Source organism: Mesoplodon mirus (assembly GCF_964341445.2).
Source record: "Mesoplodon mirus genome assembly, chromosome: 5".
NCBI classification, from domain to species: Eukaryota; Metazoa; Chordata; class Mammalia; order Artiodactyla; family Ziphiidae; genus Mesoplodon; species Mesoplodon mirus.
In genome coordinates, this window is record NC_138980.1 from 89,963,824 (window position 1) to 90,035,912 (window position 72,089).

Sequence of the window (72,089 nt, forward strand, 5' to 3'; positions counted from 1 at the left end):
ATAGATTTTAGAAAATTGTGTTTCCATTTTCATTTGTCTTGGAGCATTTTCGGATTTCCTCTTTGATTTCTTCATTGTTCCATTGTTTTTTTTAGTAGCATGTTGTTTGGTCTCCAGGTGTTTGTGCTTTCCCCGTTTTTCTCCCTGTAATTGATTTCTAGTTTAAGACTGTTGTGGTCTGAAAAAATGCTTGATATAATTTCTCTCACCTTAAATTTGTTGAGACTTGTTTTGTGACCTAGCATGTGATCCATCCTGGAGAATGTTCCATATGCACTTTGAAAGAATGTGTATTCTGCTGTTTGGGGATGGAATGTCCGATAGATATCTCTTAAGCCCAACTGTTCTATTGTATCATTTAAGACCACTGTTTCCTTATGGATTTTCTGTCTGGATGATCTGACCATTGATATAAGTGGGGTGTTAATAGTCCACTGTTATTGGATTATTGTCACTTTCTCCCTTTATGTCTGTTAATATTTGCTTTACATATTTAGATGCTCCTGTACTAGGTGCATATATGTTAACAAGTGTAATATCCTCTTTTTGTATTGATCCCTAATGCCCTTCCTTTTCTTTTGTTATAAACTTTGTTTTAAAGTCTGATATGAGTATTGCTACCCCTGCTTTCTTGTCATTTCCATTTGCATGAAATATCTTTTTCCATCCCCTCACTTTCAGTCTGTGTATGTATTTAGCTCTGAAGTGAGTCTCTTGCAAGCAGCATATAAATGGGTCTTGTTTTTTATCCAATCAGCCACCTAATATCTTTTGATTAGAGCATTTAGTCCATTGATATTTAAAGTAATTATTGATAGCTACGTACTTATTGCTGTTTTGTTACTTGTTTTCTGGTTGTTTCTGTATTTCTTCTCTTTTTCTTCTTTTGTGTTTTGATGATTTTCTTTAGTGGTATGCTGGTGTTCCTTTCTCTCTGTTTTTGTGTATCTGTTGTAGGTTTTTGATTTGTGGTTACCATGAGGTTCATATATGTTGACCTATAACTATGTCTACTTGTTTCAAACAAGTAGTTCTTCAGGTTCAAACACATTCTAAAAGATCTACATTTTTTTACTCCCCTCCCCAACATTTTGTGTTTTTGATGTCATATTTAACAATTTCATGTTTATCTTTTTAATAATTATTATAGTTATAGTTGATTTTATAATTTTTTGTCTTTTAATTTTCATACTAGCTTATTTAAGTGGTTGATCTTCAGCCTTTACTATGTATTTGCCTTTCCTATAGAAGACCCTTTAAGACTTCTTTTAGAGTGGGTTTAGCATTGATGAACTCTTAGTTTTTGCTTGTCTGAGAAGTTCTTTTTCTCTCCTTCAATTCTAAATAATAATCTTGCTGGGTAAAGTATCCTAGGTTGCAGATTTTTCCCTTTCAGTTCTTTGAATACATCATGCCACTCCCTTCTAGTCTGCAACATTTCTGCCGAAAAATCAGCTGATAGCCTTTTGGAGTTTCCCTTGTATGTGATTCTTTGTTTTTCTTTTGCTGCCTTTAGAATTCTCTCTTTTCGTTTACTTTTGCCATTTTAATTATGATATGTCTTGGTGTGGGTCTGTTGAGTTCATCTGGTTTGGGACACTATGTTTCCTATACCTGGATATTTTTTTCCTTCTTCAGGTTTGGGAAGTTTTCAGCCATAGTTTCGTCAAATACATTTTCAATTCCCTTCTCTTTCTCTTCTCCTCCTGGGACCCCTATAATGCAATTGTTGGTACACTTGACGTTGTCCCAGGGACCTCTTAAACTGTTCTCATTTTTTAAATTTGTTTTTCCTTTTGGTGGTTGATTGGGTGATTTCCATTATTCTATCTTCCAGATCACTTATGAGTTCTTCTGTGTCACCTAGTCTGCTGTTAATTCCTTTTAGTGTGTTTTTCATTTCAGTTATTGTATTCTTCAGCTCTGACTGATACTTCTTTATGTTTTCTAGTTCCTAGTTAAAATTCTCATTGTGTTCATCTATCCTTTTCCATACTTCAGTTAGCATTTTTATTACTAATTCTTTGAATTCTTTGTCTGGTAAATTGTTTATTTCTGTTTCATTGTTTGTTTTTTCCCAGGGGTTTTGTCTTGCTCTTTCAATTGGGACAAACTCCTTTGTCTTCTCATTTTGTTTGACTTTCTTTGTCACTCTGAAATTGGGTGAAACAGTTACCTACTGTGGTCTTGAAGGAGTGTCCTTATGTGGGAGCATCCTCACTCAGTCTGTGTGTGCCCAGTGGCTTTGGTGGGGGGAGCTGAATCTCATGTGATCACGAGTCACATCTTTCCCCAGGGTGTGCTGGTAGTTATCACCATGGTAGGAGGTGGGGCTTGAGATGGAGTGGCTAGGGCTGGAGCCAGGTGTGAGCTAGGTCTTCCCGTCTTTTCTGTGACCATCATCACCCTATCAGAGGTGGGGTTGGTCCCAAGTTACTGGAGCAGAAGTCTTGAGGGTTGGGTCTGAGCCAGTTCTGTTCCCTTTAAGTGTGTGCTCTCGCCCCTCCCAGCACCAGTACCCTCACCCCAGAGGGAAGCAGCTCTGGAGCAAGAGGGGCTAGTGTGGGCACTTGGCATGAGTCAGGGTGTGGCCTGTGGCAGTCCAGCTGGGGTCAGAGACCCAGACTGCTTCTGATGTGCTGCCTATGTAAGCACCAGTAATGGCTGCCCCCGCCCTGCTCAGACGTCACATGAGCCACATTTTTATCTCACTGCTGAGCTCTCTCCTTGGGCCTTGGCAGACCTTGCCCTAGTGTAGAGCTGTGTCATGATGCAAGTGGCTGGAGCTATCACTCATCTCAGGCTGGGGTACATGCAGGGACAGTGGTATGCCGTCTCAATCCACTGTCTCTGCCCTGCTTCAAGAGCAAGCAAGTGTTTGCGCACTCTTCACAAGTGGAGTCCAGGCTTCCCACAGCCCTCCTGTTAGTGCCACCAGCCCTCCAACCAGGCAAGGGGGCTTGTCTTCCCTGTGTTGGACCCCAGGGCCAAGGTGCCCAATATGTGGCTTGAACCACTCACTCCCAGGGCAAGTCTCCACCTGTGTAATCTCCTTTTTCCTCTGAGACCTCTCCCAGGAGTGCAGGTCCCAACCTGACTCTTTCACTTCCCTTTCTACCTGATTCTGTGTGTAGCTTTCTTACAGGCTTGGTTGTACAGCAGTCCTTCTGCCAGTCTCCAATTAGTTTTCAGTGAGAATTTTTCCACATGTAGTTGTATTTTTGATGTGTTTGTGGGGGAAGGTGAGTTCCACATCCTCCTACTCTGCCATCTTCATCTCCCCCCTTTCATCACTGATTTAAAATATCACCTTTATTACTTAGTAAATAAACAGAAATCATGTAAAATCAAATCATAAGTTTTAATCTAGATTTTCTATTCTGTGTTATTGATCTACTTATCTATTCTTATACCAGTTGTTCTAATTATTATGGCTTCATTTTTGTATTTGCTACAGCATTGTACTTTTATAAATTGTCTTGGCCAATCTTGTGCATTTCTCTCTTTTAAAAAAGTATTTATTTATTTTTATTTATTGGCTGCACCGGGTCTTAGTTGTGGCATACGGGATCTTTGTCATGGCATGTTTAGTTGTGGCATGTGGACTTCTTTGTTGAGGCATGCAGACTCTTAGTTGCAGCATGCATGTGGGATCTAGTTCCCTGACCACAGATCAAACCTGGGCCCCCTGCATTGGGAGTACAGAGTCTTACCCACTGGTCTTTTGAATTAATTTTAGAATTAACTTGACATGTTCCTAGAAAATCCTGAAAGTAATTTTACTGTGATTATTTTGGATTTACAGATTAATTAAAAGACTGAAGAAACATTGCTAACACATTGTTTTACAAATATACTAAAGGGGGTCTTCAGAATGAAAGGAAATAACTACAGATAGCAGAAATGATAAACTGTGAATAAATAAATTGTGTACATATATTTTTTCCTCCTCTCTTAATTTCTTTAAAAACACAGCAAATCTTGTGTTAGATTGTGTAAAGCAGTAATTATAAGAATGTATTCTTTGGTTTATAACATACGTAGGTGTTATGCATACATAATGTGTATGGCAGTGGAGGGAGGAGGATTGGAACTATATTGTTAAGTTGCTGTATTTTACTGGTATTAAGTCAGTATTAACCCAAAGTAGATTGTGCTCAGTTAATATTTATAACATAATTCCTGGAGTAACTATTAAGAAGTAGTGATTTTGTTAAAATCAACAGAAGAATGAAATAGGTTCACTAAAAAAAGTTTAACACAAAAGACTACAGTAGAGGAGGAACAGAGGAAGAACAAAGACCTAAGACATGGAAAACCAGCTTTACCTAGCTGATTCGTGGAATGCTCCACCCAACAGAAGAATACACATGCCTTTTTTTTTTTTTTTTTTTTTTTTGTGGTACACGGGCCTCTCACTGTTGTGGCCTCTCCCGTTGCGGAGCACAGGCTCCGGACGCGCAGGCTCAGCGGCCATGGCTCACGGGCCCAGATGCTCCGCGGCATGTGGGATCTTCCCAGACCGGGGCACGAACCCGTGTCTCCTGCATTGGCAGGCGGACTCTCAACCACTGCGCCACCAGGGAAGCCCCACATGCCTTTTAAGCATACATGGAATATTACCCAAAACAGATAATATTTTAGGAAACAATCAGTAAACTACAACTCAAGAGCCAGACACTTAAGTTTTTAAAACCATTTTTAAGTGTGCAGTTCAGTGGCATTATTTACATTCGTAATGTTGTGCAACCATCACCATTAACTATACCCCAAATTTTTCATCATCCACAACATAATCTCTGTACCCATTAAACAGTAATTCCCCATTCCCCTCTCCCTCTGGTCTGTCTAATCTACTTTCTGTCCCTATGAATTGGGTTGTTTATATCTTTTGTTTATTGTGAAAAATGCAGCAGTGAACACTTGCGTACAAACAAGTATCTCTTTGAGTCCCTGCTTCCAGTTCTTTTGAGTATCTACCTAGAAGTGGAATTGCTGGTAGTTTTATGTTTAACTTCTTGAGGTACCACTAAACTGTTTCCCACTGCATCATTTTATATTCCCATCAGCTATGTACAAGGCTTCCAATTTCTCCACATCATCACGAACACTTATTTTCCATTTCTTTTAAATTATAAGCATCCCAGTAGGTATGAAGTGGTATTGGGTTTCATTTCCCTAATGACTAGTGATGGTTGAGCACCTTTTCATGTGCTTATTTAGTTGCCTATTTTTGTAAACAAATGTTTATTGGAACATAGCCTCACTCGCTTGTTTATCTATTGTTGACTGTGCTTTCATCAAAAAGACTGTATTGCTGCAAGTGTTAAATGTTTAACTAATATCTCACCCAGTAAGAGAAGGTTTGCTAACTCCCATGTTAACCCATAAAAAAGCCTCAATATATTTTAAAAACACTGAAATAATATTTAAAAATGGTCTTTGTTTAAAACCGAATTAGATTAGAAATCAACAGGAAGAAATATGGGAAATCTAAATTATTTAGAAATTTGGAATAATTTGGAAACTAAACAACATATTTCTAGATAGCCTGTCACAAGGAAAAATTAGAAAATATTTCTAAATGAATAAAAACAAACCCACAGTGTGTCAAAATTTATGGAATGTAGCTAAACCAATATTTAATGGTTAAAGATGGACTGTTTCTCTGCTACTATTGGGAATGAGACAAGGATGTCAACTCCTGTCATTTTTATTCAGTATTATAATGGAGTTATAACTAGAGTTATAAGGCAAGAAAAATAAAGGCATACAGACTGGAAAGGAAAAAGTAAAACTTTCTTTAATTATGGATTAATGAATTTTACAACATTGCAAGTTACAGTTTATTATGCAATTATTAGTTGCATTTCTGTGTACAAGCAATAAACAACCCAAAAATGAAATTAAGAAATCAAGTTCATTCACAATAATAAGATACTTAGCAATGCATTTAACAAAAGCAGTGCAATATATCTGAACACTATAGAGCACAGCTAAGAGAAATTAGAGAAAATCTCAGTAAATGGAGAGATATTCCAATGTTTTAGAACTGGATTATGAGATGATTGCATAACTCCCTAATTTAATAAAAATTACTAAACTGTACACTTACAATTGGTGAATTTTATGGTATGTAACTCATACCTCAATAAAGCTGTTAAAAAATTTGGTTTTTTAAATGACCTTTCTAGGTATAGGTGCTAGGATGCATTTGTGTCAGAAAGCTACATTTTATGTTTCTACTTTTGAAATTAAGACTGTTGAAGTGAATATGAGGGTTTATTAAAACCAGGATATTTTTATATTACTAATTCCAGTCTCTAACTCTTAAACTGCTAAACATTCATCATCATAGATTTCAACTTCTAAATTTGTACAATTATTGTGTCCACAGCTAAGAAAAACTTGGAATGGAATATTTTTTGTGTTATTTGTTAAAACTATTGTGTTATGTTGTTTACTATAAGGAGGAGAATATAGGGTGTCATGGATGAAAATGAAGCCAAAAGCTGTGGCTCTCTATAGGTTAGAGTTATTTCAGAAATCCGCATGGCAATTAAGCAGTTATATTGAAAAGTTTTCTCCATTAGATGGAAACTGACAACTAGATTTCCCACAGCGAGAGACTCTTTAATATTGCTAGACTTCTCAGTGTGAAAAATTCACACATCACGTAATCCCTCTATTAAATATCTTTCTTTTAGGTGGGGAAGTTCCCTGTGAAGCAGCATCTGTCATGCTACTTTTATTATTTTTGAGAAATGTGAATTAACTTTTTTCTTAATTTTGGTTCCTATGGGGAATGAAGTTAGATATTAATCTGTATGATATTAATCTTATTTTGTTCTTAGAAGTAAGAGAAATAATAAAGCAAATTTTGTTTGGCACCTACTGACTGATCCTGTGTCTTTGAAGTCTGTACAGAGAATTTCAAGGGAAATGTTAATGCAGTCTTCATTTTGTATGCCTGTCATCTTTGAAAGGTTCTTAATGCTCCATAGTGCTATTCACTCAGTGACTGAATAAAGAGTGGTAAATACCACCAGGCATCTGAGTAAATGCTCAGTGTCCAACTTGTGGGCACCAATCTGGACTCTCATGGGCAGTTCCACTTCTTGCCACTACAGCAGCTGATTCTAAGACCCTTGCCCCCAGCCCCATCTTGGCCTTGGGTGGGAATCCAGGCAACTGTTAAGCATATTTTGCCTGGAGTATTTCCTAATAGCAAGTGATCAGGTGGACAGATCTTTTATAATAGCAAGTTATTCAGGGAAAAGAGGAGCAGCTAGTGCTGCCAGATGGTAAAGGGATCCTTAGATTGGAGACATTAGCATTAAGAGCAGGAAGAGGTTAGAGACCATTTAGTTCAAAACCAGTCATTTTACAGAAGAGAAAATTGAAACTCAGCAAACTGGGACTTCCCTGGCGGGTTCAATCCCTGGTCGGGGAACTAAGATCCCACATGCCGCGTGGTGCAGCCAAAAAAGGGAAAATAAAAGAAGAAAGAAACTCAGGAAACTGAATGGACTTACCCCAGGGGTAGCAGTTTCCTACTCAATATCTCTTTCTTCTTCTTCCTCACTAATAAATCCTTGATTTTGTTTAGAGTGGCAATGTTCCCAGAGTAAAATAATCACCTTCCCAGCCTTCCTTGTAACTATGGGTGGACATATGTCCTTGTTCTCACACGGGAGATGTAAGTGGAAGTCATTGGATGGGGTTTTGGGGGAAAGCTTTTTAAGGGGAAACATTTGGCTTTTTTTTTGTTCCTTTGTCTCTCCCTTCCTCCTTCCTGCTTGTCATGCCTGACATAAGACTAGTTTGGCTCTAACATCGTGATTTTTATTATGTGCCCAAATTCTTTCTGGGTGTGAAAAACTTTCTCTTTTAAAGCAATACCTCTTTCTGGCAATCTGTCAAGTATTGCTAATATTGGGGAGGAATGCATTCATGGATGCTACAGACCTTACTTGAATTCTGTTTAGTTTTCCTTATGGAAGCAAAGGGCATACACAAGGTTCTGCAGAACTTGAGAAGGACAAGAAGCTTCTAAACAAGAAGCATTATGACTCTGTCTTATCTCCTACTGAGCCCAGCTGTGAACACCCAACACATTAAGTTTTGCTGCTTGCTCTAAGAGGTGATCGGCACCAACTCAGAGAGAAAAGTAACACACTGAAGAAGGAGCAAAGTTCTAGTGGAAGAAGAGTCAAGGAGCAACATTAGTGGAGCTTTATGTGCAGGAAAAAGAAGAAAGAAATCATTATATACTTTTGTATTTCTGGACCAGAGAAGAGAAATCAGAAAATGACCAAAAGAAAAGGCAAACAAGAAAAACCCCTAAGGGAAATGGTTTCATTCTTGCAGTAAATCTTATAGTTGTGTCTAATCTAATCATAGCTGGCATTTCTTTTCTTTTCTTCTTTCTCTCTCTCTCTCTCTCTCTTTTTTTTTTTTTTAAAGAAAAGCTGATGCCCTTTTCACTTTCCTCCTTTTCAAGAAAGATAAGAGACTGCCTATAGTGGAGGAATAGAGTAGTCCTGACTTTGTTCCGCCAAGTTTTCTTCTCAAGAGAAGCAAACATAGTCAGGTATGAGCGAAGCAGGGAGAAGACTAAGAGGCCGTTTCAGCTGCAGCCTCCTAGGGGAGCTGCTATTTTAAAAAGAAGTATAAAATGTGAGAAACATGCACTGAATGTTTAACTCAATCAATGAAATAAATAATTGGAAAGTGAGTTAGTCGTAACTAGGGGTGAGAATGTTTGTCCAGGAATCTTGCTGGTAGGAATCCTTTTTTTTTTTTTAATTAAAGGAAAGTTGAGTATCAAGAGGATATAGAGATACAATCGACCTTATACACTTAGAGTGTTTAAAATACAATCCTGGTATTTGTTCTCATCTCAGAAGCGCTGGCTTGGTCTTTGTTACCTATTGGATTTCAGGAAGGCTGACTTGAGATGCGGCGTTGCCGTTTCCTGGGCCCTCACTTATTTTTTTTTCCGGCGCTGTCAGCCAGATCCTTTGTTGTGCCTGCTCTGCATTCATTCTCTCTGCCCTCGCACCTCCAGACAGTGGGATGAGGATTTTTCCTGGTCCTTGCGTTGAGAGCTCCAGACAGCTACCGTCTCAGCCATCGCATAAAGGACGGCTTTAACTATCCAGTGGGTGTCCGGGCTGGGGCGGCGCCACGCCGGCAGCAGACAAGCTTTTGTGTAGGTGTTTGTCTCCGCAGCCATCCGACCCCTGGCAGGAGGCGCGGGCCGCGACCCCCGAGGAGGCGGGGCCTCCGCGCCCTGCTCCGCCCGGTGAGGATTTCACGGTCGCCACAGCTGCCGCCGCCCTCGTTTGTTCCGTTACGTCGCCCTGCCCGGAGCTAAGAACGCCAGACGTGGCTGCCCAGGAGCCCTCTATGGCCTTCATCCCACCCAACCCCGCTTTTTGCTTTTCCCCCCCGCTTTCTTATTTTTCCTCGTTAACAGCATACAGGCGGGGCGCTCGGCAAAACTCAGACTAAAAACAGAGCAAGAGAGAGAAAAAACATATTCGATGCACCTGCCTGGTTCCTCCCGAGTTTGCGAAGGGTCGTAACCATGTCTGAGTCGGGGGAGATAAGTGAATTTGGCTACATCATGGAATTGCTAGCCAGAGGCAAGGTAAGTGCCGGGGCGCGCGGAGCCGCGGCCTGGGCCCCCACTCCAGGCACTACTCGGCCTGTGGCTGTAGGCGTCCCGGGCCCTTGAAGCCGCCGGGGAGGGCGGGGCTGGAGTCCCAGGTCAGCGCTCTCAGCCAGGGCGCCCCAGTAGCTGCAGAATGCAAAGTAGACGCTTTTTTTTTTTTTTTTAATTGCGCGGCATTTCTGAAATGAGCCAAAAGGCACTTGGCCAGCTGGGCGACCGCGGGGGCTCTCGGGACGGCGAGGGTCAAGATCTCAGCCTGCGAAGATAGGGAGGAGGGCCGGGCATTGGCCAGGGGGCTCTCCTTGACGCACCCAGGGCTCCTAAGCGTGGTGACATCGAGTGGTTGACTTCGCCCGTCCAGGCGCGGAGCGCAGAGGGAGGGGCGGACCAGACGGTGAATAGGCGAGGAGGGTGGGATCGCGTTCAGCAAGCAGTCCGACCGTGTGGCGGATAAATGGGAGCAGAACCCCCGTTCGCCAAGCCTTGGCGTTATCAGCACTCCTTCCAGGTCCTTGGCCGTTGTCCCAGGTCGGGAACATTTCAAACATCCTTCCTTTGGTGGGGAGGAGGAGATGCTAAGGTACCGGATTTCAGCCAGGCACCTGTCCCGGAGCCCTTTAGAAACCCAGGCTGGCGCTGTCGGTGACGCATGGTGACCGCGCCCTCGGCCGGGCCGGGTGGCTCCGCGCCTAAGCTGAAAGCCTTGCGGGTAGGCGGGCCTCCGCGCTGCCTCAGAGAAAGTGCCTGGAGAGGCACCTAATTGGTTTACAGGCGGGAAGTGTCGGGAAATGCGAAGGCTGCGCGGTGCGCGGCCTGCCGGGATTCGCCTGTGGCTAGAAGGCGAGAAACGGCGCCTGCGTTTGTCTTCTGCACCTGGAGTTTCGAGAAAAGGCTGTGGCACAGACGAGAAAAGGAGGCCCTGCGCAAGGTCATCAGAAAGAAGGATGATCTGCAGCTCTGGTGCGAGCACCTGAAACATCAGTCTCATACCTCACTAACCCCAACTCCGTGGGTGCTTCAGGCCAGACAGTCCCGCGGCTCCCGGGGCTGGGAGCCGGTTAACGCCCTCCCAGACGAAAGCGTCCCGGGCGAACTGTGAGCCTCCCTGAATTCTCTCTCCTGTTCTGCAAACACGGAACACACTCATCCGAAACAGAATACTTATTAACATTTCGAGGTAGAGGCTGTGCTTCGGGCCATCCCTATCATTTACACCCCGGACCAGAAGTACAAATGGAGGACCCTGGTTCTACTTTTCTTCGAATCCTGGGGCTCCATCCTACAATTCGAGGGGCCTCCTGCACATGCATAGGGACATCCTGACCAGCATCTCCAAGCTCCTTGTCGCCCCAAACAGCTTCCCCTTGGCCACCAGCACCCTGCCCCTCCCCGCCCCATCTGGGATGCGTACTACAGCCCTCTCTACCCTCTGGAGGACCGACCCTTGGGAAAGAAGTCCAGAAGGAAGTGCTGGCCCTGAGCGAGAAGGCTTGCTGCCAGAGGGCCAGAAACTGGCCCTCTAAAGCACACAGCAGGACCCTGGTTGCCTAGGAACTCGGGCGGGGTGGGGGGGCGGCGGGGAGAAGGAAAGAAGATGCCTTTTGTTGATTGCAAAATAAATGTACCACTCTTGATGGGATCGGGAATAGGATGATGGAGAGGTGAGTTTAGGCTCGTGGTGCTCAGACATTCTTCAGAGTAAGCCAGAATTGTATTAGTTAGTTAATACTTTCCTTCAATAGCAGGCAACACTTGATATACGGAGAGAATAGTTTTGAGCTGGGACCAGGGATCTGCAAGTTGACATCCCAGGTGATTATGAAGCAGGCAGGTGAACTTCTCATGAATACTAAATGGGCGAGTAGGGCAGAACCATTAGTGAACCCTTAAAACTTCTTATAATAAAGTCAGGTGAACAAAAACAAACCTCTCAGAATTAGCATTGTGTTTCACAATATGCTCGCTGTAATGAAAAAACAAAACCCAAATAATCTTCTGGCTTCATCCACTGAATTTCTCTGCCTTGCTCTTCAGTAGGCGGACCCTCTTCATTAGGTTTCAGTAATGGACCTGAAACAAAAGCAGGAGCAGGAGGTCAGCTGACTTCCAAAGTTAGAGAGGCAGGTACCCCTGTGAAATCTCTTGAGCTGGGAAGTAGGTTCTCACAGTGAGATCTTAGGACAGTTCTTCCCTCTGCCTTTTATTTGGCGGGGTGGTTAGGAGTAGCCTCCTAACCATTACAACTCAAGCTTATTCTCTGCCCACTTTCCTCACAGCTCCGCCCCCTAACTCTATTTAAAACCCTGCTTATATATGTGATTATACAGGCTTTGAACACCGAATACCTCGCTGAGTATTAGCCATGGACTAGCAGACCTCTGACTTGCTTTATTTTCCTTTGAGAAGTTAGGTTCCACTTTGTAGCTCAAGTTGGTAAGGTAAAAAATAATATGAAACTGATCTAATTACGCCAAGTTCATGGAGTTAAAAAAAAAAAAAAAAGAGCAGAGACTCTTGCCTTCCTAACCCCCTGCCCTTTCCTTCCCTTCCTTCAAAGTTGAGACCAGTGGGTTGACCATCATCATAATTTCTTTCACTTGTCTCTGATGGCTTTAAAATTTTACAATGTTTAATACATGCTCATTGCAAAATATTCAAACTTTACAGAAAATTTTACAGAGTAAAAGGTGGAACTTCACTCCCACCTCCAATCCACTGCATCTCCCAGTGGCAGCAGTTTGCTGTGTGTCTATTTCAAATTAAATTAGCTTACTGTTGTGTTCTTGAATGTGGGAGGTGAGCCTTTCATCTTAGAGTAACATAAAACCCACATGACAAAGTTGATCATCTAGTTTTACTCTATTGTGATGATTACTTTAATATTTAAAGTACACAGTGATCTCTACCATTGTAGTCTTTCTGTTCATCAAACAATACCCTATGAGTATGGTTAATACCTATGATAATTCTCAAGAGGTTTAAAAATTAATGTAAATGGACTTGCTTATATTTCACTATCACAGAAATACAGAAATTTGTACCATTTCTGGCAGCTGCTTTCTGAGGTTTTGTTTTTTTTGTTTTGGTTTGGTTTTTCTTTTGTAACTCATCTCTTTGGGCTAAAAGAGAGCTTTCCAACTCTGTGGTCAATATCTAGGATTACACAAAGCAGTATTTTCAAACTGTTTTGGTCTCTAGAAAGATTTACCTTATTAATTTTTTATCATCTTCATACACTTCTTTTCTTCACACTATCACACACTTTTCTAGAATCATATAATGAAGATTTGATGACAAGGAACATAGAAGAATTTAAATTCAGTATGCTTCTTTATTTAGCATTTAAACATACTTATATTTATGTATTCACAGCCAGAAAGCACTTCTTGTTTCCCACAGTTCAATAGTTACTGTTCAGGCACATCCAAGGAGTACAATAGTTTGAGCAAAATAAAGAGGCTTTGGAAAGCTTACATTTAATTTTAATAGAGAAACAGGCAATGATTCCATTACTTGGTGAATTATTACTTTTAACTTTGAATATCTTTGAGGCACAAAAGATTCAAGAACTTTTATAAACACAAAATTTGCTTTCAAGAAGATGCTTATACTCTGAAAGAATTACGTTTAGAAAATCCTCACATCTGGACTAATGTAAAGCCTTAAACATCTCCTGGGACCAAAACAAACATACCACCAAATGATCTGTTTCAGAAGGCTCAACAGGTAGTTGCCCACACAACTGAATCTAAACTGGGTGATAATACTAAGGTTGTGCCCACTGCAAAGTATCCTTTAAAATATTTTTTTTATATCTTGGGATTGGGTAAAGTGTGTGTGTTGTGGGGAGGAGGAAAGGTGAAGAGAAGATTTAGACGATAGCAGGATCACTTGAACATAGCTAATTTTATAAATATCAGAATTTTCCTCTGATGTTTTTACTACATTACTCGAAAGATAATTTGGGGGGAAAAAACTGTCTCTGAAACTGCTTTGTCAAAGAATGTTTAAATCATATTTTCTATTAAATTGAAATTGCATGTTAGACACTCCTGTGGGCCTGAGTAGGGATGCTAGAGTGAAACCCACGTTTGAATCTTGGCTCTTGGTATCTAGCCATGTGACCTTGAGGGTATCACTTAATCTCCGGATAGAGGTGGAGAGGACTTGTGACTGTTACATGTCCCCTCTGAAGGGAATTATACCTATTTCACAGGGTTATTGCAAGGATTAAATGAATATTCTGTGCAAAGTTCCTAATACTGTTTTTGGCACATAGTAGGCCTTCAGTAAGTAAAGCTATTACATCTAGCTACTTTGACAACAGGGTTGGGTCTTGAGACACCTTATATGAAAACTATGATCATTAACAATGGGAGGTAGAGATGCCAGATAAAATACAGGAAGTAGAGTTAAATTTGAATTTCAGTTAAACAACAGATTTTTTAATGTAAGTATATCCCATTCAATATTGGGGACATATACTAAAAAAGTTCATTATGTATCTGAAATTCAAATATAACATGGTGTCCTGTGTTTTTATTTGCTAAACCTAGCAACCCTAAGTGTAGGAATAATAAGATGCGGTCAAAGGGGACCTGCTAACAACCTCTGAATATTATCGATACTGTTCACACCCCAAGTTGGATAAGGGACCCCTTTGCCCACCAGTTATGCAGCCAATACACTCCTGCCTTTAATGGGGAAGTGTCTGCCAGAGCAGCACTGTACCTCTCATCAACTCTCAAATTGTTGGTCTGGTGCTACCAGTTAGCAGATAAATGCCTCCTGGATTTTCTCTTAAACAAACAAAAGCTTGAAATGGATGGGAAGATAAGGCTTACAAAACATCAAACATGAGTGTACGAAATGAGAGCATGTAATCGTGTTAAACTGAGCAGTAAGACTCTAAGTGCTAGAGGAACTCAGAGTAAAGGGAGCTGATCAATGAGAACTAGACTAATGAGGATGGAGGCTCTAGATTTGCGCCTTGAAAGATGAGCTGGAGTTGGCTCGGCAAGGGAAATCTGAACTTCCTGGCTTGCTGGACTCCTCTCCCCTGAGGTTGTTCCCACAGAAACACTTTATGACAGGTAAGCTTGGCTTGTCAGATGCTTGGGTCAATAACTGGTAAACGTCATTTGTTGTGCCTTCACCTGTAACCTCCTGATACCCAGCAGCTTAGACAGTGCATGTGCCAGTCTACTGTGAAACCCTGTGATTGACTTCATTGACTTCATTGCCACCTTCTTTACTTCCCCTAAGTCCAGGGGCTCTCTTAATTGAAAACCCATGTTGTTTCCACCAGGGGGCAAGGTTTAGAAGTATGCTGGTCATGGGACCTTGTTGCTTGTTCTTGTTCAGGATATACTAACAGAACGGTACCCTGGCTGTTTGACCTCTGACCAAACAGATTAAGAGCCAGTGGTGCCTCACGGCACTGACTCAAGTATGCACCAGGGTCATTAGGACCTGACTTGGCCAGGAATTTAAGCTCTGGTTGGGTATTAGGAGTCAGTGTGGAAAGAGAGCAAGTCAGTTTAGTGAATAGTGTAGAAACTAAAAGGTATCAGGTTTATATTTTAAGTGTGAGGTAATGAACATTTATTGAACGTCTGGTCTGTTTTACCAGACCTGAATAGTGTATGTGTGTGTGTGTTTCGGGAGTGGTGGCTGATGGCAGGTGAAGGAGGAGAAATTGACCTTTTGGACTTCATGAAGCAGATAGATTTGAGACAGCTCACACCCCTGAGATAGAAGAGCAATTACACAACGCCACCAAGCACAAGATATCATAATATAGGCAGGCGTATTGAAGGTCTGTGGACTGGAGGGGGTGATAGATGCGGAATAGGCTTCCTTGTGTTGAATTTTGACCCATGTTTTAAAAGAAACTACTGGAAAAGAAGGTGCTAGGATACTCCAAACTGGGGAGGGGCAGGCACCAAGGGATGGTATATGCAATACAAACTGGGAGAATAATGATTTAAAACACAAAACAAAACACATCTTTCATGTCATTCCTACATAAATGCCTTCAAATGTCTACAGAGAAGAAGCATGGTAATTCTAGGCCCTCCATACTATACTAGATTCATTTTGAGTTGTTGTAAGAGGATTTGAAGGCCGTCAGAGAGAGGTACGGGGAAAGGAAAGAGAAGAATTAAGAAAACAAAAACCCAAACCACCCAGGATTTTAAGTTGAGGAACTGGGAAGGCTCTTGGTATCTTTGAAAACTGGGAGGCTGAGATGGATGGATGTTGAGAGAAAGTGATGAGATGCCCCAAAGCATGGCAGCCAAGGGGGGAGAAATGACTAGGCAAATGGGAGAGTGGTCATTTAGACTGGTGGTTTTCATATTTGCTATCTTCTTACCAATATTCCCCCTCCCCCGTTTTGCTTTTAAAAGTATATGGGTTAAATAGTTTAAATAAATATAGATTTAAAAGTTTATGGATTAAGTTACATTAAAAAGTTTCTAGAAGTAAAACATACACATGTTATAAAGTGCAAATAATACAATACAGTGTGGGTGGGAAGTGTCTTCCGCACCTGACTCCATCCCCTTACTTCTCCACAACACTGTTACCAATTTTTTGTGCTCCATTTCAGACTTACTTTTATTTACTTATTTGCCTATGTAAGCAATATGCCTGCCTGTCTCACCTTTTTTTTTTCCCCAAAGTGGCAACATACAGAATCCATATGGTTTTGTATTTGTTTTACACTATTTTTGAAATCCTTTTCATGGCATGGATGTACATTATGGATGGTTGATATTTAATTTCTATGAAGTCCCCCTGAGATCTTTGTACATGTTTTTGTGCACAATGCAAGTCTTTCAGTGGGAAAGTTATTAGAAGTGGAATTGCTTAAAGGTAGAAACACTGAAATTTTTTGATAGGTTTTACAAAATTTCCCTTCAAATAAGCTGGACCAATCTACACTGTTACAAAAAAGTTTGAAAGTGTCTAGTTTCCCACATTCTTACCAAGTGTATTAACAGAATCAGGTGGAAAATAACTCATTGTCATTTGATTTGCATAATGGAAGGGCTTTCAAATTTATTTTCAGCCAAGTATTGTCTATACAGTTTTTTCTTTAGTTCGTGTTAATGAAACCTTCTAATCTCTTTTACTCTGTCCTTTCGTTAGTTTTGGACCAAAGCACTATTCAAGTGTGCCGATGTGAGATTACAGCCAAAGGGGTATTGTTGAACCCAAAGACCAGAATTAAAGACAGAAACCGACTTCTAATGCTTTTTAATGGTCGAGCCTTTGAAAATCTATATGGGAACATGGTGTAGGACATCATATAGGTAACTAAATTACACACGCATTTGTTATCTTCCTCAGTTCCCTTCTGATTAGGACGCTTCAGAACCTGTGGGGAGGAAGCAGCCTCAGCTCCAGCATGTTCGGCCACGCAGCGGGCATTAATCTGGATCAGAAGAGTCCAGCCATTACTTGGCAAGGGGTTCATCCTCTCTGCGCCTCATCTGTAAACTGAGGGTATTCCACTGAAGACAATTGCTACGGCCCCTTGCTGTTCTTAATTCTGCACTGCCACAGCCTTATTTAATTGTCGGCTGGAGAAGAGGCTATTACTGCTGACAGTGCTGTGGGAAGACGGCGGAACTTGCCACAGACAGAGACTTGTCCCAAATGGGAAATAAAAGTGGGAAGCGTGTCAAAACCTAAACAGGATGCCGCGCTGCAGCTCTGTGGTCCCTTCGCCCAGCTGCTTAGAGCTCCTGTTTTCTCAGTCTATACGTAAGAGATGGAATTATTTAGCCAGCTGGGAGGGCGGTGGCGTGATCTAACAGTAAGGTTTCCAACAACCCCACGTTAATGTGTTTTCGGTTTGCCTTGAAAACTGGAAGAAACGCGCTTGAACCGCAGCAGGTGAACTTTATGCGGCTAGTCTCCGACGTGGAAAAACGGTGCCTGAACACGGGGCGGGCGCCCACCGCCTGGGTGCGTGGGTGCCGGAGCCGTTAAAGATCAACCAGCTGTCCCGATTTCCCCGCACCCTCCGTGCCGGGGGGTGGGAACCGCGCGGCGGCGACGGCGGGACGCACACACTAGGCGAGGCAGGGAGCTGCCGCCTCTAATTCCCGGACAGTACACGGGAGAGGGACCTCTACGCTGCGGCTTGTCCCCGCGCCACTTGGCAAGAACGTGCCGTGCGTGGCAGCGCGGCGCCCTGGTGTGTAAAAGCAGAAGCAGAAAACGAGTGGTTGGTGACCAGTCAGGGAATGTGAAGTTCACGCTACGAATCGGGCCGGAAGAGAAGGAGGAGAGCGGGGCGGGGACAGGGACCCTCTAGGGGAAACCCCCGGCCCCGGTTGGGGTGGCGTGAGCCGGGTCTCGCCCTGGTCGCCTCCCCCGCGCGCGACTCTGTGTGCCGGGTGCGACGGCACGGGAAGGCGGCCTGGGCCAGCCCTCGCCCCGCCGCCCCGGCTAGAGTCAGGAAATGGAGCTTGTCTCTGAATGCTTAGTCCGCGCTTTAGCAAAGCGCACGGAAAGAAAAATGAAGAGCAGAGGGTCGGCGCGGAGCAGTGGCCAGGGCAGTAGTCAGGGGCAGCACCGCCGCACCGCTCCACCGCGGCCCCGCCCCGGCTCGGCCCTCGGCCTCCACCGCCCCTTCCCCGCCCTCACTTCCGACCCTCCGAGGCTTTCTACCCGGCAGGAGGCGAAGGTGGAGGCCCGGGTGGCAGTGAGGAGCGGCGGGGTAGGGGCAGAGGCGGTGGCTGAGCGAGCTGGAACCCCGCCGACTGCCACACCCCCGCCCGCTGCTCCGCCGCTGGGTCTCCCACCCGCCCGCGGCCCCTCCTCCTTTGTGCGGTGGGCGCTGTTGCCCGGGCGACGGCGCCGCCCCGCCCCGGCCCCGCCCTCCGCGGTCCCCTGGCCCTGGTCTGCGCGTGGCTGCCCGCCCAGTCGCAGGCCGCAGGAGCCGCCGCTGCAGCCGGCTACGGGGCGAGATTCACGGAGCCACTGCAGGGAGCAAAGCTCGGCTCTCCGCGTCTTTGCCTTCGCCCGCCCTGGCCTCCTCCTCGCCGCGTCGGTCCGTTGGTCGGGTCCGGCTGACCAGCTCGCCCTCCGGCTCCGAACCGAGGCTCCAAGGCCGCCACAGGGACCCGCCCACCAGACCCAGCCAGGGGCCGCCTGTCTGCCTGTTTGGATCCTGCCTTTGATGACACCTGGCAGAAGGCTACCATGGAGGGGGATGGTTCAGACTCGCTGGTGAGTGGGGGAGAGGGACGGCCGCCTAACGCCTCGGTGGCGGCGCGCCGGGTCCCCTGGGTCTCTCTTTCCCCTCTGCCCTGAGCCGTGAGGGACCCTCCCCCCCCCGCGGAGGAGCGAGGGCGGACGTGTGGTGGCCCCGCTTCCTCTTCGCCTTTCCCACCCCGGGCAGGGTTCCGCAACCCGGGGCACCCCCTTTCTGCCCCTCAGTGGGACGGTCGGACTCGGGGCCACCGGGGCCCGGAAGAGTGCGCCACTCCTGTGCGTTGATGGCTCACCTGAGAACCTCGGGGAGTTTGGGCGGGGCTCTTTAATGGTATTCAGATTGTAGAATTAATTCGCTTTAGGGAGTCGGGTGCCCGTCGCGGCCCGGGGCGCGTGTCCCGCCTTCCTTTGTCTGGGAGCGCGGTGGCGCCGGCTCTCGAGTCCCCCTCGGACCCTCGCGGGCCTGGCCCGCAGTCGCCGCGAGCAGTGTGGCTCCTCCCCGCCTTTGCCTGCTCGCGGGAGGCGGGCTTACTCCAGCAGCTGTCGGGGTACAAGTGTTTTTGTTTCAAGGGGTCGGATATGCAATTCTTTTCAACTTGCTAGTTTCCCGTCGAACCTCATTTATTTTGAAATAGCTTAATTGGGGGAACCAGCACATCACATTTCTCTTAATCAGGTTGTTTCCTCTCAGTGAGTGTAAAATGAGCACTAAATTTTTCTTTTGCGTAAGAATTGCTTTATATCCATCGTGATTAGCAAGCTTATGCACTGCTCTGTGTACAAGAAAAGTGGAAATGATTTTAGATCTTTCAGTGGGAAGTAAACCTCTCATAAAATGGGGCGTGAGAGCCTGTTCTGAACATTCAGGACAATAATTTCCTTTTGAATCAGATGTCAAATTCTTTACGAAATGAGAGAGGATGTGAATATTCTATATTCTTTGATGTGAATTGTGAGGTGTGGATATCCTCCAAATTTACTAAAACTATGACGTGATGTGGGCTTTTTTTAAACATTGTGTGATGCATCAAGAAACGCTGCATCACAAGACCCATTGACAGTGATAAAGCCAGTTGGCTGAAGTGCTATTGTCAGGGATTATTAAAGCACTTGGGGTCATTTTAAGGGGAATACTCACATGCATTTTTATTTAACTAAAACAAGTGAATTAATTCAGTTTTAATTTTCTGTGTTTCCAGTAGTTGAAATGATTGTACAGGGTTATGAGTACTTTAAAATTCTACCATCATTAAAATTGCAGGGATGCTAAATATAGATTCATAGCACCTGAAGTTTGGGATCCCTGGGGAAAAACCACACAGGCAAAGGATGGGAAAACTGGTATGAGGTCATCAGACCTTTTTAGTTGTGATGAGTCTAAATGTTTCTCACTGAAAATATTGCAAGCCTGTAGTATGAGAGCGCTTATAATGGTTCCTTCTAATCCCCTATACCCTTTTAGTATTCATAAAGTGCTTTTAAGATAACTGCTTTGATATGCAGCCTGAGAAACTCTTGCCTACATTACAGTTGCAGCACGTGGAAAATGGTCACATTTAATGTAGAAAGTTGCTGATAATTCAGCTTGTAAATAGATTTCAAGTAGAGTTCCATGAACATAATGGCTAACCCAGTTTTTACCAGCTCTTGTTACTTGCCAGTTACAGAGCTAATGTGCTAAATAGGAATAATCCTATTCTTAGTGCTATATACTTAATTATTATTATTATTATTATTTTTTTTTGCAGTACGTGGGCCTCTCACTGTTGGGGCCTCTCCCGTTGCGGAGCACAGGCTCCGGACGCACAGGCTCAGTGGCCATGGCTCACGGGCCTAGCCGCTCCGCGGCATGTGGATCCCGGACCGGGGCATGAACCCATGTCCCCTGCATCGGCAGGCGGACTCTCAACCACTGTGCCACCAGGGAAGCCCTATATACTTAATTTTTATTGAAGTAATCTACTTTCAGGATTTCACTGAAGTCCTAAATCAGTTAATTAATAATGATTTAATAACTTAATAATTGTTGATGAAATATTATGGTCCCCTAATACTTTATGCTAATTTTTCTCATACTTCAGGTTTTCTCTATTTTTTTTCTTTAACCATTTCATGTCCCTTCACCTCTAGGCAATGGATGATGTGGGGGACATAATTAATGGTATAGACTTTCATAGCCAAAACGAAACTTCAGACTTTAAAAAAATCTGTTTAATTCTTTTTTGAAAGGTAAACACATGTACTTATACAAGAGGTACAAGCATGTTAATGTATTTACACACTAAAAGCCTTTGATTCTGATTTCTTTTTCTCAACTTAAGGTTACCATTAAGAATATCGAAAGAGAGCTCATTTGCCCGGCATGCAAGGAGCTGTTTACCCACCCACTGATTCTCCCTTGTCAACATAGTATCTGTCATAAATGTGTAAAAGAACTCTTACTGATGCTTGATGATTCATTCAATGACGTGGGATCAGACAACTCCAATCAGAGCAGTCCTCGACTTCGGCTTCCCTCCCCTAGCATGGATAAAATTGACAGAATTAGCAGACCAGGTATGTGGTAGAACCTGGGGTGGTGGAGTTTGGTTATCTGTTCAGTGATAATTGTGGAAGGGAAATTATTTTCTTTGTTTTGGGGGGTTAATCATTCCAGGTGAATAAATTAAAACTATAGTTAGAAAGGAATCCCTCTCTCTTTTAAAATGAACTTTTAAAACGTCAAAATGAACTTTTATTGTCTTTTGGTATGCATTTAAAATGGATATTGGGTATTGAAAACGAATTTTGTATTGAACCCGTTATTAACTGTGTCTGTATTTTAGGGGGTGTTCTGACCCTGTGAAGTCCTTTATATGAGGAATGAAATAATGGACCACTGAAGTACTTACTAGGGAACCATCTGTGTATGGTAATAGGTAAATAAATATGCAGAATTAAGGGATGAGACTACATAATGCCCAGTTCTAGAAGACTTTTTAGTGGAATGTTATTTGGTATCATTTTATTCCATTTTATTCTTCAGCCATTTTTTAATCCAAATTTTAAAATAAGGATTTTGAACATCAGCTGAACAGTAGTGGAATTCTGTAGTAGTGTGTAGATCTAATTAGATGTATAGCACATGTACTATACCATTATTTATTTATTTTTAAAAATAAATTTATTTATTTTTAAAATAAATTTATTTATTTTTGGCTACATCGGGTCTTCATTGCTGTGTGCGGGCTTTCTCTAGTTGCAGTGAGCGGGGGCTACTCTTCATTGCAGCGCATGGGCTTCTCATTGCGGTGGCTTCTCATTGTGGAGCTTGGGCTCTAGGCGCACGGACTTCAGTAGTTATGGTGCGCAAGCTCAGTAGTTGTGGCTCACGGGCTCTAGAGTGCTGGCTCAGTAGTTGTGGCGCACGGGCTTAGTTGCTTCTGTGGCATGTGAGATCTTCCCAGACCAGGGCTCGAACCTGTGTCCCCTGCATTGGCAGGCGGATTCTTAACTACTGTGGCACCAGGGAAGTCCTATACCATTATTATATAGCCACTGTTTAAATTTTTTCCTATTGGGATTGTGTTTCTTTCTTCTGAACATCTATTGCAGGATTAATGTAGATCAAAATTAATTTAAAATCATTGGGAACAGGGCCACTGGGAAGTTAAGGGCCAAAATCAGCAGTAAGGGTCAAGGGGAGGCAGAAGTTTGGGTAGAAATACCACAGCATCATGTTCAGCACTTCCTTCCTATGGAGGAAAGTCCTCGAGTGGCCATGAGCACCAGACTTCAGGGTTTCATCTCTGCCCAGTTTGGGCTTTGAGGTTTTCAGTTTAATCCTTTTGTCCACTCTGTCTATTTCTCCCTCTTTAGTGTAGGAGTAACTTTTTAATATTGTAAAAAAACGCTTTTTTTAAAATCAGAAAAGAATCTTTTTCTCCTCATTTGCATTTTAGAGAATGCCAACTTTTTTGGTCCATGCTGTGATATGGAGTCTCCTTGGGCAATATTTGTGTCTATGTGCTCCATCAAAGAGTGTATAAGAGGAGATTTGTTCTAAGAGTGGTATTATGGTATTTTAAAAATATGAATTTTTTAAAAATGGTAATCACCAGTTCCTTGGAGGATATTTTACACACATAAAAATTATACGTATATACAAAAAAGGGAGCATTAGGTAACGATGGGAGTGCAGGATGTATGAGGTTGGAGAGGGTTATGCTCTTTGTGAAGTCATCACTTTTATGTTTTCGTCCCTGTTAGGAAACTGGCATACTGAGGAGGGGAGGGAAGACAGTGATAGCTTGAAATCATTCTACCAGATAAAAATTCATATTCTGTTGGTAGATCCTCATTGGATAATTAGGGACCCTGGCTTGATTGACCAAGAAGGTTCACTTTTTGTATATTAATATTCGGCACAGACCATTAAATAAAATTCTAGTTGAATACTAGTATTTCTACTGATCATTAGATTGAGCTCACATGTGTATTTCATGAAATTCTGTGTTTTATATAGGCTTCGAATCTTAAGATTTGGTTAGTTTTTATGTGATCGATATAAAGTATGAATGAAATATAGATGAAAAATAGTTAACTGTTTCTGTTTTCAGGAACTTACCTAGCACAGTAGTCGGTAGACGTTCAATAAGTATGTGTTGAGTGGATGTTGAATGACAAACGTTTGCTATAAGATTTGTACAGAGCATGCCATGATGGCTTATATTTATCGATGATGGCATTTTTTCCAGAACAAGAGATCAGAAATAGATTTACCGAGATGTTCCTCCCTCTTCTTTAGGAAGAACCCTGTTAAGCTGTATTATGTCCTCATGGGGGGCAAGTTAGAAAGCTTCTCTGTGGAGATCAATGATAGGAAATAAGAATATTTGGTGAAGGGATGACTGCAGAATATGAGGGCTGCCTTGTGGAAGAGTAGTAGTACTCTGGGTATATTCACAGCAAAAATTCCAGATGTGTCCAGTACACTAGACACATATGGCTGTTGAGTGCTTGAAACACATTAGTCTGAATTGAGATATGCACTTGTACCTCTTAGAGTGAAAAAATGAATATAAAATATCTCTAATAATTTTATATTACATTTTGAAATGATAGTTTTTGGATATATTGGGTTAAATATGTATTACTAAAATTAATTTCACTTGTTTATTTTTACTTTTTTGTGGCTACTGGAAAATGTAAAATGACATATGTGGCTTACACTTTCACACATATTCCTTTCAAATAGCATTGCGTGGGTCATTTGACAGATTTTAAAATAAAAGGATGCCTTGAAAGGAGAGTAAGATTTGTGTGTATAACACTAGCATGTTAAATTGTGTAAAAATAAAAGAGCTATATAACTGTTCATTTTTGGTCAAATATATGCAAGCTTTTCTCCCATTCTGTATTACCTGTTGTCATTAAGATACAATCATTGTTAGTAATGTTTATTTACTGTGTTGATTTAGATCACTTAAAAAAACCAAAAAAAGATGCTTGATTTTTACTTTATATATTCAACAGTTTTCAGAAGTATGATTGTTTAAAAATACAAATCTATAGGATAAAGTATAGGTCTCTTAAGTGATGCACCAACAGTGATTAATTCTGAACTGTGATAGGATAAGCTTGATGACTGTTTTACATTGGTGACTTTATATAAATACCATGTGTACCAGGAAAAACATTTTTTTTTACTGTTAATTCAATAATTGTATTATGTGTAGGACACAGTTACTGCTTTATCTTTTGTTAACATGTTGTGAATCTTCTCTTTGAAATTAAATTCTAAATCCAGCTTTCTGTTCATTGTTCACAGCGTCACAACGGAGATCTTTGGGGTGGAGAGGTAGAAAATGCTTTATTGCTTGTGTGGCCGCAGGCAGTATAGTGTTAGATTTAAATTAAATAACTTTATATAGATAAAGTTTTTTTAAAAAATAAACATCAGTGGTCAAGTCTTCAAAATCATGTAGAAAGTGAACAAATTTGGCTGACATGACTTAAAGGTCAACAGGACTAAAATTCCAAGCAATTTCTGATGTTTTTAAATGGAGCTCTGATTATTAGTGCTTGCATTTTGCCATGTATACACACACACACACACACACACACATATCCATTATGGGATATTTTTAAAGAAAATGACATCCCCTTGTTTTTTTTTAATGTTACCTTAAAAATGCTTTACATTTACTTAGTGGAACAAAGCTTGTGTTGACAGCCATATTACCCTTTGGGAGGTTAAATAAGCCAGTACTTTCTTCTGTATATAAAAATTTGCTTAAAGGTATTGATAATTTTTATAGTTAATACCATAATCTTTGCTTGTTTGTGCATATGGTGTATATTTTGTTTTTATTTTAAGGTATTTGGGATCAGAGTTTTAACACTCAGGTCTCACTTGTGGGTAAATAACGTACATTGCTTTTGTGTGAAAGGTGGGCCAACCCATTTTATTAAAATAATTTTTGTTTTTACTCCAGTTGACCTTTAAAGTAAAATTGGCTATTTTTTTTCAGGAATGCTGGTGATACCTTAAATTTTAGTGGAGAAAATAAACACCTGAAATGTATCCCTTTTCTGGTTTCCTCACCTGCTTCTACATGCCTCGATTTTAAAATCTTACAGCCACTTCTAGAAGCCACATGTAATCCATTCTCTTACAGGCTTTAGTGAGTCCCTGAGAATCTTAAGTGTTGAAATTTAATAATTAGGAGGAAAGATAGGAACAGTTTGCTTAAAAAATTACCTTGTTACCTACTTTTGATTCAGAGGGTAGTCGAGAAAAAGTTTTTGCAGTTTGAAAATGCTAATACTCAAAGGGTAAATGTAACTAATAGGCATCAGATGGTCAGAACGTGGAAGCATTAAGGTGGAAGCATAAGGCATCAGCCCAACGCACAACACCAGGAAGCCCAACGTGAGTGTCCAGCATGAGGAGAAATAGTCTACTTAACGTGTCCAGGTGGTAACAGTGGGGAGGTTGTTTGCAGCCAGGATATGGGAGAAGATGCAGCTGGCACAGGTTTGGAACCTGTTATGAATTGACTCTCTTTGTTTTGAAATACTTTATTATTCTCTTTGATCATTTAAACGGTAAAACATATGATGGAAAGCTGACTTTTTGGGGGGGGATTTGCTATAAACGAGTTTGAAATTTTTTTTGCGTCTTCATTTTATAATTGTGTCATGGTTTATGCTTAACTAGTTTAATCTGTCTTTGAAGTTAAAGGTATGGGGGAAAGATTTGATTCTGTGAGATGGCAGTGTTCAGATAATTAGCAAATATTATTGACCCCGCAAATGGAGTTTGACATAGAAAATTGCATTGCTTGGCCTATATTGCTTCTTTACCTCTCTAAGACATCATTACTTTTTTTCCCCATTATATCATGCTACTGGGTAGTACTGTCCCATAGACCTTTCTATAATCATAGAAATGTTTGACCCTGTACCATACAAGGTGGTAGCCACTAGCCATATGTGGCTCTTGAGAATTTTAAATGTGGATACTACAACTAAGGAAATGAATTTTAAATTAAAATTTAATTAAATTTAAATAGCCACATTTGGCTAATGTTTACTATATTAGCGGAGTTATAGAGAAATATTGATTCTGTTCTGTTTTATTCTTAGTTCTACTGTCTTGATTTTTTTCCATCAGGCTTACTTCCCAGAATATCCTTAGATCTGTCCTGTTTTCTTTATTGCCCTGAATATATATTCTATTGATTGTTTTTATGAAAACAATGGTAGAAGTTAAGACAGATGAAATAAAAGTTCTTTAGCAGATATATTGATTTAATATTTTGATATAAGAAGTTCAGTGTGATGCTTTACACCTTGGTTTTTTTTTATTATAAAAACAAGTTAAAAGAGGTTTACAGAAAAGGGATAAAACTTTTTTTCTAAAATTTCTGAACATGAGGCCAAAATCTGGGTGTCACCAGTGTATGTGTTAAAGCGTGATTTTACTGGCATAATTTACTTTTGTTTTTCCCCATTACTTAATTGATCACAATCTTCTATTCATAAAACCAATAATTCATTTTTTTAAAAACATTGACTGTTGAGATTAGTTATCCATTTTAATTTCTATCACCTAGTTCATGTGTGGAAGCATGCAACTAAATATGAATTTCCATTTGTTTAAACTTGACCACTGTACTATATCACTTCCAGAATTATTTGGCTTGTTTTTTCACTAAACAAAATTTTCATTGGCATGTGTTTTAAAAGTAGCTCTGCTGCTTATTTTATTATGTGCCTGCTGTGGTGTGAAATATCTTGTACTGTACTGCATGTTTTTAGAATTATTATAAGAGTATATTTTATGTAGGATTTTCAAATTTTTATGGGGAAGATTTTTTTGTATGCTTTTTTGGGTATATTTTAAAATATGAAGGTTAAAAATATCTTTAAATATTTTGAAAATATTTAAAATTTAAAATAGTGCAGCTGCATGTGTGTTGCATAAGTAGCTTTGGGGGCCTAATGCCATTTTGCATGGTGTAAAGTCACTTCAAATGAATAATATCGTGGGCTGATGACTAAATTTTACCTATAGTGATTTATGTTGTGATATGCCAGATATCTTTTAAGACAGTCTTCAGTGATGGTAGTAATGTTGCCAAAGCAATATTAACATAGCTGTTTAAAGACCTTTTCTAAATGTCGTATACTAAGTTTAACCATTCACTTTTGGTACTGGATACATAGTAGTATGAAAGAAGGCTGTAGGTTAAAAAGTTTGTGTTTATATTTAGGAAGTTATTTTGCGGGCAACCAAGGCTACATACTCAAATTTATACAGAAGAGGAGGGAACATGATAGGCATACACCTGTGTTAAACAGACCACCCCAGATTCTAGTGAACCTGTGGGTAAGGACTGTCATGCCTTGGTTTCTTGATTTGTTAAAATCAGGATAATACTGAAGAAGAGTGTGATGTTTAAGGTCATTCACTGTATTATTTATATATTGTAAAGTTATCTGTAATTTTTTTGATGTATCTTCTGGCTTATGAATTAAATAATCTTAATGATTCTTTTTTTCAGGTCATAAGAAGATATTAAATGGTTGGTTCCTCTTAAAGTCACTAGATTCTAGATCTATGAATGAGCTTTTTACTCTTTTATAGATTGCACTCAATTAAGTAATGATTTTGCCTACTGAATTTTCTAGATAAAACAATACTACAGTGGGATACCCTCTCTTGCAGTGGTTCTTAACGGTTTTGTGGTCACATATTCTTTTGAGAATCTGATAAAAGCTATGGGTTGTTTAACCAGAAAATATGTATGGATACATACATGCGAAATTTTGCATATAATTTCAAATAGTTTACCAAACTATTTGAATCTTCCTGGAGTCAATCCATGGACCCTAGCTGGGTTAAGGACTCTTGCTCTTTTATGTATAAACTCAGTTCCTATCAATGAGCCAAGGCTGTGTTCATTTAAATGCAAGCCAAATTCCTTTGGGAATGATATATGAAATTAACTATAAATGTTAATTGTATAATTTCAAAAGATCTTGACCCTGTGTAGTATTGTATTATATGTTTTGTCCACATACCTGTTTGATTTAATATGGTTTTTATATGGGATTTATTATAGAATAATTTCATTCCTTTTTGATTTGATCACTGTTTAATAACTCGGGCTTATCTTTTGTATGCCAAGGAAAAACCATGTAAAAAAAAGCATTTTCAGTACATAAATTGATTTATATGGAGCCACTTTGAGTATTATGTTTTTGCAATATATTTGTAGTCTTTCCAAAACATGACTCCTTAGTTTTCATTTTATCCATTTTCCTACTGATGTAACTAAACAAGGACTTAACTAATTACACAGGCTGGAAGCGCAATTCATTGACCCCTAGGACAACTACTTTTCCTTGTCCTGGCTGTGAACATGATGTGGATCTTGGAGAACGGGGAATCAACGGTCTGTTTCGAAATCTCACTTTGGAAACTATTGTTGAAAGATATCGTCAGGCAGCCAGGGCAGCCACAGCCATTATGTGTGACCTTTGTAAACCACCACCTCAAGAGTCCACAAAAAGTTGCATGGACTGTAGTGCAAGCTACTGCAATGAATGCTTCAAAATTTATCATCCTTGGGGTACTGTAAAAGCGCAGCATGAGTATGTGGGCCCAACTACGAATTTTAGACCCAAGGTAAGTGAAGTTTCTATTAAGTTAGAGTATTAAACTTAATGTGGTAAGATAAATTGTAACAAGTCTAGAACCTGACAGTAAGAAGGGAAATAACTTTAAAAGCTGGAACAAGAAATTAAGGCCTAGTAGTTGGAGTTATTTAGTATGTTGCTAAACATCCCCAGAGCTTAGAAGGCAATATTATGGTTCACTCTATTACAATACAGTGTGATACAATACAATATATGAATGCTTGTAATGATAAATGACTAAGAGAGGAAAGGTGATGTCAGATATACTCTCTAAGATTGAAATGGTTAAAGTTAAAAAGCTTTTGTGCTTTAATATAATAAATCCATAATTGTCTAAAAGATGTGATTGGGAAACATTCTGACATTTTTGGTTACCTAAAATTATATTATGAATAAATAAGAGTAACAACAGCCTAATAGTTTGAAGCTTATTATATAATGGTTATATAGTATTTGAAGTGGAATTTGCATTTCTTAAATATTCTGGGTAATTTCTATAGTAATGTACAGAAAAACTTTATGAATGAATGAAGTTATAGATGAAACAAAATAGTGAATAGTGTAATTAACTATAGTCAAATTCTAAAAAGGTGTCTCATCCTATAGAATATTTGCCTTATAATTTTGAGTTCTTGCATTCCTTGCAGAAAGCCTGACTTTATATTCTATTTTAAATGCAATGGCTTTGAGAATGTAGGAACCTTGGCATGCTTAGAAATTTGAAATCTTTTCCAGTTTTTCTCCTGGAGCTACACATTGGTATTAAGACTTTTTATAATGGAATTTAAAAAAAAATTTCTCTAAGTTATCAGACCAGTTGTAGTTGCTTAAAATATAATCTTTTGGAATAATGGGCAGCTTTTTGATTTCCATTAAGACACTAGTTTAAAAGAATCCTCCTTCTTTTCCAAATGAAAACAGCTACATTATGTAAAAATTCAGTGTAACTATGATGATAGTTTACAGAGTAAACAAAAAGGTAGAAACTTAAATCAGGAGAACACAGTTCTAAATTTGGTCAATGTGTGTGCAGTCAATATGTAGAAGCAAACATCTGGAAGCTTATAAAGTGTTCCAAGACTCTCTTAGTAACAGATTTCTTGTGAGGATAATGAGGCTATGGGTCCTCATAAGTTATTTGTTATGATACCTTAAAAAATATTGATCATGATCATTAAGAATTTACCTTGTCATTATGATCAGAGGACCTTTCTAGCTTGTTTAAGCATTTCACTTAAGTCTTATGGGAAGTAAATTTTTACCTTCTTATCACCAAGTTTAGAGGAAATAACACTTACAAAATTAATTGACCATTTGAACCCTCAAATTGAAAAACAGTAATTCTAATGTAGAGAATTCTCATATAATGTACCAAATGCTTTTATTTCTTTTTACACTTTCATTACTTTAAATGGCTTTATTTAGTGATTTCATAAAGCAAATCTTTGTGTTTTGGGACTTTATCCAATTACTTGAAATCTTTTGAATGCCATGTAAGCTATGAAGACCCTTAATCCCACTTTTATTCTTTATTCAATAGATTTTAATGTGCCCAGAACATGAAACGGAGAGAATAAACATGTACTGTGAATTATGTAGGAGGCCAGTTTGTCATCTCTGTAAGTTGGGTGGTAATCATTCCAACCACCGTGTAACCACTATGAGCAGTGCCTACAAAACCTTAAAGGTAGAACTTATTTTTAGAACTAAATTTTGATCCATTATAACTTTAGACCTTTAACTTTTTCTATATAAAATCATACTGTGCATATTGTGTGGTCTGTTTTACTGAAGTGAGTTAATAATCTAAAGTGTTACTTAATGATCTATTAATATTAGGTTGTTAGTATTTCTGACCAGGCAGCTCTTTGTCCTACTGATATCTAGTTCTGAGGAAAGAGAGGGATGAAGGACACTTCATTATGATCCATCCCTACATGAGCTCAATGCCACGACATTGAGTGTGGTTATGGGAGTGACACACTTTGAAGGGTAGTAGCTGTTTTAAGACACTTGATTCTTATTGCTGCCAATAGAATTAGTATAAACATTTTTGTATATTCTGGTGGGTTCCAGCTAAAACTGAGTTATTTACTGTCTGTTAACCTTATACATGGCCCTTTTTTTTTTTTTTTTTTTTTTTTGGCGGTACGCGGGCCTTTCACTGTTGTGGCCTCTCCTGTTGCGGAGCACAGGCTCCGGACGCACAGGCTCAGCGGCCATGGCTCACGGGCCCAGCCGCTCCGCGGCATGTGGGATCTTCCCGGACTGGGGCATGAACCCGTGTCCCCTGCATCGGCAGGCGGACTCTCAACCACTGCGCCGCCAGGGAAGCCCACATGGCCCTTTTAAAACTTTCAAATTTGATAATCTACAGCCATGTAGGCAGTGGTATAATGCTATTTTTTTGTTTCATTCTTTTTTCTTTTTTAAAAGGGAATCAATTCATTTATAAATCTACTACCCATTTAAATTTTTGATTCCTTTAACAATATGTGTATGCATTTTTTGACCTGTATCTATTTTGCATCTATACATACAGTTTCATATTTTGTATTTTGTATGTCTGACATGCTCAGTCCTCCCTCTACATTGAACACATGGGTTACAAGTATTGTTGTTTTTTGTCCGTCCTCAGTTACTAATTCTGTTATCTGTGTCATTACTAGGTCAATTTTGACTGATTTTTCTTATCATTATGAGTTGTATTTCCCTCCTCCTTTGCAAGCCTGGCAACTTTTGATTGGCTGCCAGGTATTGTAAAGCTCACCTTGTTGGGCACTGGATATTTTTATATTCCTAAAGATATTCTTGAGTTTTCTTCTTTTGTGTGATTAAGTTACTTGGGAACAATTTGTTCCTTTTTGGTCTTGCTGTTAAGCTTTGTTAGGACAGAGCAGCGTTTTGTTCTAGGACTAATTTTATGTGATTATTGAAGTAAAGCCATTTGTTTACTCTTCCCAATGCCCTACGAATTTTGAGGTTTTTTTTTTTTTTTAATCTGGCTGGTGGGGAACAGGCACTATTTCCAGCATGTGTGAGCTCTGAAATTGTTCCTTCTAATTCTTTTGGGTGATACTTGCCCTGGCCTGTGGCAATTTCCTCACACATAAAAATTGATCAAAGCTCATATGAATAAGCAAGGGGGCTGCTTGGTAAATCTCTGGAGTTCTTTCTCTTTATGGCCACCTGTTCTTAGGTGTTATGTTTTATAAACTCTGGCCTCCCCAGACTCCCAGCTTCATCGCCTCATCTCATGGGAGATCCTGGGCCCCATTTGAGTTCTCTGCACCAGGCCTGGGAAGCCTTCTCCTGACAATAAGCTGAGAGCAATCATAGGCTCATCTTGTTTCCCATCCCTCAGGGGCACTGTTTTTTGTTTCTTGATGTCCAGTATCTTGAGAGCTGTTTCATTTATTCTGTTAGGTTTTTTTAGTTGTTTCAAGTGGGTGAGTAAATCCAGTCTTTGTTTCTCTGCTGTGCCTCACAGTGGCAATAACACTGTTTGCTAATTTTAACTTTGCCACCTTTTTTGTTTGTTTCTTATTGGTTGGATATTATATAAGTTGTCCAAAAATTTTTTTTCTATTACTTGGAATCGATATTTGACAATAGCATACACTTAAGTTATCCTTTGCCTTGTTGTTAATTTCTCCCATTTATGTTTCACACTTTTAAAAATGAGACTCCATAATGGATTTTTCACTTTATTCACTTTTTAGTAAGAGTAAAATTATTCAGTTTTGCTGAAAGTAGCAAACAGATCTCCTTAGATCTTCCTTTTTACTTGTTTTAGATTTTAAGCCGGAGACCTTCGTGATGTAGGTGACATAGGTAGGTTTATAAAACCATTTTCATTTTTACTCACTTGAGTGTTGCAGGAAGAGAGCTCAAACTCTGCTGGGTGTTAGAATCACCTGGAACACTTGGTAAAACTATGGAAGCCAGGCCTGTACTACTTTAATTACCTTGGGCCTCTGTATTCTTTATGGACTCTCAGGAGACTGATGATGCACACCAGCATTTGAGAACCACTGCTCTAGAGGAAGCTTTGCTCAACTTTGGGGTCCTTGAGAATTTAGCCTCTGATCAGTTCCTAGAGAACTGGGGTCCTACTAACACTAAAGGATTTAAACCTGCTTCTCATGTTAGATGAACTTCCTGGATAAAAGGCCTAGTATCAGTGTCTGGTGCATATACTTTTTGGAGGATTATGAATAAAGGGACCACTGATTCTTGGTTAAGACAGATCTAGTCTTAACACAGACTGCCAAAGTTTAAGGGGACTGAGAAGACTGGAGCCGTCTCAGATAAAGGCTGTGGTTGGCCAGAGACTTGGTCTAAGCCTCACAGCTCACTGGAACCACTTAGACCTTGGACGGTGTTTCTGAATTCTGTCCTCTATTCTTCTCTAGCCTATTTAGCACTGTTAACTTAAGCTGTTTCAGAACTAAGCCCTACTTCAGTTTAAATGGCCAAATTCCTTTCTTTGCTACTATAGCTAAAAAGAGTGCCAGCCCTCATACCCCGTAGGTCTGGTCCTAACATGGGCCTGACAGCGGTGGTATTGGAGGAACTATCATCTTCCTTGCAGCTTGGTGCTGAGGAAGCACCTCTCAGCCTGTGACATCAAGGTTAATGTGTGGTGAGGGGTTTTCTAGTTCAGCCATTGACTATGTGATATTTGTACTAAGTGAGCTTTGGTTTCCTCATCTGTAAAATGCTGGATTAAAATGCAGGATTTTAATGTCTCTTCCTATCCTTAACATCTTATGATTTCCTTCTTGGTCCCATCCTGCCCTGAGTTCTCAGAAATCTTGTTCCTCTGCCTAACAGGTCTTTCCTCTGTCCCTCCAGTGAGCCATCAAGGAAACTCACTGGGTCTGATTGCTGGGTGTCCCAAAGAGTGAAAGATAGGCCATGCTGGAGACCTGTCACTTTGATTTCTGCATACGTTCTCTTACCCTGTAACATGGTCTAAGTAAAAAAAGAGGACGATGATACAAGAAGGAGACTCACTTCTTTAATTCCTAAGAGCTTTGCGCCTCTTCTTCCTAACTCTTTTCAACCCTTAGTCCAGTTGTGAGCAAGAAACGTTCAGATCCTCCTGTCAGGGCTACAGCATGGGAAGTGTTTTCTGGATGTTCTTATTCTAACTTAGTCTCAGGATACATTGTCTCTTACTGCTTTGTACCCCGTGGTACGTCAGGGTATTATTGTTTGTTTTTAAATGTATTTCAGGTATATTAATGTTTTCTGGGCTACACTAGTGATCTCACCAAAATCTATGACATTATCTCTATGGTAAACTATACCAGTTTCAAAATGACTACTTTATGAACAAACTATTCAATAAGCTCTTGAAGTTACCTATTCTTATAAATCTGTGTTTCCATTATTGTGTATTGTGTAATTGTTTAGTGAACATCTAGGCTGGGATGGACTCTGAAGATTATTTTGGAAGGGTCTTTGTTGTTTTTCCTGTTGTGTGTGGGGTGTGTGTGTGGGAGAGTGAATTATAAGATCTGGTGGAAGACAACACTATTTGGATCGCTGTCCTTCCATTTACTTAGAAGCCTTGGGAGGAAGCATTCTGGGAGTGATGATGAGACAACCAAAATACGCTATTTGTGTATTCAGGAGTTTTTACTAATCTGAGCATCACTACCTTGTTCTTTTTTCTGACTGCTTCTAATCCCTCATGTATCTTTAGGCCTGTGTGCTCAATGCCAGTGCCTGTTTACCCTGGGTTAATTAATGATAATCACCATTGTTGATTTTACTGTCTGTTCATCATAGGCTAGAGAAGAGGATACTGTGTTAAAAGAAATTCTGGAAGGCCTTTGTTACACTTCTATTTCTGTTTCTAATATATTCCAATAGGAAAAGCTTTCAAAAGATATTGATTACCTTATTGGCAAGGAGAGCCAGGTGAAGAGTCAGATTTCTGAACTAAACTTGTTAATGAAAGAAACGGAGGTAAGTGATAAGCTGGTTTGGATATTTTTCACTTATTCATTTAGACATTCATTTATTCATTCGTAAAATCCAGAGGGTATTATTTGAGCTGGGAGTACAAATTTGTGTTAGATCTCACTCCTGCTTTTCTGGGACTAAGAAAAGAAACGTAAAATATAATACTATGTGATCAGTGCTGATAGAGGTTGTGATTAAATGATATTGGAACACAGAGGAAAGGATGACTAATTCTTTATGTGGCAGTTAACGAGTTCTCCAAAGTAGCAATATAAGGAAAATAATAGCTTTTATGATTAGCTGTATCTTATAAAACTAACAGATTGCATTTGAAAAATGTACTATATGTCGATAAGACCAGGTTTATTTAAGTTTCCAGATACTCCAAAGTATATTCCTGTCACATATGTTCACCAAAAGACATGTATTAAGATGTTCTTAGCTGCATTATTTGTGATAGCCACAAAATGGAAAGTACTCAAATGTTCATTAACAGTGGAATATAAATAGCAGTGAAGGATGAATATCTACAACTATGTGCAACAATGTAGATAAGTCTGGCACTAATATTGAAAGGAAGATGCCAAATACAAAGGAGTACATGCTGGGTGATTCCAAGACAGTTGAAACAAGACTGTGTTGTTCAGGATAGGAGTTATTGAAGAGAGGGAGGATTAGTGCCTGGAAAGTTTATAAGGGTGGCTTCTGGGATACTGGTAATATTGTTCAGTCTGGATGCTGGTTACATGGGTGTGGTTGCAAAGCCTCATTGATCCTTACACTTATATGTACATTTTCCTCTTTGCATATTATACTTCAGTAAAAAATTTTAAAAACTGATAGCACCTTAAAAGTATAGTAAGAGCGGATAGGACTGGGTTATTTTAAAATTCCTAATAGTCTTCACTGATTTTGATCCCTATTTCTTTTCTCTATTTGAAATAAACTGAAGAGCCATTACCCTTGATCACTTTATGTTTTGTAATTAAATATAAAAATATTCTGACTAGTATGAGACTGTCATTTCTTACAAATTTTTTTCAAAAATGGGTTAAAATCATTGAAAAATTATGTGAATTAACACCATATTACCAGTATTTTTTTAAATTTAATTGTATTTATTTTTTTATAGAGCAGGTTCTTATTAGTCATCCATTTTATACACATCAGTGTATACATGTCAATCCCAATCACCCAATTCATCACACCACCACCCCCCACCCACAGCTGCTTTCCCCCCTTGGTGTCCATACGTTTGTTCTCTACATCTGTGTCTCAATTTCTGCCCTGCAAACCGGTTCATCTGTACCATTTTTCTAGGTTCCACATATGTGCGTTAATATGCGATATTTGTTTTTCTGACTTACTTCACTCTGTATTGACAGTCTCTAGATTCATCCACGTCTCTACAAATGACCCAATTTCGTTCCTTTTCATGGCTGAGTAACATTCCACTGTGTATATGTACCACATCGTCTTTTTTTTTTTTTTTTTTACATCTTTATTGGAGTATAATTGCTTTACAATGGTATGTTAGTTTCTGCTTTACAACAAAGTGAATCAGTTATACATATACATATGTTCCCATATGTCTTCCCTCTTGCGTCTCCCTCCCTCCCACCCTCCCTATCCCACCTCTCCAGGCAGTCACAAAGCACCGAGCTGATCTCCCTGTGCTATGCGGCTGCTTCCCACTAGCTATCTACCTTACGTTTCGTAGTGTATATATGTCCATGCCTCTCTCTTGCTTTGTCATAGTTTACCCTTTCCTCTCCCCATATCCTCAAGTCCATTCTCTAGTAGGTCTGTGTCTTTATTCCTGTCTTACCCCTAGGTTCTTCATGACATTTTTTTTATCTTAAATTCCATATATATGTGTTAGCATACAGTATTTGTCTTTCTCTTTCTGACTTACTTCACTCTGTATGACAGACTCTAGGTCCATTCACCTCACTACAAATAACTCAATTTCGTTTCTTCTTATGGCTGAGTAATATTCCATTGTATATATGTGCCACATCTTCTTTATCCATTCGCCTGTCGATGGACATTTAGGGTGCTTCCATGACCTGGCTATTGTAAATAGTGCTACATTGAACATTGGGGTGCATGTGTCTTTTTTTTTTTTTTTTTTTTTTTGCTGTACACGGGCCTCTCACTGTTGTGGCCTCTCCCGTTGCGGAGCACAGGCTCCGGACGCGCAGGCTCAGCGACCATGGCTCATGGGCCCAGCTGCTCTGCGGCATGTGGGATCTTCCCGGACTGGGGCACAAACCCGTGTTGCCTGCATCGGCAGGCGGACTCTCAACCACTGCGCCACCAGGGAAGCCCGCATGTGTCTTTTTGAATTACGGTTTTCTCTGGGTATGTGCCCAGTAGTGGTATTGCTGGGTCATATGGTAATTCTATTTTTAGTTCTTTAAGGAACCTCCATAATGTTCTCCATAGTGGCTGTATCAATTTACATTCCCACCAACAGTGCAAGAGGGTTCCCTTTTCTCCACACCCTCTCTAGCATTTGTTGTTTGTAGATTTTCTGATGATGCCCATTCTAACTGGTGTGAGGTGATACGTCATTGTAGTTTTGCTTTTCATTTCTCTAATAATTAGTGATGTTGAGCAGCTTTTCTTGTGTCTCTTGGCCATCTCTCTGTCTTCTTTGGAGAAATGTCTTCTGCCCATTTTTTGATTGGGTTGTTTGTTTTTTTAATATTGAGCTGCATGAGCTGTTTATATATCTTGGAGATTAATCCTTTGTCCGTTGATTCATTTGCAAATATTTTCTCCCTTTCTGAGGGTTGCCTTTTCGTCTTGTTTGTAGTTTCCTTTCTTTTGCAAAAGCTTTTAAGTTTCATTAGGTCCCATTTGTTTATTTTTGTTTTTATTTCAATTACTCTAGGAGGTAGATCAAAAAAGATCTTGCTGTGATTGATGTCAAAGAGTGTTCTTCCTACGTTTTCCTCTAAGCTTTATAGTGTCCAGTCTTACATTTAGGTCTCTAATCCATTTTGATTTTATTTTTCTGTATGGTGTTAGGGAGTGTTCTAATTTCATTCTTTTACACGTAGCTGTCCAGTTTTCCCGGCACCACTTACTGAAGAGACTGTCTTTTCTCCATTTTATATCCTTGCCTCCTTTGTCATAGATTAGTTGACCATAGGTGTGTGGGTTTATCTCTGGGCTTTCTATCCTGTTCCATTGATCTATATTTCTGTTTTTGTGGCAGTACCATATTGTCTTGATGACTGTAGCTTTGTAGTATAGTCTGAAGTCAGGGAGTCTGATTCCTCCAGCTTCATTTTTTTTTGCCTCAAGACTGCTTTGGCTATTCAGGGTCTTTTGTGTCTCCATACAAATTTTAAGATTTCTTGTTCTAGTTGTGTAAAAAATGCCATTGGTAATTTGATGGGAAGTGCATTGAATCTGTAGATTGCTTTGGGTAGTATACTCATTTTCACAATATTGATTCTTCCAATCCAAGAAAATAGTATATCTCTCCATCTGTTGGTATCATCTTTAATTTCTTTCAACAGTGTCTTATAGTTTTGTGCATACAGGTCTTTTTTCTCCCTAGGTAGGTTTATTCCTAAGTATTTTATTCTTTTTGTTGAAATGGTAAATGGGGGTGTTTCCTTAATTTCTCTTTCAGATTTTTCACCATTAGTGTATAGGAATGCAAGAGATTTCTGTGCATTAATTTTGTATCCTGCAACTTTACCAAATTCATTGATTAGCTCTAGTAGTTTTCTGGTGGCATCTTTAGGATTCTCTATGTATAGTATCATGTCATCTACAAACAGTGACAGTTTTACTTCTTCTTTTCCAATTTGGATTCCTTTTATTTCTTTTTCTTCTCTGATTGCCGTGACTAGGACTTCCAAAACTATGTTGAATAATAGTGGCAAGAGTGGACATCCTCATTTTGTTCCTGATCTTAGAGGAAATGCTTTCAGTTTTTCACCACTGAGAATGATGTTTGCTGTGGGTTGGTCGTATATGGCCTTTATTATGTTGAGGTAGCTTCCCTCTGTGTCCACTCTCTGGAGAGTTTTTATCATAAATGGGTGTTGAATTTTGTCAAAAGCTTTTTCTGCATCTATTGAGATGATCATATGGTTTTTCTTCTTCAATTTGTTAATATGGTGTATCACATTCATTGACTTGCGTATATTGAAGAATCTTTGCATCCCTGGGATAAATCCCACTTGATCATGGTGTATGATCCTTTTAATGTGTTGTTGGATTCTGTTTGCTAGTATTTTGTTGAGGATTTTTGCATCTATATTCATCAGTGATATTGGTCTGTAATTTTCTTCTTTTGTAGTATCTTTGTCTGGTTTTGGTATCAGGGTGATGGTGGCCTCATAAAATGAGTTTGGGAGTGTTCCTTCCTCTTCAAATTTTTGGAAGAGTTTGAGAAGGTTGGGTGTTAGCTCTTCTCTAAATGGTTGATAGAATTCACCTGTGAAGCCCTCTGGTCCTAGACTTTTGTTTGTCGGAAGATTTATTTATTTATTTATTTTATTATTTATTTTTGGCTGCATTGGGTCTTCGTTACTGTGCATGGTCTTTCTCTAGATGCAGCGAGCGGGGGCTACTCTTTTTTGTGGTGTGCAGGTTTCTCATTGCAGTGGTTTCTCTTTTGGCAGATCACGGGCTCTAGGTGCATGGGCTTCAGTAGTTGTGGTACATGGACTCAGTAGTTGTGGCTCTCAGGCTCTGGATCGTAGGCTCAGTAGTTTTGGTGCATGGCTTAGTTACTCCGTGCCATGTGGGATCTTCCCAGACCAGAGCTGGAACCTGTGTCCCCTGCATTGGCAGGCAGATTCTTAACCACTGCACCACCAGGGAAGCCCTGTTTGAGGATTTTTAATCACAGTTTCAATTTCATTACTTGTGATTGGTCTGTTCATATTTTCTATTTCTTCCTGGTTCAGTCTTAGAAGGTTATACCTCTCTAAGAATTTCTCTGTTTCTTCCAGGTTGTCCATTTTATTGGTGTAGAGTAGCTTGTAGTGGTCTCTTAGGATGCTTTGTATTTCTGCGGTGTCTGTTGTAACTTCTCCTTTTTCATTTCTAATTTTATTGATTTGAGTCCTCTCCCTCTTTTTCTTGATGAGTCTGGCTAATGGTTTATCAGTTTTGTTTATCTTCTCAAAGAACCAGCTTTTAGTTTTATTGATCTTTGCTGTTGTTTTCTATTTCATTTATTTCTGCTCTGATATTTATGATTTCTTTCTTTCTGCTAACCCTGGGTTTTGTTTGTTCTTCTTTCTCTAGTTCCTTTAGGTGTAAGGCTAGGTTGTTTGGGATTTTTCTTGTTTCTTGAGGTAGGCTTGTATAGCTATAAACTTCTCTCTTAGAACTGTTTTTGCTGCATTCCATTGGTTTTGGATCATAGTGTTTTCATTATCATTTTTCTCTAGGTATTTTTTGACTTTCTCTTTGATTTCTTCAGTGATCTATTGGTTATTTAGTAACGTATTGTTTAGCCTCTATGTGTTTGTGTTTTTTATGTTTTTTTCCCTGTAATTGATTTCTAATCTCATAGCGTTGTGGTCAGAAGAGATGCTTAATATGATTTCAATTTTCTTAAATTTACTGAGGCTTGATTTGTGACCAAAGATGTGATCCATCCTGGAGAATGTTCCATGTGCGCTTGAGAAGAAAGTGTAATCTGCTGTTTTTGGATAGAATGTCCTATAAATATCAATTAAATCTATCTGGTCTATTTTGTCATTTAAAACTTGTGTGTCCTTATTAATTTTCTGTCTGGATGATCTGTCCATTGGTACAAGTGAGGTGTTAAACTCCCCCACTATTATTGTGTTACTGTCGATTTCTTCTTTTATAGTTGTTAGCAGTTGCCTTATGTATTGAGGTGCTCCTGTGATGGGTGCATATATATTTATAATTGTTATATCTTCTTGGATTGATCCCTTGATCATTATGTAGTGTCCTTCTTTGTCTCTTGTCATAGTCTTTATTTTAAGGTCTATTTTATCTGATATGAGTATTGCGACTCCACCTTTCTTTTGATTTCTGTTTGCATGGAATATCTTTTTCCATCCCCTCACTTTCAGTCTGAATGTGTCACTAGGTCTGAAGTAGGTGTCTTGTAGACAGCATATGTATGGGTCTTGTTTTTGTATCCATTCAGCAAGCCTGTGTCTTTTGTTTGGAGGATTTAATGCATTCATGTTTAAGGTAATTATCACTATGTATATTCCTATTACCATTTTCTTAATTGTTTTGGGTTTGTTTTTTAGGTCCTTTTCTTCTCTTGTGTTTCCCACTTAGATAAGTCCCTTTAGCATTTGTTGTAGAGCTGGTTTGGTGGTACTGAATTCTCTTATCTTTTGCTTGTCTGTGCAGCTTTTGATTTCTCCATAGAATCTTAATGAGATCCTTGGTGGGTAGAGTAATCTTGGTTGTAGGTTCTTCCCTTTCATCACTTTAAATATGTCATGCCACTCCCTTCTGTCTTGCAGAGTTTCTGCTGAGATATCAGCTGTTCACCTTATGGGAGTTCCCTTGTATGTTATTTCTCGTTTTTCCCTTGCTGCTTTCAATAATTTTTCTTTGTCTTTAATTTTTGCCAATTTGATTACTGTGTGTCTCGGCATGTTTCTCCTTGGGTTTATCCTGTATGGGACTCTCTGTACTTCCTGGAGTTGGGTGGCTATTTCCTTTCCCATGTTAGGGAAGTTTTAGACTATAATCTCTTCAAATATTTTCTCAGGTCCTTTCTCTCTCTCTTCTCCTTCTGGGACCCCTATAATGTGAATGCTGTTGTGTTTAATATTGTCCCAGAGGTCTCTTAGGCTGCCTTCATTTCCTTTCATTCTGTTCCACAGCAGTGAATTCCACCATTTTGTCTTCCAGGTCACTTATCCGTTCTTCTGCCTTAGTTATTCTGCTATTGATTCCTTCTAGTGTATTTTTCATTTCAGTTATTGTGTTGCTCATCTCTGTTTGTTTTGTTCTTTAATTCTTCTCGGTCTTTGTTAAACATTTCTTGCATCTTCTCGATCTTTGCCTCCATTCTTTTTCCGAGGTCCTGGATCATCTTCTCTATCATTATTCTGAATTCTTTTTCTGGAAGGTTGCCTATCTCCACTTCATTTAGTTGTTTTTCTGGGGTTTTATCTTGTTCCTTCATCTGGTACATAGCCCTCTGCCTTTTCATTTTGTCTATCTTTCTGTGAATGTGGCTTTTGTTCCACAGGCTGAAGGATTGTAGTTCTTCTTGCTTCTGCTGTCTGTCCTCTGGTGGATGAGGCTATCTAAGGGGCTTGTGCAAGTTTCCTGATGGGAGGGACTGGTGATGGGTAGAGCTGTTTGTTGCCTTAGTGAGCAGAGCTCAGTAAATCTTTAATCTTTAATCTTTAATTGTCTGCTGATGGGTGGGGCTGGGTTCCCTCCCTGTTGGTTGTTTGGCCTGAGGTGACCCAACACTGGAGCCTACCCAGGCTCTTTGGTGGGGCTAATGGCGGAGTCTGGGAGGGCTCATGCCAAGTAGTACTTCCCAGAACTTCTGCTGCCAGTGTCCTTTTCCTCATGGTGAGACATAGCCACTGCCCGCCTCTGCAGGAGACCTTCCAACACTAGCAGGTAGGTCTGGTTCAGTCTCCTATGGGGTCACTGCTCTTTCCCACTGGTTCCTAATGTGCACACTACTTTGTGTGTGCCCTCCAAGAGTGGAGTCTCTGTTTCCTCCAGTCCTGTCGAAGTCCTGCAGTCAAATCCTGCTAGCCTTCAAAGTCTGATTCTCTAGGAATTCCTCCTCCCCTTGCCAGACCCCCAGGTTGGGAAGCCTGACGTGGGGCTCAGAACCTTCACTCCATTGGGTGGACTTCTGTGGTACAAGTGTTCTCCAGTTTGTGAGTCACCCACCCAGCAGTTATGCGATTTGATTTTATTGTGATTGCACCCCTCCTACTATCTCATAGTGGCTTCTCCTTTGTCTTTGGATGTGGGGTATCTTTTTTGGTGAGTTCCAGTGTCTTCCTGTCAATGACTGTTCGGCAGTTAGTTGTGATTCTGTTGTTCTTGCAAGAGGGAGTGAGAGCACATCCTTCTACTCCGCCATCTTTTTTTTTGCTGTACACGGGCCTCTCACTGTTGTGGCCTCTCCCGTTGTGGAGCACAGTCTCTGGACGCGCAGGCTCAGTGGCCATGGCCCATGGGCCCAGCCGCTCCGCGGCATGTGGGATCTTCCCGGACCGGGGCACGAACCCGTGTCCCCTGCATAGGCAGGCGGACTCCCAACCACTGCGCCACCAGGGAAGCCCTCGCCATCTTGAACCAATCTCCATATTACCAGTTTTGCTTTAATATTTTAAATAATATTTTTCTGTTAGTCACTGACTGCATTTTCATGTAATTTAAAAGTAGGATTCTGTTTCTCACATTTGTTTCTGATTGACAAACTCTCTCAGTTTACTATAATCCCCGAACACATAGCACATTATCATCTAGATAGTAGGTTGCTTCAGGGATTGTGTCTGTGGTAATTTTAGATTTGTCTTTATTGGTTTTCTCGGTCAGGCTGCCTTTCCTTCTGAGGAAGGAAACCCAGTGCTTGTTTTTGAGTTTGTCATTCAGTAGGTTGAAAACTGAGGAACTCAGGCATCAAGTATTCATGTAGGCATTGATGCCTTGGAATCCTGGAGAAATTATTTAACCTCTTCTTGTGCCTTTGACCTAAGCTGCATTTGTAGTCTTATCAGTAAGAATCTTCTGCACTAGAGAATTTGTCTCCATTCTTGAATTTTACTCAGTGAAGACTGTGACACTGTCTTTTTATCTATAATTATACTTAGCTGGAAAAACTCTCCTCTTGATCTATGTATAATGATATTTCTGAACTTAATGTGATATGTCACTGAAACACTACCAGAATGTCACTACCCTCTGTTCTTTCCTCCTATCCTCCTTTAAAAAAATTGGCTGTTGAGGTTAGGAATCAGAGAAGGAAATCTGGAAAAAATTTCCTTTCATTTTAAATGTTGGCCAGAAGCCATTGGAAAATGAGCAATGCACTTCTACCATATATTGTCAGCTTTTAAGAATGTTCTTGAAGACTCTTTTCTGTTGGCTGCTGCTATGAGTCTATTATGATAAATGCTTGTAAGTGCTTTACTGGTCTTATTTTCAAAATCAGGTCGAGCTCTGATTTTGTGGACATTCAAAATGTTTAATAACCACTATAGAGAGGATCATTTTATGGCAAAGTAGAGGAATAGCTATGTGTGCAGTGAAAATAATGTTTATTGAGAGTATGTGACATTGTGATGGGCATTTTATGTAAATAATCTTTTTCAATCTTCAGAAAAACCTAAATGGTCTCTCTTACCCCTAGTTTTCAGAAGAGAAAAACTCAAGCATAAAGAAGTTAATTTGCATAACTTATAATTAAATCAATATTAATTAAATTGCAGCTTAATTATAATTATATATAACTAAATATTAATTTGAAGAGAAGAGTTACATTTTTATTACTTAGTATAGGATGTAATTTTTTGAGTTTCATAGCTGTGGTTTAACTTTTTTAAAAATTGGTATATGGTAGAAAGGATAAAATTTCCTGAATTAGAAATGAATAAAAATAAATAAGTGCAAGATTGTATTTTCCTGTGTCTTTGGTTAAATCAGTTCATTTCTGCCTCAAGTTCCTTTGTATACAAATTGAATGTTGCTTTCTTATTTCATTGAATAAATTGTTTATTGCTGGACTTTGGAGATTGAAAGCTTAAGGAAATACAGTATTATAAAATTACGAAGTATGTCTCAAAGCTGCTGATCATTCCTTAGTAAGCATATTTGATGCCAAATTATTGTTCTGAAAACATTAAGGAGTCAGACAAAATCTTTTTCTTTCCAGTATTTGGGTTCGTTTTGTTGAATTGCAACTCTTTCTTGAAAAGACATTTGGATTTAGCAGATGAGGTAACGCTTTGCTTGTTTTATAATAGTGTAATGGAGAGCGGGCTAAAGAAGAAGCAATTACACATTTTGAAAATCTCTTTGAAATCCTAGAAGAAAGGAAATCATCTGTTTTGAAGGCAATTGATGCTTCTAAGAAACTAAGATTAGACAAATTTCAGACTCAAATGGAAGAGTATCAGGGGCTTTTAGAGAACAACGGACTCGTGGGATACGCTCAAGAAGTGCTGAAGGAGACAGATCAGTCTTGCTTTGTTCAGACCGCAAAACAGCTCCACCTCAGGTATTTAACTTTGAACTGACAGTCTCTCTCTAGCAGTGTCATTAAATGCTGCTTTATGTTTCAGCTGTAGCTCTGAGTGGTTCAGAATGCTGTGTTATGTGCAGTATCTCTTGCTTCACTCTTAAAACTTGAATGTTGAGTGAAGTTTTTTTTTGTTAATCTCATTGAAAATACTTAGTCTGGTTTGCCTTTTTAAAGAATAATTTTTGTGTAAAATATTTTATGTCTGTCTGTAGAATACAGAAAGCTACAGAATCTTTGAAGAGCTTTAGACCTGCGGCTCAGACTTCTTTTGAAGACTATGTTGTTAATACATCTAAACAAACAGAACTTCTTGGAGAATTGTCCTTTTTCTCTAGTGGTGAGTTTTAGTAACAGCATACCTTCACTTTTTTAGTTTGAATTTACATTGTGTAGGAGAAACACAAATTCTCTTTAGTTTGACATTATAATGCAGCATCTCAGTTGCCCAGACCATCATATGCTAAAATCATATGCCATTTATGTTTTTTTTTTTTTTTTTTTTTTTTTTTTTTTGCTGTACGCGGGCCTCTCACTGCTGTGGCCTCTCCCGTTGCGGAGCACAGGCTCCGGACACACAGGCTCCGCGGCCATGGCTCGCGGGCCCAGCCGCTCCGCGGCATGTGGGATCTTCCGGGATCGGGGCACGAACCCGTGTCCCCTGCATCGGCAGGCGGACTCTCAACCACTGCGCCACCAGGGAAGCCCCATTTATGTTTTTATACCCAAGTTTTTATGCACAGAAGCTAGATTCTTTTGGTTTGTATGTTTTTAAACATTGTGTGAATGGCACCACATTGTATGTATTTTTTTTTGTAATTTGTTTTTTTGAGAAATTAAGTTTAAGATAAATATTTGTTAATACATGAAGTTCTGGTTTACAGCTATATGTTAACTTTACAGTATTCCATTATGTAAGTAAGTTTCCCACTGAGAGACAGTCTATTCCTGTTTTTTTATCTGTTGTAAGCAATGCTCTATTGAACATCTTTGTCAGTGTTTCTTCGTGTATGTGTATGAGTTTCCCTAGGGCAGAAACCTAGAAATGATATCTCCAGGCTAAAAATGACTCTAAGATGTTTAAGTGTTTACATTGCTGTATGAGTTTGCTAGGGCTGCCAAAACTAAGTACCACAGACTGGGTGACATAACAACAGAAATTTAATTTCATAGGATTCTGGCAGTAAAAGGTTTTATTTATCTATCTATCTATCTATCTATCTATCTATGTATCTATCTATCTATCTATCATACCTTGGGGCTTGCGGGATCTTAGTTCCCCGACCAGGGATCAAACCCAGGTCCTTGGCAGTAAAAGCCCACATCTTAACCACTGGACCGCCAGGGAATTCCCTTAGGATTCTGGAGGCTAGAAGTCTGAGATGAAGCTGTCGCCAGGGTTGGTTTCTTCTGAGGTCCCTCTCCTAGGTGTGCACATGGCCGTCTTCTCGTGTCTTCACGTGGTCTTCCCTCTATACATATCTGAGTCCAAATTTCCTCTTATAAGGACTCCAGTCCTATTAGACATAGTGGATTAGGGTCCACCTTAACGACCTGATTTTAACTGTGTTACTTCTTTAAAGACCCTCTCTCCAAATAAAGGTACATTCTGAGGTACTAGGGCCTAAAACTTCAACATATGAGTTTTAGGGCGGGCAACTCAGCCCCTAACATTTAGTTGTGTTTGTGTTCTGCTGCTCCCCAGCAGGGAGGTCTTCCTTTCCTTTTTTCTTCTCACCTTGTTCATCTCCCTCAGATTTCTCTTCTAATAATGGTGAACAATTACAGTCCTTGGAAAAGTACACTTACAGTTTAATTACTGTACAGGTATGGATGCATAGATTTGTATTCAGTCAAAGGAAATTTGTCTTGTTTAAAAGTTAAACACACTGAAGGATTATTACTATGACCACCTTTCTCTTCCAATCAATACCTGAATCTCTGTCAGGTATATACTTTTCTTGTCTATTATGATGATCTTGTTTTTCCCAATATGTGGTGATATTTGAAATGCTGATTCTATTTCGTATACTGTACTTTCTTCTTTTTCCAAAATGTATACTTGAATTGTTTTTTATATACATGCTAGTTTACTTAGGAGTACAAGGTCCTCCCTTCCCTGGGGGTCCCAAAACAGTCTTTGGAAAAAGGAAGTTGAGTGTGGGTAATCTCTGGTTATACCAGTGCATAACGAAGGACCAGTAAAACGGGTGGGTCAGATGGAAAGCTGCTGGTTACCCAGCTTCCTGCTGATGGATGCTCTTCTCATTTTTTGCTGCACGCATGTAGAGCATTCCAGTCATGTTATTCTTTAACTAGCTTTTTTTTTTAACTTTAAAATGTAGTTTGGATGACTTTTCAGATTCCATGGCTGTATAACATTCAGTTGCACAAATGCACACATAGACATACTTATGCTGTACATTGCTTGTACATAGCTGGAGGATAAGGAGAAGAGGGAGACTTCTGCTTTTCATTTCATGTATTTCTCTGTGATTTGATATAAATATGTGTTTATTTATGTGTGCGTGTGCATGTGTAACTCCTATAGCTTATTTTCACCATATGACCAAAGCAGTTAAGCTGTTTGGAATTTATTCTATGGAAAAGATTATGAATATGCACAAAGATTTAGCTGTGATATTTTAATCATTGTATTTTTAGTGAAAAATTGGAAACATGTTTCTGAAAATAGTTAAATGTTGCTACAGTGGAATGCCACCGGAAGAAAAATACTGGCAGGAGCTACACAAAATTACTGTACTGATAATCTTTGAGTTACTTAATTTGTGTGTGTTTTATGTAGTTTCTGATTTTCTTTAAAAATTAACGTATCTTGTTTATACCAAGAAAAAGGCATTTAAATTGCTTTGCCAGACTTCCCTGGTGGTCCAGTGGTTAAAACTCCATGCTCCCAATGCAGGGGGCCTGGGTTCGATCCCTGGTCAGGGAACTGAATCCCACATGACGCAACTAAGATCCTGCACACTGCAACAAAGATCCCGCATAGGGCAACGAAGATCCCGCATGCCCAACTAAGACCTGGTGCAGCCAAATAAATAAATAAATAAATAAATTTTAAAATAAATAAATAAATCACTTTGCAACTCTGTGGAAGATAATATGAAAGAAAACTATATAATGTTTTATTGAAGTTTGTTTATTATTATACTGACCAAACTTAGATTTAAAAATATTTATTAAAATAATTTATAGGAGGATACATATTATAAATTTCAAGTCTAGGGTTGTTATTCAGTAGATGGAAATTGAAGAGTATGTGGTTAAAAATTTTAATTTATGGTGTTTCAGAATTACTATGTAAAGCTAAAATTGAGCTTTACTTATTTTGTCTGTCTTATTTTTCATTCTTCTTTCCCCTTTCAGTTATAAACATAAATATACCTTTTAAAATCTCAATATACCTTCCTTTTTAAATTTTATTATGATAAAACTTACCCTGAGATCTAGCCTCTTAAATTTCTGGTATACAATACAGTATTGTTGTCTACAGACACAAGTTGTACAGCACATCTCTAGAGCTTATTCATCTTGCTTAACTGAAACTTTATGCCTGTTGATTAATAAGCACCCATTTCTCCCTGCTCCTCAGCCCCTGGTAACCACCATTCCAGTCTTTGATTTTATGAATTTGGCTACTTTAGATACCTCACAAAAGTGGAATCACGCAGTCAGCATTTGTTTTTCTGTTTCTCACTTATTTCACTTAGCATGTCCTCAAAGTCCAACATCCTGTTGTATTTGCAGGATTTATTCTTTTTCTTATACACAGTATTATAAATGTAGAAAGTCTTGAACAGCAGAGAAATCCTTTAAGTATTATCAATAAATCATTTTTACTGAGGAAAAATAAAGGTTCTGAAATAATATTTTAACATTGTTTTCCATTTCATAATTCTTTCAGGCATAGATGTGCCAGAGATCAATGAGGAACAGAGCAAAGTTTATAACAGTGCTTTGATAAATTGGCACCATCCAGAAAAGGATAAAGCTGATAGCTATGTCCTCGAATATCGGAAGATTAATAGAGATGAAGAAATGTTGTCTTGGAATGAGATAGAAGTGTGTGGCACAAGTAAAGTCATTTCCGATCTTGAAAGTAATTGTAACTATGCTTTCAGAGTAAGAGCCTACAGGGGTTCAATCTGCAGTCCTTGCAGCAGGGAATTGATTCTTCATACTCCTCCAGCTCCAGGTATTGTGAATAGTGGGAATAAGAAAAGCATAGAGTTGGAAGAGACCGTGATAAAAAATAAACCAGTTAATGTGTCCATGCAGACCTACATTAAAACCACCTCTCATCTGTAAAATACTCTAGAAAAGTAGATTCCGTACCCAGTTAGGATTTAGAAATAGACTGAATACTTGAATTTCACCATCTAGGCTGAGAACAGGATTAGATTTCTGACTGACATCAAATACAGAAAAAACATGACATTTGAGTGGGCAGGGCTATTAATTTGGGATTAAAATAGCATAAATGCTACCTTACAAGTATTAAATAGTATAATTCTGTATTTTTGATACGTTTATAGAAATCTCTATTAACATAGGATCTAGGCAGATATTTTAAAAATTTATTGATACAATAACATGAAGAATAATTTTAATTTACCTAATTCTGACTTGTCTGGCTTTTCTAACTCAGTGATTACAAGCACATGGGGATGGAAGGCAGGTATTAGAACCACATGGATAGCTTTTCCCTACACTAAAAGCTCCTCCTGCCCAGCAATCCTTCCCTCCCCCTGCCAAGTTAATAACCACTGATACTACTTAAACAGCACCTGTAAATTTTTATAGAATGAGAATGACTTACAGGTTAAGTTGATGTTCACTACAGTGTCTCCATGGATAAGGGACATTTAGAACCAAAGTTGTGCTCATCCTGGTGAGCAGGAAATCCTTCTGCCCAGTTGGTCATGGCCTCAGAGGTTCCTTCATTTGGCTTTTAGACCTCATTGCTCCTGCCCATTTTTAGTGGCTTATGTACCCATACTTTGTGCACTCTGCCCATCCTTCCCTTTTTGTCCAGAGTGTACTATTCACTCTGTTTTTCATGTACATTGTGGCTAATTAAAAAGAAATACAAATAAATAGGGTTGGCTCAAATTATTTTTCTTGAATTTTAATAAAATCCAAAAGAGAGTTTTAGGATCCATTTGCAAGTATTAAGTAAATATATTACTGTTTATGCAGTTTCCGCTTTCTTTTCTAGTCTCTGACTGAAATTGAAAGAAAAAGGAAACCTGAACGTAGCTACTGTTTTCAGTGACAAAGTGAAGGGGGATGGAGGAAAGGAAACATTAAAGACTGTGTTTCTTTTCTCCAAGAGAAACCACATGAATAGGGTGACCATTTAAATTTATTTTGCAAGTTTTCAGTGACAAAGTGAAGGGGGATGGAGGAAAGGAAACATTAAAGACTGTGTTTCTTTTCTCCAAGAGAAACCACATGAATAGGGTGACCATTTAAATTTATTTTGCAAACTGGGAGACTTTTGAGATTGAGACAGTGTGAATTGCCATGCCAGGGCAATAGGCATTACCAGGAAGACTGGTCAAATCACATATGGAGAATAGTTTTAGCTTGTTAGCAGACAGTTTTTTACTATTGTGGTATTATATAGTTAAAATTTGCCATTTTAACCATTTTTACAGATCAGTGGCATTAAGTACATTCAACAGTGTTGTGCAACCATCACCACTCACAATCTCTGGAACTTTTTCATTTTTCCAAACTGACACTCTGTGCCCATTAAACAGTAACTCCCCATCCACCCTTCCCCCAGAGCTTGGTAACCTTTATTCTACCTCTGCCTCTATGAATTTGCCTATTCTAAGTACCTCATGTGAATGAATTCACAGAATCCTTTTGTGACTGGCTTATTTCAAGGTTCATGCATGTTGTAGCATGTCTCACAATTTCTTACTTTTTTAGGCTGAATAGTATTCCATTGTATGTATATACCACATTTTCTTTATCTATTCATCTATTGATGGGTGTTTGGAATGTTTCCACTTTTTGGGCTAGTAGCCACTAAATGTTAGGCTTGATGGGTTTAAGTTGATAGAAGAGTAGTGTTATTGAAACAGGAGGGAAGGGGCAGGGTACAACCTTTAAAAGAAAGGTATAGCCATAGTACATGAAGAAAACTAGTGAGAACCAACTAGGTCCAAGATGGTGGGAGATTCAACTTCCAGTAGACCTTGAGCCTTAATTGTAATACATTAACATGTTAATGACACATCTGCCAGCACCATGACAGTTTTGAGGCCAACCATAAAAGGTCAAGAAGTGGGTGGTAACACACCACTGTAAAGCAATTATACTCCAATAAAGATGTTAAAAAAAAAAAAAAGTAAGTGGTAGCCCAATTCCTGGCTATCCCCGCCCCTTCCCCAAAATAATTGGAACAATCCTCCTACTCATTAGCCTATGAAATTATCCAGCCCATAAAAACTAACCACGCCATATTTCGAGGCCTCTTGCTTCTTGTCTTCCAAGATGGCCCACACTCTGTCTGTGGAGTGTGTTTTTCCCAAGGCTTCTTGCCCTCCAAGATGGACCACACTCTGTCTGTGGAGTGTATTTCTCGCTAAATAAATCCACTTCTTGAATTTGGAATTCTCCAAATTCTTTCATGACGAAGAAAGAACGTTAAATTCACCGGCAACATTATCTTCATTCTGTAGTTGAGGAAATCAAGGTTTAGGTTAAACTCTAGTTAAATGCTTGAGCCAGGCATCAAACCCAGGTCTCTCTGAACCCAAAGCCTGTGTTTTTTTGTTTTTTTACACTGTACACTGTTTCTCATGTCTGCCATCTTGATTGATAAGGAAAAGACCTTATTAAAATTACTAAGTTTCCATATTTATAAAATTTGGAATAAAATTTTAATAAAATACATAGATATTTTTGAAAATGTACAGCCCCTTATTTTAGGGATAAAAGGACAGATTCAAGAGTGTAAAATACTTAGGATAGATTTGCTATATCTATTCCAAGGAACTGCATTCATAAATTTCTCATGCATTTAAAATGTTTCTTCTGCTTTGAAATTTCTGAAGATTTTCAGGTACAGAGAATTTACTGGAAATTATTTCTAAGTTGGGGTTTTGTTTTGTCATAGTTTGTGTAGGGTAGAATGCTATATTCCTCTTCCTATATCTTTTTAGTAATTCCTATTTGAAAAACCTGTTAAATTTAACCATAGAATGTAGAAATGCTAACAATTTGCAGACTAATTTTCTGCTCTATTTAGTTTTCAGTTTCCTTTTTGATGAAAAATGCGGCTACAATAATGAACACCTCTTGCTGAACTTGAAGAGAGACCGTGTAGAGAGCAGAGCTGGATTTAATCTTCTGCTTGCTGCGGAGCGGATCCAAGTGGGTTACTACACAAGCTTAGACTACATCATTGGAGATGTTGGAATTACAAAAGGGAAGCACTTTTGGGCCTTCCGTGTAGAACCATATTCGTACCTGGTAAAAGTGGGAGTTGCTTCCAGTGATAAACTACAAGAATGGCTCCGGTCTCCCCGGGATGCAGTTAGTCCAAGGTAGATTCTTCTACTGATAATTCTTTAGTTCTTTAGGAAGTAAACATCCTGGTTTAGCAAGGTGAGACTGAAAATAGACTTGGATTTACTTGTTGCATTTAGAGTATTTAGTATTTAGAGTATACATTTCTTAGACTCAGGTGTTTTGGCTGTGCTTATGTGGCTGGCTAAGAAAAGGAGTCAGGTTGTGTTGTATTCACACAGTGAATAATGAGATTCAGCAGTTAATTTCTTATGCTGTGAGGAAATAAGTCTGTTTTGGGTACACCTCTTGATTATGGTATAGCTTCGCAATTTAGAATTTTCAAAGTCTTTTATATCAGGTACCTTAATGATGTGATAAAATTGCATAAATAGTGAAATGCCTCTAAATGCCATATTTCACAATTGATATTAAGTTGTTCTTTGGTTAAAGGATACAATTCTTTAAACTGTCCCATAAGTACTTATAAAATTGGGTCATGGTAAACGTGTTTCCATGGCAGAGAATTCCAGTTTCTTGAGTTTGACTATTTAATGGAGACTGTACAGTTTATTTTTGTTAGATGGTATAGTGTGCACTAGTCCAGTCAAGTAATTTTTGACCATTTATGTCTACAGAAATCCCAGATTAACAATCTGAGTAATAGGAAACCTTTTTGCACCAAGATGAGAAATTGAAATAATGGCGAAAATTGAAATAGGGTAATAGTCACTTAAACATAGTGGCATGTCTACTTGGTAGATTATTATTAATAATGCTAAAAAAGTTTACAACATGAGAAATATTACAAGTGAAAAGACCTGATTAAAGTTGTTGATGTAGTATTATCACAAATATATAAGAAGCAATCTATGCATAGGGAAAAAATGGAAGGAACTTTGTATCAAAATTTTCTTCAAGGTGTTACTGTTTTAAAATCAAGGGGGGAAAAAAAACCCTTCATAATACTTGCTTGCATCATAGATCCATATAGAGCTCCCAACCAGTAAATATAGTTCTTAGCAGGAGAATGAAACGTGGTTTTTTCTCCTGCATTATTTTGCAGTGCCCATTTATTTTACTTAGTCTGATAATTCCTTGGATTAGGGGGCCTGTCTTGGTTTTTAATTTTTTTATATATAATTTTTGTGCTAGGAATATTTAATGTTTGTCAAGTCCTTTCAGTTCCCTTCCCCCTGTTTTATTTTTGATAGGCCAAAATTATTATTTTTAGGTTCTCAGGTATATAGGTAAAAATGGATGCTACTTAATGACAGAATTTGGGGCAGAGTTTGTGGTGTAATTCTAAGTGGCAAGGTATAGTCCTTATGTTTTTAATTGATTATGGTTTACCAGAAAGGTTTTGATGTACAATTGATTTTAATTTTAACTCAATATATATTATCTTGTGAAAATGTCTTGAAGCTACTTGAAAGCCTATGCTGATACAGATAAGATTCTGCTTTGTCTGTTTGTGTGTATTTTAGATACGAGCAAGACAGTGGGCATGACAGCGGAAGTGAGGATACCTGTTTTGATTCTTCACAACCCTTTACGTTAGTTACTATAGGCATGAAGAAATTTTTTATTCCCAAGTCACCTACTTCTTCTAATGAACCTGAAAATCGAGTTCTCCCCATGCCAACAAGTATAGGGGTTTTCCTTGACTATGATAAAGGCAAAGTGGGTTTCTATGATATGGATCACATGAAATGCCTTTATGAGCGCCAAGTGGACTGTTCACATACTATGTATCCAGCATTTGCATTAATGGGCAGTGGAGGAATTCAGCTTGAAGAACCCATCACAGCAAAATATCTAGAATACCAAGAGACCATGTAGTTTAAGCATCTGATGCGACTTAGGATAAAAAATGTGAGCAAAATAATGCCTTGGTGTTAACCTTTGTAACTAATTACATATCATCTAAGTATCCTGTGGCCACACTTGTTTTTTGTGTATGTTTCTTCTTAAAACCGAAAACCTAAACAGCCTTCCTGCCTTTCACAAACACCGGGAAAAAGATACTTTTTCATAGTTAACACTGAAATGGTTAACTGGATTATCTTTTTATGCATGGGAAATCTAATTTATTTATGTCAGCCTGTGTTGCCGATACTTACATTCCTTGTTTCGGGGTTGGGGGAAGGGATACAAAAGTATTTATTATGCTTCTTTTGTGTTTGGTTTTTCGTTTTTATATCATGTTTGTGTCCTAAGAGAAGATATTTTTTAAATGCCTTCTGGATAGAAATTAGTACTAAGCATTGTGTTGTGCATTCATTTTTAATGGGAAGACAAAGGTATAGATAGGTAAAAAAAAAGGCCATAGAAACAGTAGTATATTTAAATGGAAAATTATGTATTTGATATTCAGAATATATTGCCTGGAAAATGAATACTACTGGTTTTTTTTTTAAGACCACAAACTGTATTCTTAAGGACATTTTTAAGAGTTCTCTTAGCTGTAATGCCCATACTTGCATGTGTAGGAAACATGGTTTCTTGCAGGAAACACAAAATTCTTGGCTAACACACGAAGCTTCATACGATTTTTTGGGAAATTTCTTTTCTTCAATTTTTTTTTTTAGTTCCTCTATGAAAATATTTGAGCTTATATCAAATAATTATTTTTCGTAAATATTAGTGAAGATACACTGATAATTCTCATATTCTTTTGCTTTCTTTTTGTGTCTTGTAATTTTCATTCTTTGGCACAAATATTATATATCAGATTGTTCTGGTTTATGTTTACATGTTTGAAAAGTTCTTGATACATTTTTAGTGTCATTAAACATATTATAAAATGTGAAGTAACTATCTGGTCAGTTGTATGGCATTTTCTATGACTCATTGGTAGTAAGCATTTGTCATATAAGCAAGTAAAAATACAAATTTAATTGTTTAGGAATAATAATTAAAACCATAATGACTGTGTGTACCCTTTCTTAAAGTTAAAAGTTCTTTGAATTTGAAGAATCTCATTTTATCTAAATTTTATCTTCATTTTTGAAAGATTCTTTCTTGGGTGGTTTTATTTAAACTGGTTAGTTGTTTTAAAGTTAGAGTATTCAGAAACTAGACTGTTAGGCATTTAGCATTAATCATCTTGGAATTCTTTTGACATATTTTAATTGACTAAACAAAACTCTTAGATCTGTTTTTTTTTCTTTCTGGTTATATATATATATATATAAATGGAAATCTGCTATTCAGGTTGGTAGCACTAAATTAGCTTTCTTTTCCCTGACTGAGGGAGGAAATATCATGGAGAATTTCAGTGTTTAGTAAGCTTTGTTCCTTTCCCAGCTATGAATAGCACTTTATGACATAGGGTGAACTAAACAAATATGCAGTGTTAACGTGGATCATTGTGCAATAAAGCTGCTAAAGTCACATGTGTGATAAAGTTTGATAGTGTCAAACCTGTGAAGCACATATTATGTAGACATTTTAAGTATAAAGCTTTAATAGGAATAGGAAAGCCACATAAAACATTGTATAGTTGCATATAAATTGTTCTCTTGGACTTCTTTCATTTTTAATAAAAGCTTAAAGTAAGTTAAGTATAATTATAGAAATCTACATTCCAGGAATTCTCTGTGCTTATATGGAAAATAAGAACAGTTTATGAAAAGATGTTTGACTGAATATATTAACTTAGAGCTAAAGTTCTATATAAAATTATTTTGGGCATTTACTAGCTTTAATTCTTGTAGAGATGATCATTAGAAAAGCATAACATGAAACTAATTTACAGTTGACCCTTGCATAATGCAGGGGTTAAGGGTGTCCACCCTGCATGCGGTTGAAAGTCCGAGTATAACTTTATGGTTGGCCCTTTGCATCCTCGGTTCTACATCTGAGGATCCAACCAACCAGGGGTTGTGTAGTACTGTAGAACATATTTACTGAAAATAAATCCACGTATAAGTGGACCTATGCAGTTTAAACCTGTGTTGTAGAAGGATCAACTGTCTAAACTGATGTTTGTCTAATATTTCTTTTCTGATCCATAATAGGTCAGATTTTGGTTTAGATGAGTGGCCCTTTAGTTCACATTCATACTCTTGGGTTATGGGGCTCTGGTAGTTAAGTTTGAATTGCAGTGAACTGTTACAAATGCTTGATGGGTCTTAATTTTAAAATAAATAAGAGTTGACTCATGCATATCCCTATGATACTGTATAATAACTTAATTCTCATATTCACAATTGCTTTCTTGAAAGTAGTAGGAATTAGAGCTACCTTTGGGGGATTGAACACCATCTGAGCCTGTTAAATCTTTGGACTATCCCCCGTTATCTGATAGGCCCTGACAGTGTATCCCATGTGGAAATATAATCAATTATTGGATTGCTACAGAAAATAATCGCGAACTAGTGTTATAGGCGGGAATACTCTTAAGAAATGATGTTCTACCAAACATTTGCATTCATTTTAAATGAGTTTTACCTGCTTATGGGAATAACATCCCATAAGAGTTGGAGATTGTCTTGGGACTCTTTTGCTTTAAAAATTAAACTTGAAGGAATTTTTTTAAAAAGTTTGATTTGAAACCACATCATTTTATAAGAAGTCTTTAACTCCTGCTGTTATTAGACTCCATGCTGTGCACTGAGTAAAAGGTGAACAAGACAGCCTAGTTAGGTTCCTACTAGTAGGAGCTTAATTTCTAGGAAAGAGATGATAAAAATAGAAGGGACTAAGAGAGTGCTTGAGGTGGGAGCTAATACTAGATTTGGTGGTCAGGGAAGCCCCTCTGAGGAGAGTGATAGGAATTTGACACCTGATCTCTAAGGAGCCAGTATACAAAAGGGCTAAGTGAAGAACATGTTAGGTATAGTGAACATGAAGTGCAAAAAGGCTTTGAGATAATGAATTGGTCAGAGTTCTGGCTGGTAATAGAATTACCCTAGCTGGTTTAATTGAAAAGAAGTTAAGAGTTGCTTAGAGATATGGGCAGCCTGAAAGGAAGAAACAAGCAGTGGTGAGAGGCTGGGATAGACTAGCCACAGCCTGAAGCCATTACCGCCTCTAGAGCAAGGGGGTCAAGGGGAAATAGTGTTACTAGATCTCAGGGAGAGTGAGAACAGGAAGGAAGGGTTGCCATGGGATGCAGTGGTTGCCAAAGATGTGGTGCCCAAGACAGGGTGGGAGTCAGAAACAAAGATCCTCCACCTGATCTGCTGGGGCTGCCTGTTGACCAAACCCAACTGGCAGCCAGCCAGCAAGCGCTCTCTAGAGATGCACACAGCAGGGATCATCTTCCTGGGGGCAGAGATGGGAAGGCAGGGATCTGGTGGTGGTTGTGCGGGTGGCCTAAAGGGAGAATAACTGGCACAACTGGGGAGGAGTTTGGTGTATTTGAGGGAAAAGAAGGGAGGCTATGGGCCATTGTGCTAGCTGGCTGCTTAAATGAGGGTATTTATAATGTTCTGAAATGCTAAAACACATAAAAATGAAAGGAATCATTTTGATTCCTAAAGACTTAGAAAGCTAATGCACTTTTTCCTTTTAGCTTTTTTTTTTTTTTAGTATTTCTCTTCCCCGTTGGCCATTCTATGCTGAGATCATTCATCTTTGAGACTAATGGAGTTGCTTCTTTTCTGAGTTTGCCATCTCTTGTCTGAAATATCTTTGGATGGAGAAGAATAAGTGTTATGGTTAAGAAAAAAGTACCCTTAAAGTTCTGGCTAGACTGATGCCTGCATGTAGAAGTAAGTTTGTAACATACTGTCAAAATAAAATTGAAATGTGCCATAAGTGAATTATAGGCTATAGTCTGACTGCCTGTGGATAATAAAAATTATCTAGATCCCTTTGTTTATCTTATCTGAACGCAGTGGTTTGTTCGTTTTTCAAATGCCATACTGCATGCTTCTAGAAGACCTAAAAAAGTTCCTTGATTTTGTTTATGTTAGAATGTGGTTCAGATGAGTTTGAATCTATGCTCCCTGGCCAGATTATAGGACTACTTCTGAAGATCTGGTTTCTTTTTTTCTAAGTCTTGGTCTCCTTAAAAGACCTTAAGTCTTTTCAGCACAGAGCTAACGTCCTTTGGAAAAGTACACCTGTCATCTGTTATTAAGACTATTGGAGCAACATTGATTTTCTAACTTTCTTTCCTTGGTAGAGTGGTGAGTACTGTTAGCTGCTGTAAAAGTATTTTCTCTCTTCTAAGTAATATCTATATAGTATATCTATATATCCAGAATAATAAATGCAAGGTTTATAAAGTCAAATAATGGTAAAAGATGCATACCAGGGCTTCCCTGGTGGCGCAGTGGTTGAGAGTCCGCCTGCCGATGCAGGGGACATGGGTTCGTGCCCCGGTCTGGGAAGATCCCACATGCCGCGGAGCGGCTGGGCCCGTGAGCCATGGCCGCTGAGCCTGCGCGTCCGGAGCCTGTGCTCCGCAACGGGAGAGGCCACAACAGTGAGAGGCCCACGTACAGCACAAAAAAAAAAAAAAAAAGATGCATACCAAAACACAGAGGCCTCCCAGTCCCCCACCTCTACCCCTTCCAGTTCCCTAGAGTCAGTGACATTAACTCTTTCTTGTTTTTTCTGCATTTATAGTAATGTTCATTTTCTCCTAATAATTTTAGACATTACTTACCAACATCTTATAATATTAAATGAGGATTTTAACTCTCTAAGTAAATATCGTTCAATATTCAGCTAAGTAGGTCTGTTATGTCTACCTTTCTTGTACAACTTTTTTTTTTTTCCCTTGGAGTTAATAAGTGCCTATTTTGTTTACGTAATTTTCTTTGGCTCTCTAGCTAAGTTGTCCTACATCTTCCAAAAGCTCTATAAAATGCCTCTAATATGGCATTTTCACAGATCAAACATATTTCTATGTTTTTATTTTTCCTGGGGAATCTCTCCTAGAGCTCTTTGTCATCCTGTTCCAGTATGGACTAGTTGGTTCCTCAGCTTGTTACATAGCTCTCTTGGGGCTTCCCTTTGCCCTTATGCCAGGAATAACCCATCCTTCTCTTCTGAGTTGAACCCCATTTCCTGGATCCTATGTTTTTCTTTGACTTGGTTTATGCCCTAGTTTTAGTGAGCATATTCTCCAGTAAGTATCTTGAGAAAAGGTTTGGAGAAGGTAGAATTTTTGGAAATCTTGCATTCTAAAATTTCTTTATTCTAACCTCCCACTTAACTGTTTGAAATCATTTTCCTATTTTTCAAGGCATTGTTCTGTTGTGTCTTAGCACCCAGTCTTGCTATTAAACTCTGATGCCATTTTGATTATTGATTTTTTTGTTTGTGACCTGTTTTTCCTCTTTGGAAGCTTTTAGCTTCTGTTTTTCTCTCTGTTGTTTTGAAAATTTATAATGTTTCTTAGTGTGTGTTATTTTCCCCTGTTCCGTGTTTTGGAAATTTGGTTATTTCCTTCAGTTCTGGGAAGCATTCTTGTATTATTTCTTTGGTGATTTCTTCCCCTTAATTTCATATCACTACCTTTTTGCAACAGTCTTACTAGTGACTATTAGACTACTTCACATTCTTATTCTTTTTGATAGCATCCTGTTTTTGTTTCACTGACGCAGTATTTTTTTTTTACTACTCTTAGACTTTAAATTATTTTTCTGAAAAATTTTTTCCTCCCTTTGTTACTTTATTCCTTTGAGTTTTCCACTCTTTTTCCTGACTTCCCTTTTAGAGCATTTTCTCAATTGTTTGCATGTATTTGGCTATTTCTATTAAAGATTGAAGCACTAAAGGCTGATTATTAACTGTTGGACTTCACTATCACTTAATCAAGTGATGAGGTGGCTTTTGTTAGATTCCACCCCCCAGATCCCCCAAATCACTCTACAGGTCTTTCTTCTGGAGACATTCATTTTTCTCCAAAGAAGAGTTCTTCAATCTTCTGTCGTAATAGTGGTCCTTAGGAACTGAGGACTTACTGTCCCTGAATAAGGAACTCTTCCAGTTTTCTTCAGAGACTTTCTCTTCTATCTTCTTTTGAAGTGATTGGTGGTGGTAGTGGTAGAGGCTCAGGTGGAGAGGAGAGAGGTGGGAGGGAGGGTCATCATCTGATAATATAGGGTGGAGCTGGGAAGCTGGAAGGGTGGGGTTTAACTGTTCCTTATATATACTAATTTTCCAACAGTCCCTGTTAGCTCGACTTTCAGAATACTCAGAATCCAGCTTCTCCCACCTCCACCATTACCAACATTCTAACCTGATCATTATAATATTTTCCTAACAGGTCTTCTTTCTTTAGCCATGAATTAGTTGGATAGCTAAGTTCTACTACTAATAAACCCTGAAACCTCTGGATTTAACCAAAATTTATTTCTTGCTCTCACAAAATCTATTGTAGATCAGTAAAGCTCTCCTCCACTGATGATACAGGGATCAGGATCCCTACCTTCTGTGACACCACCTTCCGAGCTCACGGTTTCTAAAGTTACTACAGCAGGAAAAGAGCATGGAGGAGTCCCAGCAGTTAATAATGCCTCAGCACATGCTTTCCATTCATGTTTTATTGGCTGGAACTAATTGCATGATGCTAACTAATAGGCATGGGCGTGTTATCTTCTGAGTGCTCAGGAAGAAGACAACCAGATATGAGTGAGGGCTAACAATGTTATACCTCAAGCCCTCACACTGTTACTTTTTCTCGATTAAAAAATCAGAATAAGCCTTTTGAAAAAAAGTGAAACATTTCATGCTACTCCTGCTGTTCCAGGTATCCACACGTTCTTCCCTACCTTTGTCTTTTTTTAGATGTCACTTTCTCAATGAGAACCAGATACCATTCTATTTAAATTGTGCCCACCCCCCAATACTTTTCATTCCCTGCTTTGTTTTCCAAAGCACTTTTAAGTTTAACTTTTGCCTGCATCCTCTAATGCAGTTTCACGAGGGCAGGATTTTTACCCAGTTTTTATCACTGCTGGATCCCAGCACCTTGAGTCTTCCTTGGTTTTCAGCCCTGTGACTCATCTCTGCCTTTGTGGTACATGGTCCCTGCAATTCCTGAGCCCATCTGGGGTCTGTGTGAATTAATCAGCCTGCTTCTCATGGGCTTCTCCCTCTGCAAGCATTTAGATTTGACCTTCCTTCACTAAGGCATTTGCCATTCCTCCATCTGTTCTCTTTTCATTATAGTTTGCAGTTATGTCTCCTAGGTGCACTGTAGTTGAGTTTGCTTTTCAGTTTCTTGTTCATTTTAGGGGTGATTTTCAAGAGGAGGAGGTGGATAGGACTTTGCCATCTTGAAACTAGATAAAATATTATTTTGGGAATGGTGAATCCATGTAATTAGAATCTTTTTAAGATCTTCATTTTATAATGCTCTAGAAAATAACTCCTTGACTCATTTTTTTAAAGTTTAAAAAAAAAATTTATTTATTTTTAGCTGCGTTTGTTCTTCGTTGGTGCGCGTGCGTTTTCTCTAGTTGCAATGAGCGGGGGCTACACTTTGTTGCAGTGCGCGGGCTTCTTGCGGTGGCTTCCCTTGTTGAAGAGCACGGGCTCTAGGGCACGTGGGCTTCAGTAGTTGTGGTACACGGGCTTCAGTAGTTGTGGCTTGCGGGCTCTAGAGCGCAGGCTCTGTAGTTGTAACACAGGGGCTTAGTTGCTCTGCAACATGTGGGATCTTCCCAGACCAGGGTTCAAACCCGTGTCCCCTGCATTGGCAGGTGGATTCTTAACCACTGTGCCACGAGAGAAGTCCCTCCTTGACTCTTAAGGTTTTATTTGTTTATTTTAAATGATGGCGCTATAGTATAGTGTATAGATGTACTTTGTTTGGTAGAAGATATTTTTTGGAAAATCAGTGGTAAATTGAACTTGTATTTGGTGAGTAGATTCAGTATTTTACAAAATCTGAGTGTTTTAAGGTGCTGTATGACACCTTAATTTGTTTTCCCATTTGGATTCTTTGTACCCTAGATGGTCCCTCCATTTTTTAAACAAAGCACATCTGACTAAGTGGAGATATTTGTATTCCAGAAGTTATTTTCCTGGTAAAATTTCTTGGATTACCAGTTCTGCCCATATCTTTTTTTTTTTTTTTTGCGGTACGCAGGCTTCTCACTGTTGTGGCCTCTCCCGCCGTGGAGCACAGGCTCCGGACGCGCAGGCTCAGCGGCCATGGCTCAGGGGCCCAGCCGCTCTGCGGCATGCGGGAGCCTCCCAGGCCGGGGCACGAACCCGCGTCTCCTGCATCAGGGGGCGGACTCTCAACCACCGCGCCACCAGGGAAGCCCCCTGCCCATATCTTTGACATGTAAGCATTTAAATTCCTTCATGGCGCGTCCCTAATATGCCTTAAAACTGTTGAGTGACAGAGAGTTCTAAAAACATTTTAAAATGTTGTAAAAGTTGGTACATTGTGGTACATGTCTAAAGGGTGATCTAACAGTAGTTTACAGGTTTGGGGGAAAGGAGGGGAATCCATGAGCAAATAAGTTTGGGTGATACTCCATTAAGCAAAATTAGATATTTGATGTGTTTTTAACTGCAGGAATTCTCACAGCATTTACTGCCTATATGGCTCAGTCTCACAGAGAATTTTGTGGATCACATGGACAGAGCAGTAGTGTTTAGTATGAAGTTTTGGTTTGGATTTATATCTGAGGTTTGTCATTTAACAATTGTGTGATCTTAGACAAGTTCATAACCTGTGAGCTTCATCTTATCTGTAAAATAGTTCTAGCACTGTGTACTTAGGTAAATAAGATAATGTATACACAATAGTTAGCACAGTGTCTTGTATATAGTAAGTACTCAGTATATGGTGACTTCACATATACATTCTGCTTTTAAATAGCATTTCTGAAAATAGTATTTAACCTCATAAGATATCTTTTACAAATGATGGGAATATATTTGAATACAAAATTGTACTAGGGGACTCAGAGTTTTCAACTGATGTTATTTGCTTTTAATGTCCAAAACCAAACTGGAGAGGTACAGTAGTCCCCCCTTGTCCCCCCTTATCCACATGGGATATGTTCCAAGACCCTCTGGGGATACCTGAAGCTGCAAACAGTACTGAACCCTATATATACTATGTTTTTTCCCTATACATACATACCTATGATAAAGTTTAATTTATAAATTAGGCATGGTAAGAGAATAACAACAACAATAATAAAATAAAACATTTGTAACACTATCCTCTAATAAAAGTTACCTGAATGTGGTCTCCCAAGATATCTTATTTACCTGTACTCATCCTTCTTGTGATGGTGTGGGATGTTAAAATGCCTACATGATGAGATGAAGTGATGTGAGTGACGCAGGCATTGTGAATATCATTAGGCTACTATTGATCTTCTGACCATACGACGGAAGGAGGATCATCTGCTTTGGGTGATCCTGGATCATCAAGCCATGATCCTATCGTGGTTGATTTTGGATGTCAGGAGTGGACAATGTCAATGGTTGAGGGTCCTGGGCAGGATGCAGCAGGACAGTGTGAGATATCATGTTACTCAGAATGGCGTGCAAATTAAAACTCATGAATTATCTGTGGAATTTTCCATTTAATATTTTTGGACTCTGGTTGACTGTGGGTAACTGAACCAGAAACTGTAACTGTGGATAAGGGGGGAACTATTGTATATGAATAATTAACTTGAGGTATAATTCAGCCAGTCAGATAATTCAGTTTTCTGTGAGGCCACGATAATATGGTCCAGGTGTGTTTCTTTGCTGTTACATAAAAATGAGCAAGAGAACATAAAACACAAAGGAAAAGGACATGTAGTCTGTGTCACCTATTCAGGGTCTCATAAACTCAGTTCACTGTGTATCTCTCAGTGGCTCCTGGAACCTGCTGATGATCTTGTTAATTAAAAAGCAGCAGGTACTGTGGGGGCAGTGCTTCTCCAGTGTTAACATGCATATGGATCACCTGGGGATCTAGTTAAAATGCAGATTTTTATTCAGGAAGGCTGAGTGGGAGCTTAAGACTCTGCATTGCTAATTAGCTCCAGGTGAAGCCAATAGTGCTCATCCATAGATCACAGTGTGAGTAGCCGGGCTGTAGAGAGCAGGACGGTTCCTCTGTGCGTGTATGGCTGGGGAGCCGGGATAGGAGGTATGACGGCATAAAGTTTGCAGTGAAAACTTAGCAGTCTCAGCTCAACTGGAATGGGAACTGTCATCTGAGCTTGGCCTCATGAGATTTACAGGTAAGGCCAAAATTATCTTTTAAAAAAGCTTTGAATCAGCTCGGGCACTTGGGTAAACATTCAATTGAAATTTCCAAGATACTGTGTCATACAGTATAATAGAGTGAGTTTGGACGTCCCAAATTAAGTGTAGGGGTTATAGAACACATCTATTTAAAACAAACCAACCAATCTCAACATATATCTGCCAGAATGTGTCTTGTATAGAATTTGCTTGATCCTAACCCTTGGTCCTTGGTAATACTAGAATGAGGTAATTGTGAATATAGCCACGATTAGCTAAAAGATTTGTTAGAATTTATTATTTATTATCATTTGTTGACTGCTGTATTATAGGAACTTATGCATATTGCTTTATGTAGATCTTATTTTAATTCTCATAACATTCACAAGAGTGTATCAGGTACAGGTGAGGAGACTTAGAGATTAAATAACCTCCCTAGTGTCTCAAAGCTAATTGGTAGCAGAGGGGGATTTGAATTCAAAACTTATCCCCAAATCTAACTATTGAAACAGTATCCAACTTTCCTGTTAAACCCACTTAAATACTGAGGAATGTTTGCAAGTAAAATGATGACAATAACTGAAAAAATAGGTTCTATCATTAACTCTTAGAGAACAAGTTTTAAATGACTGCATAGAATTTAATTGTTGGATCATTAGATTTTCTAGTCTCTTGTACATAATGCTTCGAAGAAAGTCCTTGGTACATGGGTTTGAAAGTGGCCACTCCTGGAGGAATGTACCTGTGTATGTTTTGTTTCCTCAACTGTAAATGGGAAAAATACCTCTCTTGTAAACAAAACAGAACTTGAATTTGAATGCCTTTCTGCTTCGGGGCAGGGCATGTACCTTTCCATTTCAGGATCACTTCTCACCTTTGTAACTTGCCCTGCCTCTGAAAGCCTTTGAGCTTTTCAGTGCTCACACAGAGGTTTGAAGAGATGTATTGTCAGTTGGGAAGATGAGAAGTTCTCTATCTTTCCAGTATCTTTAGTAGACTCAGCTTTTAAGTATTTTCGAGAGAAACCATACCCGTGAAGTTTGTAATGCTGATGGTTTGGCAAGGATTCTGGTGGTAAGAAATCTTTTTCATAGACAATTTTCAGATTTATATAATCAATTCTAAAATGGATGGAGTTATTAGTACCTTTGCCTTTTCCCTTTACCCTAAAATGTAAGTTGCTTCAGAAAATTTTTTTTTTTTCTTTTTTGCGGTACGCGGGCCTCTCACTGCTGTGGCCTCTCCCGTTGCGGAGCACAGTCTCCGGACGCGCAGGCTCAGCAGCCATGGCTCACATGCCCAGCCGCTCCGCGGCATGTGGGATCCTCCCGGACCGGGGCACAAACCCGTGTCCCCTGCATCGGCAGGCGGACTCTCAACCACTGCACCACCAGGGAAGCCCCAGAAAAGATTTTAATTCAATCTGTGAATAGTCTCAGTTGAGTTCTTGAGATCATTTCCCTCACTCCTCCAAAGACTTTTTTGTTTCATCAGTTTTAATTCAACCAAGAGCCACAACCACTTCTCTCCAGTTTTCCAACCTGTCCACAGTTCCTTTGTATGTAGTTAGTAAAATTACTTTATACTTTAAAAGGTTATTTGTGAAACTAGAAAGGTTTCCAGTCTATATTAACTTCCTTCTCTCTATATGTTGGCATTCCACTGATGTATAGTTTAATTTAGGGGCAACTGAAGTGAAAAAAGTATTGATTTAAACAAAATAATCACATCGAAGATAGTCCAAAATATTTTGATGAGGGAGGTAAATGAAATAAAGGGCAATTATTTGAATCATTTGCATCTGTTCCTAATTTATCTAGGAATGTAATTGACTCACCTGGACTTAAATCATGGCTTTTAGTATTCTTGGATTATGTTGGCCCATGAGTTGGACATTTTTTTGCCCAAATGATCATTGTTCTAATGATATTTCCAAGACTTTCCAACCTAGATTTCCCATGAATAGGGACATGAAACAGCCTTTGGCAGTTAGATGACTTTAGGTTTGGATCTAGACATCTGAGGAATCTGCACTTGTATTAATAGAAGAGATGGGGGCTTCCCTGGTGGTGCCGTGGTCGAGAGTCCGCCTGCCGATGCAGGGGATGCTGGTTCGTGCCCCGGTCTGGGAAGATCCCACATGCCGTGGAGTGTCTGGGCCCGTGAGCCATGGCCACTGAGCCTGCAAGTCCGGAGCCTGTGCTCCGCAACGGGAGAGGCCACAACAGTGAGAGGCCCGCGTACCGCAAAAAAAAAAAAAAAGAGATGGGTGCAGCATGACAAAGAAACGCAGACTGAAGGATTAGGTTCTTACTGTAAAAAGATAACTGAAATTAGGCTGCCTACCCTGGTCTCCTGTACTAAGAGATTGGATTGCAAATGAGTTAAATTTGAAGAGATCAGATCTCTTAGAAACAGTTAAATCTTTAGAAGCAAAATAGAGGCTCCAGATCATTGCATTTTTCTCCTACTGACTTTCTGGGAGAGGATCTTGAGTCATTTTGGACCATCTGTGTTTGCTCTTGGTGTTTTAGGATTTTCCAATTCCAGCCTATTAATTGATTAACACTAGGAACATAGTGGAGCCCTGGGGATTATCCTAATCCCTTAAGTGCTCGCATCTTTGCACGTGACTTCAGTCATGGTTCCACAGTTTATTTTCTCCAGCCTGTACCTCTCCTCTGTGTCCCAAATCCATTTATATAACCGCCCACTTGCCATGGACACTGGATGTCTCAAGAGTTTCTCAAAACTAAGCTGCAGTTTCCCAGGGCTCTTGACCCTTGCTCTCCCCAACTAGGCAGTTCATTTTAAAAGGAGAGCTATTATTATTTTTTTTTTAAAAGATAGAATAGTGGGTTAGAGAGAGAATTTAGATAGAGGGTCCTTTTTGTATGCTCAACTGCTCATCAAAGTGCACCAGAAAATCATGTCAGCAATTCGCCATCCCACTTCTGAGAGCCTAATAAATCATAAACAATAATGGCTTCTGTGGTAAATTCTCCCCACCTCCCTGCCTCCTGTCAGTGTTGCTGAAGTTCTGACCCAGTTGGTCTCCTGGACTTTGGGAACAATGTCCTCACTTGGCATGCTTTCTGGACCCACTGCCTAGGGATTGTGGTGAGATGTAAAGAACTCTGGAGCGAGGTAGACAAGTTCAATTCGCAGATCCACTACTTTTTAGGGAGTAACCTCCGCAAAGTGTCATAACCCCTCAAACTACCGTTTCCTCACCTATAAGATGAAAAAATACCTATCTTGTAGAGTTTGTGAAGATTAGCTGAAGTAATGTATGCCTGGTGTATAAACAATATTAATTCCCTCCTACTTTCACAAACAGGGAGCAAATGTCACAAAGTCCCGGTTTCTCTAGAAGCCCCTGGGTTTCTCTATAATTCTCTCACACAGTGGAATATACTCGTTGGCTCCCTTCAATAACATGAGATTCTCGTTTGATCTTGGTAGATTGAGGAAGTAAGATTTTTTTCTTCTGTTTTCCATTTTTTTTTGTTGTTCTCCTATAGTCAAGTGTCCTATCAATAGAGTATGTTCAAAGAAAAATGAATTTTTTTCATTTTAATTGAACAATTTTATTTTTCTAGCTAGACCAATATCTTGAATTAGATGATAGAAAGTTGTCTTTACATTGTTGTTTTGCTTCTGTTTACAATTACCTTGGAATTACCGTTTGAGGTGAGTTTCTGCTGTAGCTTCCTTGGCATAGTGTCTGGCATATAATAGGTGCTCAGCAAATTCTAGACCCCATCAGCCTGTGGTACAACTGTCGTCATGTCAACAATAATATCTAGGGACTTCCCTGGTGGTCCAGTGGTTAAGACTCCTCACTCCACTGCAGGGGATACGGGTTTGATCCCTGGTCGGGGAAATAAGAACCCGTGTGCCACGTGGCGTGGCCAAAAAAAAAAAAACCATCCAAATTATAATGACAGCCTGTAGACTGACAGTATCAGACGTATACTCCAGATCAGGTTAGCTTCTGTATTTCACTGTCAGTGAGCAAAAGACTAGAATAGACACTTCACAAAAGAGGAAATCCAACAATGCATGTTTGGAGATATGCAAAACAAGATCACACTGAGATATCACTAACACATCAGATTAGCAAACATTTTAAAATCTGACAATAACAAGTACTTGCAAAATTGTGGATTACTAGGAACTCATACATGGCTGGTGAGATGGTAGATAGGTACAACCGTTTTTGGATAGTTTTATTATGTCATAAATTTGAAAATTTGCATATCTAATGCTCTAGCAATTCTACTCATAGGTCTATGTACTAGAGATTTCATTCTCATGTCCATCTGCATACATGTACGAGAAAGCTCATAGTCCCAAACTGGAAACAACCCAGATGTCCATCAACAACAGAATGAAGAAATAAATTATGAAACATTTGTATGTGGGATACTATAGAGAGCAATGAAAGATAACTACAACTAACATATAACAAAGTGAGTGAATATCACAATGTTGTGCAGAAGAAATACAGTGCTGTATGTCTGCATGATATTTGTATCAAGTTCAAAAACAAACACAAATTTGCTAGAACATAAGCCCCATGAGGGGAAGGATCTTATTTCAAATGCCTAGAACAGAGACTCTGGCCCAAGTGACCTTAACCATATTGTTCAGGTATGTATATGTGGATATCAAAAAAGATAAACCCTTAACATGAAAGTCAGGGGAAGGTTACCTCTAGGGATGCAGGCAGAAGTTATGACTGGGAAGGAACTAATAGGAAGGTGTCTCCGGAAGTGCTGGTAATTTCTTGACTTAGGTGGTGATTATAGGAGTGTTCACTTTATTATTTAAACTATACATTTGTTTATTCTTTTTTTTTACTGAAGTATAGTTGATTTACAATGCTATGCCAATCTCTTCTGTACAGCAAAGTGACTCAGTTATACACATATGTACATTCTTTTTTTATATTCTTTTTCATTATGGTTTATCATAAGATATTGAATATAGTTCCCTGTGCTATACAGTAGGACCTTGTTGTTTATCCATCTTAAGTGTAATAGTTTGCATCTACTAACCCCAGCCTCCCAGTCCATCCCTCTCCCTCCCCCCACCCCCCTTGGCAACCACAGGTCTGTTCTCTATGTCTGTGAATCTGCTTCTGTTTTGTAGATAGGTTCATTTGTGTCATATTTTAGATTCCACAGATAAGTGATATCATATGGTATTTGTCTTTCTCTTTCTGACTTCCTTCACTTAGTATGATAATCTCTAGTGGCATATACATTTGTTTCATGTGCTTTCTTATATGTGATGTTTCACAATGAAATAGCTAATGCAACAGCCTTCTAATTTATTTGGTTTCATTTTTACATGCTTATTTTGGAGCATAGTTGAGAGGAAGGGGCATACGGGGACTTGGGGAAGATCCCATGGCGACTATTCTCCCTGGGACTGTATGTAAATGTTGTGAGGTCAGATTGACACTGGTAACCATACAGCTTTTCATCGTCTGCACCAGAACAACTTTGTAGATGCTTAGGCACTGCAGACCTGGGTTCGATTCCTGCTTTATCACCTACTGTCTGTGTAATGTGGGAAACCTAGAACGAGGCAGGTTCCTCAGCTGTGAAGTGTGCATGATAGGAGTCACCTCATAAGGTTGCAGTAATTAAATGAGGATTAAGATAAACCGTGTAAGCCATTTTCACTGCGAGGGCCTCTGCTAGTCCATGGAGTGCTTTTGTGTGAATTAGAAGAGGCACCCTCCTCCTCACAGACACTGCCTTGGGGGGTACACAGCTTGGTGAGCAGATGACACCATTGTGTCGGTTATAAAAAGAGGCAGTGCTGAGTGTGGGCCCCTGAGCTGAGTACTGCTGTGCAGTAAATAAACTGCAGAACTCTCTGCATCCGCCTTGGTGTTTGGCAAAGAGTAAATGTTTAGTGTAACTGCCGTGATACAGATGCAAATTGCTATCCACTCCAAACATGAGCTGTGTACAAGCAATCAGCTGAATTACCATGGTGGAAACAGAGCCTCAATTCTTCCTGTTGGAGAAGTTTTTTACACCACCTGGAGGAATCGTTTTCTGTCAATTCTGTTACGATGTTTTTAAATATAACTTCACTGGAAAGAGCAATGTTTGGGGATTCTCCAGACCATTGGCTCTGGTCTCAGAGCTGGATCTGGAAGCTCTGAAGAGTAACTGATTTTCAGTTTCCTCATTGTCACAGTGGGAGTTAGACTGAAACTGTGATCCATGTACCTGCTAGGTGGAAGCCAGGGGTGCTTTGGGGTTAGCAGAACAAGTTATGATGAGGGCGGGGACAGTGCTGAATGGATAAGACCGGGAGTCATTCACACCGAAAATCACACGTTCTAACTGCTCAGGTAAAAACCAGAATTCAGTGACCACGCTTGGGAGTTTTGAAACTAGTTGGAGAGCAAGTCTTTCACAGTCCCCAAGTGAACTCTGAACGGCCTTTGATTTTCTTTTACTCTTGGGATTCTTCCCTTTAACTGGGCAAATGCCCTAACTGGGAGGAATAAAGCCACAACAAAGATGTATTAGGTGTGTTTAAGGGGAGAGCAGATTCTAAATGAGGATAGTGCCCCCTACTGCTGAAATGTAGCCCAGCCAGGAGTGCCCCCTCCTCAAACCATAGCTGAACACTTTTGAGCTTTTCATGTTTGCCCAAGGACCCAGACTATCGCCCTGATTTTGACTTATTAGTGGTTGCTGAAAAGAACTAATGGTAATTATGCGGTGTGAGGGAAATCTGTAACTAACAGTAACTATTGCCCATTTGGGTACTGGTTGGAACCCAAGCGTGGACATTTCCAGGGACTGTGATCTTCTGTGAGTATAAGAGATGGCGGCACCTTTAGAAGGAGCAGCTCATTTCAGAGATGAGTTTTGGCTCACAAGGTTTTCCTTCACATTTGTGATAAGTGTTTGCTTACTTTGTGGCATGAATTTTGCCACTAGGATATGGAACCTATTGTCCTTCATGGAAGAAAATCTTTTTATACCTTTTATGTACCTTGTGTTAAAT

The 72,089-nt window shown here is 39.3% G+C and overlaps 1 protein-coding gene across 2 annotated transcripts; it reads left to right on the plus strand.

Moving 5' to 3' along the window:
- The first annotated feature begins 9,471 nt into the window (after positions 1 to 9,471).
- TRIM36 (tripartite motif containing 36) lies at positions 9,472 to 55,463 on the plus strand. 2 transcript variants are annotated; one of them, XM_082622616.1, is made up of 10 exons: positions 9,472 to 9,655; positions 21,232 to 21,466; positions 28,762 to 29,087; positions 30,639 to 30,785; positions 34,982 to 35,077; positions 45,052 to 45,305; positions 45,542 to 45,666; positions 49,252 to 49,542; positions 52,612 to 52,909; positions 54,359 to 55,463. In XM_082622616.1, the coding sequence occupies exons 1-10, from the start codon at positions 9,593 to 9,595 to the stop codon at positions 54,711 to 54,713; spliced, it is 2,190 nt and encodes a 729-aa protein (XP_082478742.1). In that variant the 5' UTR covers positions 9,472 to 9,592; the 3' UTR covers positions 54,714 to 55,463. The 2 variants fall into 2 exon arrangements, with proteins under 2 accessions (XP_082478742.1, XP_082478741.1); XM_082622615.1 differs by lacking the exon at positions 9,472 to 9,655 and adding an exon at positions 18,617 to 18,925.
- The last annotated feature ends 16,626 nt before the right edge of the window (positions 55,464 to 72,089 follow it).

Bases quoted from the DNA above. Each gene is read 5' to 3' on its own strand.
- TRIM36 (XM_082622616.1), top strand. From the start codon at position 9,593: ATGTCTGAGTCGGGGGAGATAAGTGAATTTGGCTACATCATGGAATTG. The intron at 9,656-21,231 runs GTAAGTGCCGGG...TCTCAACTTAAG, and splicing joins AATTGCTAGCCAGAGGCAAG to GTTACCATTAAGAATATCGA. The intron at 29,088-30,638 runs GTAAGTGAAGTT...TTTATTCAATAG, and splicing joins CTACGAATTTTAGACCCAAG to ATTTTAATGTGCCCAGAACA.